We start from the raw sequence: 67,068 nt of genomic DNA, 5'->3' as shown, positions 1-67,068 counted from the left end.
CTCACGCCAGTAATCCTAGCACTCTGGGAGGCCGAGGCGGGCGGATTGCTCAAGGTCGGGAGTTCGAAACCAGCCTGAGCGAGACCCCGTCTCTACTAAAAATAGAAAGAAATTAATTGACCAACTAAAAGTATATATACAAAAAATTAGCCGGGCATGGTGGTGCATGCCTGTAGTCCCAGCTACTCGGGAGGCTGAGGCAGGAGGATCGCTTGAGCCCAGGAGTTTGAGGTTGCTGTGAGCTAGGCTGACGCCACGGCACTCACTCTAGCCTGGGCAACAAAGCGAGACTCTGTCTCAAAAAAAAAAAAAAAACAGTGACAGCACCAAATACTGGCAAGGCCGTGGGTAACTGGAAATTGCTCATAAGAATGTAAAATGTCACAGCCACTGTGGAAAAAAAAGGTTGCCAGTTTCTCATAAAACTAAACATGCAATTATCATATGGCCCAGCAATTGTACTGTTGGGCATTTATCCCAGAGAAATAAAAACTTATGTTTACCCAAAAACCTGGGCCCAAATGTTCATAGCAGCTTTACTTGTGATAGGCAAAAAGTGGAAACAACCCAGACATCCTTCAGTGGGGAGTGGTCAAGCAGTGCAGTACATCCACACCATGGAACATTACTCAGCAGGAATGAACTGTTAATGCAACAACCTGCATGAATTATTCAGAGTGAAAATGAGCCAATCCCAAAAAGTTACAACTGTACAATTCCATTTATGTAACACTTTGAAAAGACAACATCATAGGAACTCAGGACAGATTAGGGTTTAGGGACTGGGCAGGCGTGGGGGCAGCAGGGAGGTGGGCATGACCAGAAAGGGGCACCAGGAGAGCCCCTTGCGGTGCTGGGAGCAGCCCACACCCTGGCTGTGGGGGTGGACACATAAGTATACATGTGTGATACACTTGCATGAAGCTATGCACACAAATGATTGGTGTGAGCAAAACAAGAAACCTGAGTGTGATGGGAGGATTGTACCAATGTCAGTGCCAGGGATGTGATATTAATACATTTGTGTTCTGCAAGATGTTACCTTTGAGGGAAAACCAGGCAGGGTAGACAAAGAATCACTCTGAATTATTTCTGACAACCGTATGTGAATCTACAATTAACTCAAAATAAGAAGTTTAATTTTTAAAAAAATCATATAATATGGAACGTCCATTCATTTGGAAACAACGACCTTTTCCCTTCTTACATTAAAGAAACAGTTTTAACTCTCCATGAGTATCTTCTACGGAAGTGTCTAAGCTGCTTAAGTTTTGAATCCAGGTATGTTCTGTCGACAGGAGAGTCATCCTGAGCCCAGAATCCATCTGCCCACCTTTGGGACAGTCACCTCTTGAAGATGTCCTTTGGTGATCTCCACACCAAGGCACCTAGCATCTTGCTTTTGAAAATGATCTTCAAAGATATGTAAAATAACATTCAACACACGGTTATGGCTAAATCTGTTTCAATGTCTTTATCTCTCTTTTTAATAAATCAAATGTAGGCTTCTATCAGCACCCTAACCTAACATTAACTGAGGCATTTTCAGCTAATGTGTCTTTCCTAAACAGTATCTTGTTCAAATCAAGCCACTGATCACTTTGCCAAGACTGGAGCATGAGACCAGGGCACCTTTTCTGAGGATACCAGGGAGGAAATGAGAGGTCTACAATGAGAGGTCAGGGCCCATCCTGTTTTTTCATTTACCTGGTTTTATCTGCTCCCAGAGAGCATCTGTGGTGTGGGGGCAGGAGCCTGTCTGCCCATACCGCCTCCCTAGGTTAGGGCTGGCCGGCACAAGGTCTGGGTGAAAATAGAAACCTCACGGGGCACGTGGCCTTTCTGCCATGGGCCCTTCCCTGCCACCTGGGCCTGCCAGACAGGTTCCTCCACGAGGTGGCCCACATCTCACGTGCATCCTATGTCACTTGCATCCTGTGTGGAGGCTGCTGGTCCTGGTCCTAGAAGCACACCTATTCTCCCACACGATGACTCACACCTGTCCCTCGCACTTCCCCTGAGCCCACGCACGGGATGCCACAGCAGGGACCAGGATCTGGACTCTCAGGCTGCCTCAGAAATGACGGTGTGACTTCACCCTCATGGACAGGGAAGGTCCACCAGTTTATAGATCTGCCCTGGAATGTGCGCCTGTGTGTTTACCTAAACAAAGGAAGGTTGTGGCCACTGTTGCCTGTGCCAGCGAGCCCCACCAGAGAGGAGCCCTCGGGTGTCGGCCTCCTCACCTCCCCGTCCCATGTAGGGCTCATGTAAGGCCCAAGCAGTGGCAGCAAGTATCAGGAGCCCAACCTGCTGGCCTTCCCACTAAGAAATCTCTGGTCAAGTATGTCTCTGTTCTTGGACCTGTTCAGTCTAAGTGGTCGAATAAGCTGGTTTTCTCATTTGTGTGTCTAGTGAGAGATAGGCAATTTTTTGTATATGTGTGGTGTGAGGTAGTATCTCGTGTGTGTGTGTGTGTGTGTGTGTGGTATGAGATTAGTTATTTTGTGTGTACAGGGTTTAAATAGTTATCTAATATTTTGCATATTGTGTGGTTAGGTATCTACTTTCATGTATATATAGTGTGAAATGAGTATTCTGTGTTCGTGTGTTGTAGGTATCTAATATTTTATGTAGGGCGTAATGTTCATCTGTTTTGTGTATGTATCTGGTATGAGGTAGGTGTTTTCATGTTGTGTTATACAAGGCTATATAGTCCTTGGTGTGTGCGCTATGAGTTGGATATTTAATTTTTTTGTATTAATATAAATGGTGTGAGATGGGTCTTTGTCTTTTGTGTGTATGTATAGATGGTGTGAAATGTTTTTGTTTTTTTTTGTCTATATGGGATAAAATTGACATCTAATTTCTTTGTGTACAGGCAGATGTAGTAGATGGGTGTGGGGGATAAAACGAGTATGTGTTAAATTAGAAGCATGAAGGGTCTGAGATTTTGCTCTACTCACAAGTTAATAAGTTAGCCTGCCACGGGTTCACATGTGTATGTACACAGGAAACACAAGGCCCCTGGCTCAGAGACAAAGCATTCACCACTTAGCAAAAGCAGTGGACTGGCAGCTACTAGTCTTGTCCTGATTCCTCAGCCCCATCTCTACGGGGTGATGGGGGTAACCTGAACATGCAGTGGGGTGCATTTCAGAAGAAGAATCCTCAAGTTAGGAAAGTCTTGTCTTATATAGGTCTGCTGGTGACCTCTTCATCCTCCCTTCCAAAGAAACTTGATCTCTACCCTGGAATGTAAGTAAACCCCCTCCAGGGAGGGAAGGACAGCGTTTTCCTTTCTACACAGTAATGCCTCCAAGGCAGCAGGAGACTTCTTGAGCTTCACTATCCTAGAGTGTCTCCTAGACAAACATCCTCAACTGGGTCCTAAATGACTTTTCTCTGAGGACCTGGACTATACAGAAACATATTAGTGGAGAACTGCCTCCTAGTAGGGTCTAATTTGTTTTAATACTTTGAGATAGGTATCTAATCTGGGTATGATGTGGTGTATCTTTTAGTGGGATGTTCTGAGACGGAACATAGGTTGTATGTGTGTGTGTATGGTGTGAGATAGGTGTCTAATTTCTTTTCTCTAATGGTGTGAAATTGGTATCTGATTTTTTTCATGCATTGTGTGGCATAACTATTTTGTGGGTATGCTATAGAATAATTATCCAAATTTTTTGGTATATATTGGGAAAGGGTATCTCTTTTTATGTGTGTGCTATAAGTTGAATATCTAATATTTGGTATATGGTATGAAATGCACATTTCATTTTCTGCTATGTATGGTGGGGAAAGGGTATCCAATTTTTTACGTACATGTTTGAGATGGATATCTCTTTTGTGCATGGTGTGAGATGGTAATTTATGTGTATCTAATGTGTATATTTATGATATGAGTTGGTTATATAATATTTTTCCCATGGGGATAAACATACAGCACTTTCATTTTTAATCATTATTTTATAGTTTCTTTTGTAATTTTTGTCTTTTTGAGACAGTCTCACTCTATCACTCTGGTAGAGTACAGTGGCATCAGCCTAACTCACAGCAACCTCAAACTCCTGAGCTCAAACAATCCTCCTGCCTCAGCCTCCTAAATAGCTGGGACTGCAGGCATGCACCACCACACCCAGCTAATTTTTTCTATTTTTAGTGGAGGCAGAGTCTTGCTCTTGCTCAGGCTGGTCTTGAACTCCTGACCTCAAGTGATTCTCCTGCCTCAGTCTCCCAACGTGCTAGGATTATAGGCATGAACCACTGAGCTGGGCTTATAATTTTCTTTTTTAAATGGCTTTATTGAGATATAATTCACAAACCATGCAAGTCACCCATTTAAAGTGTACAATTCAATGGATTTTAATATATTCACAAATATGTGCAACCACCACTATAGTCAAATTTTAGAACATTTCATCACCCTAAAAAGAAACCCCATGTTCATTAGCAGTCTCTCCCTATTTCCTCCAACCCCCGGCAACTACTAGTCTGATTTCTATCTCTATTGATTGGTCTATTATGGACACTTCATATAAACAAAATCATGTAATACTAATATATGGTCTTTTGTGACTGGCTTCCTTCACATAGCATAATGTTTTCAAGGTACATCTATGTTGTATGTAGCATATGTTAACTAGTACTTCCTTTTTATTGCCAAATAATGTTTTACTTTATGGATATACTACCTTTTATTTATTCATTCATCTGTTGAATGACATTTGGGTTATTTCTACTTTGGGGCTATTATGAGTATTTCAACTATGAATATGTGTAGCAATTTTTGTGTTCATGTTTGCTTTTATTTCTCTAGGTTCCATACGTAGGAGTGAAATTTCTCAGTTCTATTCTATCGATTTATATGTCCTTTATGCCAGTGCCACACTGTCTTGGTTACTATAGCTTTGCAGTAAGTTCTGAAATCAAGAACTGGGAATCTGCCAACTTTGCTCTTTTTAAGATTGTTTTGGCTATTCTGGGTACCTTGAATTTCCATATGAATTTTAGGATCTGCTTATTAATTTCTACAAAAATGCCAACTTTGATATGGATTGCATTGAGTGATCAGCTTGGGGAGTATTGACATCTTAACAATATTGTCTTTGCATCCATGAACATGGGGTGTCTTTCCATTTATTTAGGTCCTCTTTAATCTCTTTTTTCTCCTCTTTAATCTCTTTCAATGATGTTTCATAATTTTTAAAATATTAGTTTTGTACTCTTGTTATATTTATTAGTAATTTGCTTTATTAAAAAAAGTACATTTTATTTTTTAGAGCAATTTTAGGTTTACAGAAAATAGATCAACTTTACTGAGGTGTAAGTACACATATATAAAGTGTGCACCTTGCTGAGTTTGGACACATGCATACACCTGTGAACTTACACCAAGACAACACTTATTTCCAACATCCCAGACTTCTCTGGGCCTCTGTGACCTCCCCACTCTCAGGCTTTGGCTGTGAGTGAAGCCCCTGGAGGGTTTTGAGCAGAGGAGGGACATGCCCTGAATAATGTTTTATGAGAGTCACTATTTTGTGTTGAAAATAGACTCAGGGTCCTGGGAAAGAAGCAGGGAAAGCAGTTTGGAGGCTACTGGAAAACCCAGGGAGAGGTGATGGTTTGGACCAGGGTGGAGGTTGGGAGGCGTTATCGATGGATTCTGATGAGTCAGCTGAGCTGCTTGGGCATGAGAGGAAGAAGGCCAGGAGGACCCAGGGTCCTTGTCTGACTATACTCGCAGACGTGGGTAGGGACTGTTATGGACAGCAGACTTCCAGGGACCAGGAGCCCCCTAAAGACCTCCCAACAGAAATGTGGCTGAGCGGCACACAGGAGCCTGGGGTTCGGGGTGGAGGCCTGGGGTATTGCTGGCGAGAAGAGGTCACATAGGAGAGCAGCTGGCAGCCTAGATGTCGGCTCCGCTAGGGACCCGGGCCTGGAATGCATTCTGGCTTCACCTGCAGTGCACGCTGGGTCCCCACCCTCCTGGGTCATCCTCCTGACATGGACCCTCGGGTCTCCACCCTCCTTCTTGCAACAGCCTCCCACCTCCCCCGACACCCCCGAAAGGGCAGAGGGTCGGCCGCCCCGACGGACCCACAAGCAGGTACTCCTCATTCCTCTCCAGCGTGGCCACCCCCCCACACTGGGCAGCCCATTTGTGCCACGGAGGCAGGAGGATTTCCCACCCCAAAAGAAAGCCCTCTCTCACCGCCGCCTTCAGCTCAGCCGCGTTCTGTTGCTTCCCTGGGCAGCAAAACGCCTTGAAATGTCGTCTGTGGTCACATCTCCACGTTCTGCCCTCCTCCGGTGAACCCCAACAACTCATCCACGTGGTGCGGGCTAAGGTCTCGTGGGACACGGCCCTTCTCAAGCCCCTTCCAGCGGCTGGCCCCTCCCCTCCCCCGCCGGCCGCCCTCGCTCAGTCCTGGGGGGTCCCCTGCCCAGTGGCTCCTTCCAGGCTCCGGACTTCTCTACGAGGACGGCAGCGGGGGTCACCCCGTTGCCATTTACAGACATTACAAGCTGGACACCCAAACTCACATTCCACTCCTGCACCCCCGGCCACAACGCGCTCCACCCGTGCATCAGACGGACCCAGCACCAAAGGTGCCCAGTGCGCCCCACTCAGCGCTGCCCTTCCAGCGTGCCCTCGCCGCCGCCCGCACCACGCCAGTACCCCTCCTCCTTTACATCGCACCCCCGCGGCAGCGCGCACCCCAAAGTGCGCGAACGCCACGGCCACGGCTCCTAGCTCCAGAGGGGGCCTGCGCCCCGCCGGCGCTCACCCACCCCGCGGGACTGGCTTCTGGAAGGGCAGCAACGCAGCAGCCAGACGGCCCCGGGAGCCACCCGAGGCCGGACGTGCCAGGCTCGGGGGCGGTCACAGTCGGCCCCCGCGCCCGCGACCACGCACAGGCCGCGCGCTGCTTCTCTGCGTCCGCCCGGGCACCCCCGACCACGTCCGCGCTCCGCCCGGGCGCCGCGCGCGACCCTCCGCTCAGCCCCGCCCGGTCGCTCCCCTGACCACGCCCTCCTGACCCCGCCCTGAAGACCCGGCACCCCTGCCCTCGCGCCGAGCCGAGTCCCTGGGCCGGGCCCTGCTCGGCCGCGCCTGCGCCCTCTAACCACACCCCGCCCCGCCCTCCAGGCCCCGCCCCCGGCCCCGGCTGCCGGGTGGGAGCCGAGCCACACAACGCGCATGCTCCAAGCGCGGCGCCCCCGACTCGGTGCTCGGCTGGGCTCGGGCATTTCCGCCTCTTTGTTTTAAACTCCGGACGGGTTTTTTTCTCCTCCTCTTGGGGGGGACCCGGAGGGAGCGGCGCCCCCTCCCCCCCCGACGCGGCCCCCGCGTGCTCCCCGCTCGCCCGCAGCCCGAGACCGCAGGTCAGTGAGTCCGCCCCGCCCGGCCTGGGCCCGCGGCGCCCGCTCCTCAGGCCGCGGCCTCGGCCCGTGTCCGGCCCGAAAGGCTCCTTACCCGGGGCCCGCGTCCCGGGTGTCCCCGTCGGCCTGGCCGGGCGAGCCCGGAACGGCTTGGCAGGCCCCTGGGAGGGCCGGACCCCAGGAGGGCTGGACCCTGGGAAGGGTCACCGAGGAGGGCCGGGACCCAGACCTGGCTGGACCTTGGAGGGGCTGGACTCTGGAAGGGCTGAATTCTGGGAAGGATCGCCAGGAGGGCCGGGACCCCAGGCGGGGCAGGTCCCTGGGAGGGCTGGACCCCAGAAAGGGTCACCCAGGAGAGCCGGGACCCCACACCGTGCTGGACCCTGGAAGGGCCAGTCCTCAAGGAGGGTCAGCCGCTGGGACTGGGCAGAAGCCACAGAGTGTCAGGACTCCACGACAGGTCATCCAGGAGGGTCCAACCCCAGGACAGGTCACCAAGAATTGCTAGGACACCAGGAAGGGTGTCACCAAGGAGGGTTGGGCCTGGGCACCTGACAGGACCCAGAGAATGCCAGGACTCCAGGCCTCCTAGGAGGGTCCAGCCCTGGAGCCAGTCACTGAGGAGGATCCAACTTGGGACAGGTCACAGAGGAGGGCCAGGACCCTGGGACCATCACTAAGGAGGGCCAGTCTGTGGGAAAATCAGGGCTCTAGGACCAGCGCACTGAGGAGGACTGGGACGCTGGGACAGTCGTTTGAGCACTTTTGGGACCCTGAGACATCCCCTTCTCCCCAGGAGGCTGGGACACTGAGACTGCTAGGAGGGCTTCAGGATGAACAGGACTCCAGATAGGTCACTTAGGGTCAGGATGCTGGGCCTGGACCCTGAAGAAGGATAGGCTCTCATAGAGGACCCTGATAAGAGCTGAAGCTTCCAGACAGGTCCTAGGGAGAGCTGGGACTCCTGAAGAAGTCACTGAGAAGCATGTAGACCCCAGGAATAGACTTAAGGGGTGCTGGAGCCCTGGGGTGGGATCCAGAGGTGCCCTCCGCCTCAACTGGACCCACCTCCCGTGAAGGCTCAGGCATCTGGGATCCTGGTCACCTGAGCCCCACAGGTTCAAAACACTCTCTTGCCATGAGGCCTCTGAGCACCTTGATGTCATAAGTTTCTGGGCCAACCCCACAGACCTTCAGTAGGTACTGCCTTGGCTGGCACCTGGGGCTCATCCTTCTGGCTCCAGGGACTCAAGGGTTTTAGGGGATTCCCAGTGCACACTGGCTCCACCCTTCAGGCTAGCACTGGCCACTCCCCCCCTTTCAGCCTCTCCAGGGCTGCTGCCCTTTCACCCCTCTTCTCCCCGCTCAAGGTTGCATGAGTCCACCCTCCATCCTGAGTGTAGAGGTGTTTCAGTGTCCAGGAGATCCCAAGAGCTGTCAGGAGAAGGAATCCAAACTGGGAGTGTGGGCGCCTTCAAGTGTTTTGGGGGCAGTTGGCCCAGGGCGGCAAAGTCAGAGCAGGGAATGCTGCACCTTCTCGACTCCAGGAAAGGAAGGTGTTAAAGGATCCTGGGGGTAGGAGGTGTCTTTGTTTCTCTGAAACCTTTGAATCAGCCTTTCGTCTGGAACTTGTCAGTGATTTCATTTGGAAGTGGTCATGAAAAAACAGGGTGCAGTGTTTATGCTGCATGAGGCATTGAGGAGCTGGTGGTATGTGCTGCTTGATGACTAGGGAAGGGCTCCAGAGTGTGCCCAGAGACCTTGTCTTCTGGTGTGTTCCAGAGCATGTGAGTCCAGCTCCCTAATTGGCCGCCCAGCCATCAGCGAGCAGTACGTGTCTGTGGGAAGAACAGTTGACGCATGAACAAGTGGATGGAAGTGGGATATACGTGTAGAAGGATCAGCTTGGGTCAGGCTTGCAAACTCATCCAGAAGTTGGGCAGCAGGAGGAGGGTAAATCTGAAACTGAGCTATGTGGACTCCCAAGAGATAGTTGCTCAAATTGGTTAGCTCAGTATTTCATTTTGGGCTACAACTTCACTTCTTGGTTACTTAGGAGAAAACCACTTTAGGTTTTCGGTTTAACATTTCAAAGAGTGGAGTATCAACCAAATTGTGTCCCTGAATGGTCTAGCTCAGAAACTTTTATTTGACAAATACAACCACACTTGGGACATTTTAACTGAACACTTCTGATTTGTTCTTTTGACATATCCTTTACTATTTCTAAAACTTACTTTGTGAAATTTTGTAAAAGACTTGCAAAACTGAATATTCAGGTTCAGTTAGGCTCTTTATTTTCCTATTGTTGCATTATTATTATTATTATTATTTTTTGAGACAGAGTCTTGCTTTGTTGCCTAGGCTAGAGTGAGTGCCATGGTGTCATCCTAGCTCACAGCAACCTCAAACTCCTGGGCTCAAGCAATCCTCCTGCCTCAGCCTCCCAAGTAGCTGGGACTACAGGCATGCACCTCCATGCCTGGCTAATTTTTTCTCTATATATTAGTTGGCCAATTAATTTCTTTCTATTTATAGTAGAAACGGGGGTCTCGCTCTTGCTCAGGCTGGTTTCAAACTCCTGACCTTGAGCAATCCACCCGCCTTGGCCTCCCAGAGTGCTAGGATTACAGGCGTGGGCCACCATACCTGGCCCTATTATTGCATTTTTAAAGCTGATAGTGCTGAGTGTTGTCCTAGTTGTATATTGCTGTGTAACAAATTACCCCAAAACTTCGTGCCTCAAAGCAACAATCAGTTATTATAGTTTCTGTGGCTCAGCAGGGTCCTTTTGCTCAGATTATTACAGCTGGGACTGTGTCTCATCTGGAGGCTCGACCCAGGAGAACCTGCATCCTGGCTGCAGATGTCAGTTCCTCTCTGTGTGGGCCTCTCTGTGGGCAGCCCAGCGGGAGACAATGACAGAGCGAGAGGGACAGGCTTCACGACCTCATCTTGTAAGTGACATTCTGTCACTTTTGCCAAATTCTCTGTCAGAAGTGAGTCACTAGACTCCACGCACACTTGTGTGGAAGGGATCCCACAGGGTCCCTTCAAGCTCACTGCAACCTTGAACTCCTGGGCTCAAACTCCTGAGCACACCAGCCAGCAGCGGGGTCGCCAGGGCCTTGGTAAGGCTGCCCAGCACTGCAGTATTGTGAGCATTTGTAGTATTATGAGAGTATTATGAGAGCCTGGCATTTGTCAGGTTTGGGGTAGTGCAGGGCCTGTGCGCGAGAAACATCCAGCAAGTAGACAGCAGTTGTATGTAGAGCAGCATGTGAAATGTGAGGCTGTCACAGTCTGGCGTCTCTGGTTGGTGTAGGCCCCTCTGATGTCACTGCAACGATTGAGATTTTCGTGATTCATGGACCCCTACACACGAGGCAGACAAATTACAAATGGGATTCTTAGGAATGACCTTGTATTTTAAAATACCAGGAGCGAACGATGAGGCTCCCCACGTCAGACCACAGGGTGTGTGTCAGTGGTATCAGATTGTTTGATAGCTTCAAGTACAAGGATTTTAGCTGTTCCCAGAGTCTCATCATTTTATTCCTGCTAGTGATTTTGCTCCAGGAATTACAAACCAACCTTTGTAAGTTTTTCTTCACCATTTGAATATGTGAAACAAATATCTTTACCTGTTACTTTAGACCTTGTGCACTTGTTATTTGTATTTTCTTTAAAATGCTGTGTAAGATGTGAGATTCTGAAACTCGTTGGATATTTGTCCCTCGTGAGGACCTGCTGGTAGCAAGACTCCTACTCCCCCCCACTCCCTCCCCCCACTCTACTTCAGGGGCCCTGGCCCCAATGCCCTCTCTGACTCTGGCCTGGAGTTAGCGCAGGGCTGTGATGTGTGCCCATCCTGGGCAGGACCACGTTGCTGCTGGGGTAAGACAGGGCCTTGGCTGTTGGCTGGAATTGTCTGTTTGGATTGTTTGATTTGGATTGTAAAGCAAGGTTTGTTTTGGTCTGTATTATCACTTTTTATTTTATTAAATGGCACAATTTGTTGTTTCATTTGCAGTCTTACTTGGTTAATGATTAGAATCAAATTTAAAGTTAAAAATGTAATTTTTCTTTTACTACTGAGCTGTGTTGAGGTTTAGGGACAGTTTCCTACTGTTTGTCTATTTTTTAAATTACCCTTATGATATTTGCTGTCAATATTGCAAAAATACTGCACAATTCATTGTGCTTCAAAAATTGGAACTATTATTCCTTTTTCTTTTTGTTTAGAGACAGGGTCTCATTCTGTCATCCATGCTGCAGTGCAGTGGCACAATCATAGCTCACTGCAACCTTGAACTCCTGGGCTCAAACAATCCTCCTGCCTCAGTCTCCCAAGTAGCAGGGACTATAGGTGTGCTAACACATCTGGCTAGTTTTTCTGTTTTTTGTAGAGATGGGGGTCTTGCTATGTTGCTCAGGCTGTTCTTAAACTCCTGGCCTCAAGCCATCCTTCCTTCTTGGCCCCCCCGAGTGCTGGGATTACAGGCTTGAACCACTGTGCCAGGCCTATTATTCCTTAATTCCGTAAGTTGATAGTTTATGATTAAATTTTTAAAATGTGAGGCCTTTAAAAATAATAACAAAACTACAGTTGGGTCTACCAAAATTAGGAAATGTTAGCTGGGTGTGATGGTGCACACTTGTAGTCTGAGCTACTCAGGAGGCTAAAGCAGGAGGATTGCTTGAGCCCAGGAGTTTGAGGTCGCTGTGAGCTAGGCTGACGCCACTGTATTCTGCCTGGGGTGACAGTGAGACTCTATCTCAAAAACAAAAAGACTGTCTTTCCTGATCTTTGACATTTCTCCCTATACAACTGAATTATACAAAAGCCAAAATGACAAGAACAAATGTTGCCAAGATGCATTTTTGTAGAATTATCCACTAACTTAAGCAAAACTCCCATTGATAGACATTTATACTCACTAGAAAGTATAGTTCTATCAACCCATTGCTTTTTTGAAGAGAACCTCTAATATTTAGGTACATGTAGAAAGTGGAAGTTAATTGGATTTTTTTTTGCAAATTCATTGTTATTTTTTGGACTTTGCTACATTAACAGCAAATTCCATATATTCAGTAAGAAATGCAAATAATGGAAATCTGTACACAGACCTCCTTGAAGCCCTCTGCTAACCCATGGGTCTCATGGGCCTAGGCTCTGTTCATCTCAGGGGATCTGTGAATACTGTGTGGGTCTTGGGGGACTGTTGGTCCTGCATGGATCTCGGGGAGGCCCGTGGGTCTGGGAGACCCATGGGTCCTGGGTGGGTCTTGGGGGGGCCTGTGGGTCCTGCATGGGTCTCAGGGGACCCTTGGGTCCTGCATGGGTCTGGTGAGGGCTGTGGGTCCTGTGTGGGTCTTGGGGGGCCCATGGGTCTCAGGGGGGCTGTAGGTCTTATGTGTGGGTCTTAGGGGGCTGTGGGTCCTGTGTGGTCTTGGGAGGGCCCTGTGCATTTTGTGGAAGCCCATGGGGGCTGTCGGGGCCTGTGACTCCTCTGTGGGTCTTGCCAGGAGCTCCATCTCCTGGTTCTCGATTAGGGCCTGGCTAGGTGTCGAGGGAGAGGCTGCAGTGGGGATTCTTACTGTCTTTGGGTCATGAACTCATTTGAAAATTAAATTCAAAGCACTGTTATTTCATTGTTTTTCATTTTCCTAAAAAAACTTTCATGGTGACATACCCATGTAGAAAACCATTTAAAGTTTCTTTTTCCTTCTAATTTGATTTATTTTTAGTGTCTCTCCTGGGAAAAGCAGGGGCATTCATGATGTGGTTCTGTATCTGCACAAGGTTGGTGAGGGTCCTCAGTGCCTGGGCCACCATCCCTCCAGGCCTGCCTGTTGGGCCATGAGTGGGTCTGCACGTGTCCCTCCCTGACTGCCACATGTGGGCCCTAGCGTGTCTTGTGTCATCAGCAGGCGGTGCTGCAGCTGTTGGTGAATCTGTTGAGCAGCCTGTGGCCAGTGCTGGGTTCCCTCAGCGAGCAGACGAGCAAGGAGTTCACGTTGTGGGGGAGGCAGCGTCCGTGAGAGTTTAGTGGGTGCTCCATGCTGAGGCGGAGCTTCGAGGGGCAGGAAGGCAGAGGTGGTCCAGGTGGGGGGTCTTGGGGTCTGGGGCAGCCGTGTGGAGGAAAGGCCACAGTGGGCCAGGCAGACAGAAAGGGGTCAAGGTGCAGAGTCGCCTGCCTGGGCTTTGTCCCTGCACTGTCGCCATGAGGGGTGCCAGCCATAGGGAAAGGACCCCAGGCTGGCTCCTCTGGTCTGCAGAGGGGGCGTGGGGCTGTTACACGGGGGAGAGGTGATCGGAACGTGGGTGTTGTCCTCAACTGTAGTTGAGTGTCTGTGACAAGGGTGCGTCGGTGGGGACATGGAGCTAATTGCAGGAGTTTGGTAATTTTTGTGTGAAAATGAGTAAGACTAGGTTTTGCAGAGTCCTTGAATAAAGGTGGAATACCTCTGATTCATTGGTTGGACAGCACGCATTTCCTGAGCAGCAGCTCTGGCGTGATGTCCAGCGGTGAGGATGTGGACTCAGCCCTGCTGCCAGAGCATGCCTGCAGTGGGGGATGTACACGCTGGACGCAGCACACCCACACGCACATGTGTGACACAGGGTGGAGAAGTTTCTGGAACATGCCCTTGGGGACTAGGAGGATTTCGGTGTCCAGAGTAAGGGATGGGCTTCGCACCCCCAGGAAGGAAGGACTGAGGGTCTTTGAAAGTGAGACTGTGTGAGTGTAATTTTGTGGGCGTGGCCAGGAAAGACAGTGGGTCTCCATACAGTGTTGGGGCCACTTGCAGGGGAGTCAGGCCTTGGTCACTTCTCTCGGGTCATGTTGCAGGGAAAGGTTCTGAGATGGGCTTTTTAGGGCCGATTCCATAGACTATCCGCAGAGGCTGCTGACAGGGGAACGTGGTGGGCCCGTGGCCAGACCAGGAGTAGCTGATACCCAGGGGGGCATGGCTAGGGTGGTGCAGGGGTCCAGTGTGCGTGGAGAAGAGGCGCCTTGGTCGGGGGGGTTGGGGGATATGACATTCCAGGTGTGGCGATTTCTGGTTTGTGACGTGTTGGGTCCCCTGATACCGCAAGTTGAATGATTTGCCAGAAGGACTCGTAGTCACGGCCACAGTTTGTTCCAGGAAAAGGACACAGCACAGTCAGCAGAGGCAAGAGGCAGTGCAGGGGAATCAGGTGCAGCTTCAGGGTCCTCCTGAGGGGTCCTCCAGACACCTGTCGTTTCCCAGCAGCGACCTGTGAGGTCCGTGGGGGTGCCGTCTGTAGGGAACTCAGAGGCCCTTGAGGCAGGGCCCATAGGCAGCTCTGCCAGCACGCAGTGGACTTCAGACCGTCAGAGGAATCAGTGTCAGTTTGTGAGGTACCGAGGTGCAGCGAGCTGCTGCTCATCAGGGACCATTCCGGTCTGTTAGGGAACTTCCACCAGCCAAGGGCCAACCTGCAGGCCCTCAAGGATGGGCAGTTATCAGCCACAGGAGGTGTGGAGCTGTGGGAGGTTGAAGGTCATCATAGTTGGATGCCAGGCAGTGAGGACAGAGGTGGGATTGGCCACAGGAGACAGGGACGTGACGGCTCTCCAGCATGGTTAACATTCAGCTCTGCAGCCACTCGGGCCCTGGGCCGAGGGCTCAGTCAGCTTGTGCTCACCAGGATGGACAGCAGACAGAAAACTGTGGGGGACAGCTCCAGTGTGCACGGCCATGCAGAAGGCGGAGCCCCCGTGGCTCTGGGCTGAGGCGGGGGCAGTGGCTACCACACAGTTCGAGTTGTGTTACTGGTTTATTTACTTTGTAAAATGTTCCATTATTTTTTGGTTTTATGTTTTTGTTGGAAATTATTCTTTTAGTGTTGATAAAATTAAAATTTATATCTGTACATCTATATAATTATGTACAGTAAAAAACTTCTCTGGACTGCTTGGGAACCAGAGTGCGCTCAGACAGGTGTTTAGCCCTGCAGATCAACTTAGGAATCCGGTTGTTGATACTCCAGCTGATAAGGGTGGTCATTTTCTCTGATGTTTAGACTACAAGAAAGGATGCTTCGATGATGTATATTAAGGAGGACAGCATCTTGTCAAATATGGTTTTCAAGCCTTTCTTTCAGCCTCTGAGGCTGCGTTAGACATGGTTTATTGTTACAGATACATGAGACAAGGCAAGCTTATTGGAAATTTAATTTCCCAATTTTAAAATTTTTATTTAAATCTCTGCATATTTAGTCCTCCAGTGCAAATGAGCTAACAAAAAATTAAGTAAATCAAATAAATTTCTGCATAGGATATGATAAATTAAGACTCAATGAAAAGGTGTTGGCTCGACTGTGGGGGTGGAACCTCTCAGGCGGAGGCTGTAGGAAGGGGGCAGCGGCCAACCCTCTGGCCACCCAGGAGTCTCAGGGCCCTGTGACCAGCCAGCCGACCACTGGGTCATGGTGGGAGCCCATGTGCTTGTTCGAGATGAGGGAGCAGGAGATGAACTCTGCTCTCCCTAACCCACCGAAAGCCAGAGGTCCCCCTTCCTCCTGTCCATCCATGCGTGCCAGGGCATGTGCATCTCCAAGGACACACCACATGGCGCTAATCCTGCAGCAGGTGAGGACAGCCAATTACTGGGTTGTCCAGCCTCAGAATTCTGCCAGCCTCTTCCAGATCTCCCTCAGGCCACGCAGCCCTCTGCTGGTCCCTCTTCGGGCTCCACTCTGTGGCCATTCACCGTTTGCTCTGTGGCTCAGAGTTAACCTCCATGTCTCCTACCCGGTCCTGAGCTGTTGTCATGGTTGGCTGTGGCCATGTTGTATCCTCAGGACACAGACACCAGAACATGCAGTGAGACAGACAGGTCAAGCATGCCATCAGCAGGAGGTGTCCAAGGGAGCCCAGCGTTGCTGTGCAACTCGGGGGGCCAGAGCCTCTAAGAAGGGGCGTGGGGCAGGGGCTGGCAGGTGTGAACAGTCATGAGATGCCACCAGGATGGAGCTACCAGCGGTGCTGAAGTGCCGCCACCTCATTGGTGCTTGTGTGGCTGAGCTCAGCTTATTAGCATAGTGGGCCAGTAACTGTCTCGTTGGCTTTTTTTTTTTTTTAATTTTTATGTATTTATTTTTTATTTCAGAATATAACGGGGGTACAAACATTTTGGTTAAATGATCATCTGGTTTTTAATTTGTATTTCCCAGTTTACTAATAATGTTGAGCATTTTAAAATATGCTTATATGGAATTTCTCTTTCATGAAGCTCTTTTTTATTGTCTAGAGCAGGAGTTGGCAAATTTTTTCTGTGGAAGACCCCATAGTAAGTATCTTATTCCATGCCCAAACTGCCCGACCCTGAAGTGTAGACAGCACACGGTGCTGTTCACGGAGCCGGGCAGCACCAGCTTGGCCCTGGGCCTGCTTGGCCAAACCCTCGTCTAGGTTGTCCTCTCAGATGTGTCGTAGGTATTTTTTTCCAGTCTGTAGTGTCTGTCACTCTGGTGTTTTGTTTTTTTGAGACAGTCTCCCTGTGTCACCCGGGCTAGGTGCAGTGGTGTCATCAGAGCTCACTGCAACCTCAAACTCCTGGGCTCAAGCAGTGCTCCTGCCTCAGCCTCCCAGAGTGCTAGGATTACAGGTGTGAGCCTCCGCGCCTGGCCTCTCTCTGGTGTTTGTTGATAAATCAGCGTACTTGTTTTTAATTAAGTTGATTTTATTAGTCATTTCCTTCATGGTTAGTACTTTTGATTTTATGTTTCATAAATCTTTTCCCCACCCAAGATCATGAAGATGTTCCCCTTGGTATCTTCTGAGGTGTAACCTGTGCCTCTAGTGTCCAGTCTCTGCCCCCCACCCCACCCCCACACCCAAGCACCGGTAACAGGGTGGGGATGGGGCCTGTTACAAGACAGGAGTTTGGAGTTTTTCCAGTTTCACCACTAGGGGTGGTGTTTGTTGTCTTTTTAAAAACTGTAACATACACTTTTTGTTAAGGTATAGTTTGGTTTACACATGCTGAGTTTCACCAGTTATATTGTGCATTTGGCGACTTTGGCCCCCATCCTGTCTCTTACTACAACCCTGAGACCAGTCCCTGACCGGCTGGACCCTGACCTGCTTCCGCCTACCAGCTCTGCCTTTTCTAGAACTGTGTATCCCGAGGGAACAGCAGCCTGCCATGTCCGAGTCCCCTCCTGAGGGATCACACGCCTGATCCTTCCGTGCCTGCGCCCTCTGCTGCGGCTCCTGTGCTGCTGGGCGGCCTCCTTGTTCATGTGAGTCTCTGAGACGCTGTAGGGAAGGGCTCCATTGCTACCTGTCTGTTTACCTGTTGGTGGCATTGTGGTTGTTTCCAGTTTGGGGCTGTTACAAACAAAGCTGCTGTGACAGTACGTGTGTTAGTGCTGTATGACAAACGGTTTATTTGTGATTGGATTGTCTGTTCTTTGAGCATTTGGTAAAACCACCCTTGAACCCTTCCAGGCCTGGAATTGTCTTTGAAGGAAATTTTTTGACTATTTATTCAGCTTCCTTAATAGTTTCCTTCCTTTTCATCTGGCTTTATTCTCTTTGTCCTGTTTCTCTTCTTATGCCCTGAACATGCCTGCTAATCTTCCCTTATATTTGCCTGGGAAACTTTTCTTTCTTTCCTTACTCCCTTTTTTTGTCATATAGCGCTAAGTGCTGTGTAACAATACGTGGTGTTAGTGTCTCTTTTAAATAGGAAACTTTTATTTGGTTAAAGATATTTCCTTCTCAGCGTACTAAGAGTTTTCTTTTTTAATCATGAGTAGGTAATGATTTTATCAAATGATTTTTATGCATCTGTTGGGAAGATCATATGGTTTTTCTCTTATCTTTTGGCTTGGATTACATTTCTCCGGGCATTAAACCTACCTGGTGTAGTAGGAATAAACCTAATTTGATCAGAGTGATGATCCTCCTTACGCTGGCTGAGGGCGACTGAGATTTCGCTATGTCTGTAATCTCCCTTCTGGTTCTGACCTTGTCAGGGTTGGCTGTGTACATCAAGATAGTTTCATAAAATGGGTTGGAAAATACTGCTTTTTAAAACTCTCTGGGAGGGTTTATTTGTGATTGGATTGTCTGTTCTTTGAGCATTTGGTAAAACCACCCTTGAACTCTTCCAGGCCTGGAGTTGTCTTTGAAGGAAATTTTTTGACTACTTATTCAGCTTCCTTAATAGTTTCCTTCCTTTTCAGTTTTCTCTACTTGCCTCAGTTCTGCTGGATTATTTTTGTAGGAGTTTATCAGTTCCATATGAACTCAGTTTTATTGGCATAAAGTTGTTCATGATATTCTAGCAGTGCTCAGATGCCACTCCTCAGGCCGGCCACCTTGTTCGGAGCCACAGCCTCCTACAGCACCCTGCCCTGGGGTGTAGTCAGAAGGACCGTGGACATTTGTCGGAGTAATCTAGAGATGATTTGAAGTGTGCGGTGACATGCGCAGGTCACATGCAAATGGCACACCATTTTATATCAGGGACTTGAATGTCCGCAGATTTTGGTGTCAGAGGCAGGTCCTGGAACTGATCCCCCAGGATACCAGGGGATGGCTGTATTTGTCACCTTTTTATTATACACACTGAGTGGTTTACTTGCTTCTTGTTTATTGTCTGTCTCCCTCCACTAGAACATGGGCTCTGGGGATCTGTGTCTTTTCACTGAAGTCTAAGAACTTAAGAGTCTGGAGGCTTAGAGTCACCAGGGAACCCCTGGCCACAGTCTAATTAAAATGAAATACAATTAAAAATCCAGTTCCTCAGTCCCACGAGCCGCGGTTCAAGTGCCCCACAGCCACGTGTGGTCAGTGGCTGCCCAGTCAGCAGCAGAGATGTGGAAGCCTCCAGCAGGGCAGAACTTTCTGGAAGCCTGGTCTGCATCTGGCTTTATTCTCTTCGTCCTGTTTCTCTTCTTATGCTCCAGACATGCCTGCTAATCTTCCCTTATATTTGCCGGGGAAACTTTTCTTTCCTTCCTTCCTCCCTTTTTTTGTAAAAGTTAACTGAGCTTCAAGGATGAGTTAATAAAAATGCGGTTACAGTGAACTCGAAGGCAAAAATGATATAAATTGGGTCTAAGATGGACATGGTGTGAGTATCCTTAGCCAGCCATTTCCAGGTTGTATTGGTTGTTGTCTGAGAGCCCTGACACCCGAGTCTACCTCCAGCTGGGTTTCCAAGCCTTCACTGGAGATGCCAGTGCCTGGTGGGAGTGTTGTGTGGGGGGGGCTGCCTGAGTCCCCGGCACCCTCCCAGCTCCGGCTCCCTCCCAGCTCCGGCTTGCCCGGCCACCTGTTCCTTGGGTGGGGCCAGTGTGCCTCGGCCTGCTTACTGCTTCTCTGCGGCCCCTCCCGGGCCCCAGTGTGCACACTGCTGTCCTCTCCCACGGAACAGGCCTGTCCTCTTCCCTGCCAAGGCCTCCTGCTGAGGGCTGGGAGGGGGCTTCAGGGAAGCAGAAGCCCCGCTGGTGCATGAGCTGAGCAGGGAGTGTGCTACTTACTGTCCTTCCCCAGGCCCTGCCATTCACCCACTTCCCCTGAAATTCATCCCCTCTGGGCCTTCCACAGATTGTGTTCTATCTTCCTGGGCCCAAAGCAGCCAGGTGGAGCCCCCACCTGCTCCTGTTGTCTCCAAGGCCTCGGCTGGGCTGTGTGGCCTGTGTAGCCTGTGTCCCTGTGGCAAAGCCCATTCTGCACCATCATTGGTTCCTATTTTTCTTTTGGTTATTTTAAGCATGTAAATGAGCAGACCTGTTGAAAAGCCAGGCTCAGAGCTGCTGGTGGGGCATGGGGGCATGGGGGGGCATGCCCCACCAGCAGCGGTGCGTGCGTGTGTGTGACACCTCGTTTTGTGCTTCTCCACAGGCTTCACCATGTAGCGGTATTCCAGGCTGTCATTCTCAGGTAAATGCAATTTTAGCTAATTTTTTTCCTTCTTTCCATGCCTGTGAATTGATGAACTTTACCTTGAATTACACTTTGTGAGTATATCGTAGCCATAGAAAAAAGTCAATTCCTTACAGCTCCTTTCAAATGTAATCTCTGATGGTTGACTCTGTAGAGTTATTTCTGTATCTTCACACTTTTCTCCTGACTAATGTTTCCACTGTTTGCCACATGGGACTTGCTAAGGATTCTAGTAAGAACTTCATGACAGCAGGATTGTAGCAGTCGCACATAATGACACAACGTGAAATAACAGGTCCTGTTTCTGTACTAGAAAATGGAAAGAGAGCAGGGGCCGGGAGGAAGGTGCAGAAGTGAGCCCGAGCGAGGAGCGAGGCAGGAGAATCGCGTCGGAGTGGTGGCCTGAAGCCCCCATGCCCCGGCAGAGGGACGGACAGGCAGACGTCTAGAGGAGGTGAGCCTGCCCTCCGGCCAGGGGCCACCGTCCCACTGGTCTGCACTTTTGGGAGGGGGCAGCAATTCTGAGGCACTTAGTGCAGAACCAGGTTTGGGACTTGTGTTTCTCTGCTGAATTTTCCTGGCAGCCCTGACGCGTGTCCTTGTTCCTTTGAGAGTCAGAGGCAGATCAGGCTGTGGGGACCTCAGCCCTTGATGGCAGCCACACTGTGCAGAGGACTGGGTCTCCTTCCGCTCCCTGGCTCGGTTGGGCTCCCCCTCCTGTGTCGGGGGACACTGCCGTGCAGGGGCTGCTGAGTGCAGGCCTTCGCAGCAGTGAGAGCTGTGAGGGTTCGCTGTGCAGGGATGTGCCGCCTCGGCCTGCACCGCGGGCGTGACGACAGATGTGCCGCTCTCCTCGGTGAGCAGCCCCTGAGCTCAGGGGCACCACCCCTAGGCCATGTGAGAGACGGTCTTGTCCTTGTGTGCCTGGCACAGCCCTTGGCCATTGTCCCAGGCTTGTCAGGACTAGCCCTGAGCCAGGCACTGTGTGCGGCAGCCGGCTCCTCGACCGTCCTTGCCTCTGTGGCTGTGACAGTGTTGAAAGCAGCCGGCCCCCACTTGGGGCTTGTCTGGTTTCCTGGAGTTGAGTTTCGGGCTGTGCGCTCTTGGCAGGAAGCCCCCAGAGGAGGCCGAGTCCTTCCCAGCCAAGTCACTGGTCACCTGGCTTCTGACCATGGTTACTGTCACAGTGGTGTCTACAAAGCCTCTCCACCTGAAGTCACTGTTTCTCCCTCTATTGAACAAGCATGTGGTGGGGACATGGGGAAGTTTTATTCTCTCCCTTGACAATCTCAGCCCTGTGTAGCATGCACTGCGAGCTCCTGAACAAAGTGTCACTACGGTCACTGTAGTGCAGTGGTAGCTTTCTAACTTGCCATTCCTCCCGAACTGACCAGCTCATGTTCTTCTGCAAAGAAGAGCTATCCCTTTTTTGCTTATCTCACTATGGACGAAGCATCTGTGATTCTAATCCATAGTACCTGAAGCCACAGTTCTCCCAGCTGGGGCCCTGGCAGCCCTTCACACCAGTCCTTGTTGGCTCCTGAGCACCATGGGACACTCCATGTTCATGTTGAGCTTCCTGTCCATCCCTGGGTCAGCTGCAGCTGCTGGGATCCTTGGCTTTTCTTCATGGACACTGGCATGGAAAGACCAGGAGCTGGGCTTCCTGTGCCCTGTGCTGCTGAGGAGTGGCCCTATCCAGGCCTGAGTGGGCAGAGTGGGGCCGGCATATGAGCCAGTGCCCCTGGCACTGCACCCTCCAGGCGTGGCCCACAGCACCACAGGGCTCGTCCCACCTTCACCCCACCATGCTCAGACTCCTTTTCTACCAGTGGAACCAGGCTCCATGGTCCTCCGTACATGTCACATCTCCCAGGGGGCAGAAGGGGCAGGTTTGACTTTGGAAGGTCTGTGACAGTGGCTAGTGAGTACATAGCTGGCCAGGGGAGGTCCCCTTAGCATGGCTGGTTGTGGGGATCAGGAATGGCCTCATATACCAGCTCTCACAGCAGGGTCCCTGGGTGAGCCCAGATGGGGCTGTCATGTTGAGATGGTGAAGTCCATGTGTGTGGCAGTTGGTGTGTCTGGAGCTCAGCAGAGAGGTGGTAATGATTGTGTGACAAGTGGCATCGTGAATGCAGTAGTGTGCATCACCAATTTTCTGTGCCCATTGAGGGAAAAGTCTATCTGCCTTGCTTCCCACAGACAATATGGGAAATGAAGATGGCACATTCCACCAGGGCAAAGCAGGCCCTAGGGCTCAGTGGCTGCAGTGACATCAGGAGTGTGGCCTCCTGCTGTGGCCCTTGTGTCTTCCTGCCAGCCAGCAGGCCCTGGTGGTCAAGGGAGCAGCCTGCAGCAGTTCCTCAAGGCAGGGCTCAGCCTCCACTGTTTGGTGTGGCCCAGGGCTGGGTCTGGCCTTGTGTCCACTCTGAGAGGTTGGGTCGGGTCCCCACACCACATCCTGTAGACAGACAGAGTGAGAGCAAAAGCTCCAGGAAGAAACATGGCTGATGGACAGAGCAATGGGGAGCCCACGAGGCTTCAGCACATGCACACTAGTACTCCACATGGGTGCGTGGGGTCTCTGGTGCTCTGTGTGCTGGGCTGGGACACGCTTGAGTTGCAGGGAGGAAGCAGAGAAAGCACAGCAGAGGGCCCGAGGGCCCGTGGCCTGGCTGGCCTTGGACCCTCCCAGGGCAGTTCCCCCCCCTCCTTCCTGGCCTGCAGCACAGTCTGCTTCTCCCTCTCCCTGACCTTCATGGAAGACAGACACCCCCTCAGCAGCCGCCCTCGGTGGGTCGCTGGGGGAGGAATCCCCTCACCAGAGCTTGAGGCAGGCGGAGAGAAGGGTGTTGGGGGGGGGGGAAGAAGCCAGTGCACCAGGGCAATGAGGGTGCCTTGTGTAGGACCACATCCTGCGGGTGGGGGAGCGTGCTGGCCGCAGCTGAGCCTTCAGGACATCTCAGATATTGACTGACCCGTGTGTGTGCTTTTCTCTGCAGGAGCCAAAGATGCTGACCAGGAAGGTCAGGCTGTGGGACATCAACGCCCACATCACCTGCCGCCTGTGCAGTGGGTACCTCATCGACGCAACCACAGTGACCGAGTGTCTGCACACGTGTACGTGCGGCTGCACCGGGTCTTGGGGGTCGGGCGGCCCCCACTGTACGCTCTGCATCTAAAGCCCTCAGCCCAAGCGTAGAGCGCAGCAGGACTGGGAGCAGAAACACAGAGCTTGAGGATGAGTCAGAAAAATCATTTTGAGTTAAAAATACAGTGGGGGTTTCAGTGGTGACGAGGGGTCACTTGGGAAAGCTGCATTGTTTCTGTACAACAGCGAGATCAGTGACTGCATGTAACAGCAAGAATGTTTGCTTCAACAGGGAGAGATGCTCATTTTTCACATCTCCAATGAATTCCTTAAATTTACAAGCAGAACTGGTTTGTTCCTCACCCCCAGCAAGCCTGTGTTTGGGCTGCCAGGACTCAGCTTGTGCCGTACCTGGGCTGCCGCAGTGGACAGGCGCTGCCGTGGCTCCCAGGAGGGCAGCTGGATACGCCAGTGGAAGCACATGTGTTGGTTGCTGAGGAACATTTTACCTAAACAGAATCTTTAAAATAAACTGGATACTTGTAACATAGATGATTTTTGATTGTGTATTTTTCACTTTAGAAAATAAAATATTCGCCAATTTTTATAGAATTTTTATTTTAAAGCTGTATTTTTAGATGCTGGTGGGCATAGTTTTATATTAGGTTATTTTCATTGAATTTTATCTTGTTTTGTTGTACAAAGAAAACATCATGGTCTTCTAGGCAACTTACAACAAAAATGTTACACATCGTCCCGTGTTGTGATGCCCCGGCTCTCACCTGTGATGATCTTCTCCTCGCTTTAAGTTTTTCTCCCCATTTGATTCCTAAGCCTTAAACCTGTTGAGTATGGCAGTTTCCTGGGTGTCAAAACCCTCCCCTTGGTAGTGAGACCTTCCAGAAGCTGGAACTGTAAGGGGATGTTGGTGTGTCTGCCTGTGTTGGTGTTCAGCGAGCACAGGGTGTGAAGTGGCATCTCAAGTCTGGATCTTAACTTTCTAATGCACATGTGCTTTTGATAACAGTCTGTAGGAGTTGCCTGGTAAAGTATTTGGAAGAGAATAACACCTGCCCGACGTGTCGGATTGTGATCCATCAGAGCCACCCGCTGCAGTACATCGGGTAAGTGCCGGCAGGCGCCCTTGGTGCCTGTGTCCTATGAGCGTGGGCGGATCACAGGTCCCAACCTGGCAACCCATTCTGTGTGGGCAGCAGCCCGTCCTGGCTGAGTCCTACCCCCACCCTGTGCCCACACTGCGGCACCTGCACCCACTGTTGACCAGGCCAGCATTGCCCGGGAAGAGCCTGTAAATTTCCAGCAAATGATCTGAGAAAGCTCAAGGCCAAATGGAGTTTACACGTTTTACAGTGAATTGGCTGAGGTTAACTTTGGAGTGGAGGGCAGCTCTTGTATCTACCTTTCTGCCACAGAGCAGGTGGGCCCCAGGGCTCTGGGGCCCTGGCTGTACTGTGCTGCCTCCCTGGGTCTCAGGAGGCCAGACCCACCCTTGTGCCAGCCGCCATTCCTGAGGGAGGGTGAGGGGCTGGCTCGGCCCTGACCTGGGCCAGCCAACAGAGTGTGAAATGACTTTCAGATTTGGAGGGCTGGCCCTAAAGGAAATGAAATGCTCCCTGTATCATATGAGGGCAGCAGAGATAATTCTAGAGACAAATCTTGAAAGAAGAAAGGCTTATGTTTATGTTTCACTTTTAAAGTTTGAAGTTTATCTTGCACACAGTTTAGAAGCACCTGAGCAGCTTAGAGCTTCACAAAAGAGAAGCAGCTTCAAGGTTAACAAGTAAAAACTGCTGATGCTCAAAGCCTCCCTCTAAGCTTCCCAGCGCAGGTACACCCCAGACAGCGCAGCTCGGCCTCGCTGTTCCTCCACCTTTCTAGACACGGGACCAGCATGTGTTTCTGCATACCCTGCTCCTTTGACGGATCCTTGCAATGTGTGTCACCCAAGCTCAACATCCCTGGGAGAAGGCCCCATGGCTGTGTGTCCAGCTGGGGTCTCAGTACACGGCACTGCTCTGGGCATTCCTGCTGTGCCCACCTGCCCCACCTCTCCTGGTAGCCCCTGGGCGCGTGGTGTCCTGTCTTCCTGCGGCATCCTGGCCAGTACTTGGTTTGGAGGCGTTTAATTTTGACAAGATGAGGGCTCTGGGGGGCATCTCATCCCACTGCCCTAATTATGCATGAGCGCAGACATCTTCCCAAATGTTGAACAGCCACTCGGGCTTCTCTTTTCAGGGTGGCTGTTCACATCACATGCCACCTTTTCTGCCAGCTCAGCTTGTTCTGCTTTGGAGAGATCCAGGGTGCTGATTGTTGACAGTGTGCACGTGCATTCTGTCTTGGGGGTGCAGTTTCGCAGAACTCAGGGGCTTCCTCACATGAATTGCTGAGGCAGGGTGTAGTGCAGGGCTTCATGCTGGTCCAGTCAGGTGGCCTGGGGAGGCTCTGCTCCTCTCATCCAGGACACAAAGCTCTGGCAGCCCCCAACTGTGCTCTGAGAGGCTATCTTAGGGACCAGGTGCTCTTTTAGTTATCCGAGACCCTCTCATCACAGGCATAGACTGTCATGCTAAGACAGAGGATGCAGTAGGGGTATCAGGCAGTGTAGAGCTGGCCAAGGGCAGGTCTAGGCTCAGGGGGCAGAGGTGGGATGGGGCAGGTGCAAGGGCCTTGGGGTCTGTGGCTTGGGTCAGCAAGGGCCTGGCTCCACCTCTTGTCTCAGGTCTTTCTGGGAGCTCTCTCTGTGCTCTGCCTACTTGATGGCCAGTGAACAGACCCATGGCAGGCAGAGGTGGTAGGGCTAGGTGCAGATGTGTGTCCTATTGTGGGCCGTGGCTTCCATGGTGCCTTTGTCTGCTTCTCATTGGCTATGTACCAAGCTCTACCTGGACTGCAGCCTTTGTTCCTGATATGGCTTTGCCCACACTGGCCTTCTTCCTGATCCTGCTCCTCATAGAGCTGGGCAAGGTATCCAGTGGGGTCTGGTAGCATCACAATCTTGCTTGGCTTCAGTGTCTATGTTTCAGGACATGGGCTGACACAGTGCAGACCATGGCCGGAGCCATGGTGGGAGAGTTGCCTCATGCAGGTGCTCAGCCCTAGGCCCACATCATCTGGCGGAGACCACAGAGCCAGTGGGGGTGCAGTAGGTGCAGCATTTGCTCTGGAGTGTAAACCTGTTAGCCATGAAAACACAGTCATTCTGCATCATCCCTAAAGAAGGGCCCTCACCTGCCTTCCCCCATTTCCCAGCCCCTGACGCTGGGTCACAGCCAGCAGGTGAAGCCTGGCTACGGTCACTTGGGGCTCAGATGCCCAGTATCCTCTCCTTGTGGGTTGGACAAGCTTTAGAAAGAGCCAGGGCATGGGACAGCAGGAAACATCGAGGGCATCATGTGCCTTGAAGGCCACTGTTTTCCCCTACCTGGGCAGGTGTTACCCACATAGACGCCTGGATGGGAGTGTGCTGGTCATGCTGCGAAACGTGCTTCCTTTGTGGAATGCCCCACCCGCTGGCCATCCCACCGCTGGGGTGCTGCCAAGACTTAGAGCCTGGTAGCCACAAGCCCCCAGAGTCCTTCCTGGAAGTGGCAGGAGACAGTCTCTTGGGAACCGGGTCACCCACAGTGGCTATGGGCCCATGGGTGGCCACTATGCCTGGCCCTGGCCCTGGGTAGCTGAATTTCTATAAATTTTGTGAAACCTAATCATTTGTCAGTTATTTAGACATTACTAATTTGGGTATACAAGGGTTTTATTTTTAAAGAATTGATGTTGGGAAATTAAAATTCATTTGAAAGTTAGGAAATTCTCTAGCACTTTTTACCCCAAAATGAAAACAGTTAAAATAGCAAACCCAAGTAGGAACTAAATTTGAAGTACTGTGCTTATATAGTCTTTTCAGAAAACTATTATATAAAGCTAGGTTGTAAAGACCACAAGAAGGGCCTGGTCTTAAAGACGTTTCTCTATGTTGTTGGAAACATTACAGAAAGGCTTTCTGCTCAGTGGAAATCCCAGAGACTGGGAGCCCCAGGCCACACTTAGGGGAGGGTGGGGCCATGTCCCAAGCACTGGGTGTCTGGCCACAGTTCCTAGGAGTGGACAGTCAAAGTGGCTGCTGTCAGTTCAAGTCCAGCAGGCAGTGGCCCTGGTTCTCTGAATGACCTCTTATCTGTGCTGTCATCGTTAGAATGTTTGTAAGCAGCCAGGGCTTAAATTCGATGACACATTAATTCAAGTTATAACTTTGGTTGCACGAACATATTTTCCTGTGTAAACTAGAAGTATAATTCTGCCAAAACTCCAAATTTGTGATTCTGGAGTTTGATATTCTTAAGTGGAAAATGAATGAGAATTATAGAATTGACATTTCCAACTAACTCCACCCATTCTATTCTTTTGCCAGTCATGACAGAACCATGCAAGATATTGTTTACAAATTGGTACCAGGCCTCCAAGAAGGTAAGTCTTAGAATGTCTCCCAAGTCTAAGCCTGTTCTGGAAGACTTGGATACTGGCTAGAGATACAGACTTCTTTTTCCTTTCATTCTGTTTCTTCGTTCAGCAGGTATTGATGGCACCGCTAGTGCATGGGAGCTCTTGTTTGGGCAGCTGAGTTCTTGCCCACTGCGAGGTCCTACTCCCACCCCAAGTCCTGTCCCCCACCCTGAGTCCTACCCACCTCCCCGAGGTCTTTTCCCCTTCCCAGGGGTCCTGCCCCCTCCCAGAGGTCCTGTCCCTCTCCCAGAGGTCCTGTCCCCCAAGAGGTTCTACCCTAACATTCTGCCCCTTCCCAGAGGTCCTGCCCTCTCCCCCTCCCACAGCAATAGCCTCGCCAAGACCAGATGAGCAGCAACAGCTCGGTTGACACATGTCAGAGCTGATAGCTGGAGTTTCAAGAAAAGCTTCACTACAAAGTCAAATTTCATTAAGAATTGAGAATAAATATTAGGTGGTACAAATATCCTGAGAATGGAAATAAATTATTTAGGAATCATTCTACTTAAAACGTTTCCCTAGTTGTGAATGCTGAAATGGGAGCTGCCTTGTTGTCGTGTGTGGGCTGGAGGCAGAGGAGGGTGGCCTCCCGGTGATCGCCCGGGGTCTGGGTGGTGGGCACTGCCTGCTGAAAGCCCAGGTGCATTTTCCTTCAAAGGTAGACATTTTAAGAATTCATTTGGAGGCCGGTCATGGTGGCTCACACTTGTAATCCTAGCACTCTGGGAGGCTGAGGCGGGAGGATCACTTCAGCTCAAGAGTTTGAGACCAGCCTCAGTACGAGCGAGACCCCCATCTCTGCTAAAAGTAGAAAAAACTAGTCAGGCATGGTGGTGGGCACCTGTAGTCCCAGCTACTTGGGAGGCTGAGGCAGGAGGATCCTCAGGCAACAGAGTGGGACAAAGAAAGAAAGAAAGAAAGAAAGAGAGAGAGAGAGAGAAAGAGAGAGGAGGGAGGGAGGGGCATTCATTTGGGCTGTTTCTCATTGTTGTATTTCAGAAAGGGCTATAATTTAAAGTGCAGCTTAATGTGTTAGATCAGTAGAAGTTGTATCTGACCTTTAATCTGTGACTTGGGGAAATGATGCTGTTAGAGGCTTTGTTCACTGTTCACAAGATTTAGTCACACAAGAGAATGTAGATAGAAACAGTCTTGATGTCTAAAAGCTTTTTAATTCTGGGAAAAGGCAAAGAATTCTTCAAAATAAAATGCTGAGACCTTAAGACCTGTTTGCAATGGAATGTTTGAAACGTATAAAAGTTGAACTCCACGAGAACTCCACGTACGTTTCTCACCTGCACCAGCAGTTTCCCGCCGTGGGCAGACGTTTTTGTCTGCTCCCCTCAGCCCACCTCATGTTATTTATCTGTGTTGTTATGGTATGTATTCCTACAGAATAAGAATTTTTTAAAAAATACATAACCACAATACCATTATAATAGTTAAGAAATAGCAAGGCCAGGCACGGTGGCTCACGCCTGTAATCCTAGCACTCTGGGAGGCTGAGGCGGGTGGATTACTCGAGGTCAGGAGTTCGAAACCAGCCTGAGCAAGAGCGAGACCCCGTCTCTACTATAAATAGAAAGAAATTATTGGCCAACTAATATATATAGAAAAAATTAGCTGGGCATGATGGCGCATGCCTGTAGTCCCAGCGAGGCAGGAGGATTGCTTGAGCCCAGGAGATTGAGGTTGCTGTGAGTTAGGCTGACGCCATGGCACTCACTCTAGCCTGGGCAACAAAGTAAGACTCTGTCTCAAAAAAAAAAAAAAGAAATAGCAGTGATTCCTTAATATCAAATAGCCACTCAGTGTTGACATTTCTATTAATAGTTGTCTGATAAATGCCGTGTTTGGGGGTTTTATTTGTTTTCCTTTATTTCAATCAGGATTCAAATAAGTTCCCTGCCTGGCACTGACTCCTAGGCCTCCTTCAGGTCCCCTTCTGTCCGTATCTTCCCTTTGTCCTAGGGTGTCCCCTGGGGACTTGGTGAGGGCCTCTTGGGAGGCCCCGTGGCAGTGGGATCGGGATCGGGTTCTGGCCTGTGTTCTCGGCAAGCCTGCATCTGTGTTGTTTTCCATCTGGAGCAGTATCGTCCAACCAGCTGAGGACGACTGCATTCAGATCCTTCGGTTGTCACAGGCAGTAAAGCAGTACCTTTCCAGTTCTGTGGTTCCTTCTTCCCGTGTTAGTTTGAATACTTCCATAAAGACCCACTTAGCTGTTTGCTCCAGTCTGCAGAACAGTGCAGGCCCTTTCCTTTATTTGTGTTCACAACTGGCCTGTCCATTTACCATCACTCTGGTGGATTTAAACCTCTCAGGTATTCTCAATTCATTGCATTTTTGCCCTTTTTGAAGCTCTAATCCTCTCTCCTATGTGGCCAGCAAGCAAGCATCTCCTCACATTGGCTCCTGGGTCCCTTTGACATACCCAGTGGGCTTGGGTGCTTCTGGTGCAGGCAGGTGTTGGGCGGCCCTGTCTCCTCCCTGCCCCACTGTGTCCGGGGCCCTTAGTGGGGGCAGTGGTGTCTCCAGGCCAGCAGCCTGGGTGCTCAGGCCCCCTGACACCCTTTGTAGTAGAGCTTTTGGTCACAAAGAAGTCGTGCAGTGTGAAGACCTCCTGGCTTTGAGTCAGTCATTGGTCTCCACACACCTCAGCTTTCCTGGCACTGTTATCACACCTCGCTCTTTTCCAGTGTGGACACGATTCAAGCTCTACAGTGCACTGAGACCCTGGCCCTTCCACGTGCAACGTTCCCTGGCAGATCTTCTCTCTAAAGAAAATACCTGTGTATTTTCTGTCTATATTCATTTGTTTCTCAATGAGACAAATATTCATTTGTTTCTTAAGCTTTCAGTCATTTGTTGCTCTTTAGAAAGATTTCTCCAGCTCGAAACCCTTAACAGCATGACTGTGTTCTTGGTGAAGGCTGCTGCAGTTTCTTTGGTTTTCTTTGTTGTGCCAACAGTCATAAACATACTTCTCGGACCAGAGGCCTCTTCCTGGAGCGTGCGCTAACTGCGACTGCGGGGCGGTCAGACAAAGCACCCGCCCTCGAGACTCCAGCGTTACTTCTTGGAGGGGAACACTAGCAGTGTCCCCCCCTCTCACTGCCGGGGCCCTGCCCAGGCGCCTCCCAAGCTGTGGCCTTTCCTCCCTGCTCTCGCTGTGACAGAGGCCTCGCCTCGCAGCAGTTCCTCGTATATGACAGGTGGGATCAGGTTTTTAGTTGTTTGTTGTTTCTTTTTGTTTTTATACTTTTTAAAAACCTGTCATCCCAAAGCCACATCTTTATCTGTAAAATTTATTGAATTACCCATCTTTACTCTCACAACGCCACTGCCCTGCTTCTCTTCACGCTTCTCACAGCTCCCTTCACAAACGCACGGGCACGGCATTTGGTGCGTCAGGCTCTGCTCTGTCCTTGCTAATGGTCCGAGGATTCCTTCCGTTGGCTCTACCTATACATACTTAACATGCTTCTCAGTTTTTGCTTTAAAAAATAAGGCACAGGCTAAGCATGGTGGCTCACACTTGTAATCCTAGCACTCTGGGAGGCCAAGGCAGGAGGATTGTTTGAACTCAGGAGTTCGAGACCAGCCTGAGCAAGAGCAAGACCCCATCTCTACTAAAAATAGAAAGAAATTAACTGGATGACTAGAAATATATAGAAAAAATTAGCCCGGCATGTTGGCACATGCCTGTGGTCCCAGCTACTGGGGAGGCTGAGGCAGGAGGATCACTTGAGCCCAGGAGTTTGAGGTTGCTGTGAGCTAGGCTGACACCATGGCACTCTAGCCCAGGCAACAGAGTGAGACTGTCTCAAAAAAAAAAAAATGCACAGTGAATGTCCTTTTCTATGCTTTTGTGGAGTGACTCTAGCTGTTGGTTTTATTCTGGAAGTAGAACTGCTGGACCAAAAGGAATCTGCACTTTTATTTCTTGCTTATTGCACTGACTGGAACTAGAGTCAGCACGCTACAGCCCACAGGGCCCCTGCGTCTGCCTGTGTCATGTGACCTGTAAGCTAAGAATTGCTTTTACATTTTTAAATAGTTGAAAAAATCAAAAGAATGTATTTTGTGACGTGAAAATTGTAAGAATTGAAATTTCATTGTACATGAATAGTTTTATTGGAATATAGCCACACTCCTTCCCTTCCATGTGGTCAGAGCTGAGTATTTGCAACAGACCATGCATGTGCTTGGCACACCACATGCTCAACATGCAGTTGTGACTTGACAGCGTCTCGTCTCGAGTGCCCTGTGCTGTCACTGTTTCAAGACATTTTTATTACCAGTGCATACCCAGAATGTCAAAGCAAGGACAGAGAAAGTGCACTTTACAGTTACCCTTTGAGGCCCACTCTCATTATTGATTATTTCATTGATTATTGATTATTTCATTATTGAACTGTCATTGTGAGTTAGCACAGCATTGTGTTTATCATGCAGTAGTAACAATATAACTACAGGAAAAGAATGCAACAAGTATTGGCATTACCAGACTGAACACCCATTGCAATATTCCCAACTCATGGGAAAGCGATATTTAGAACAACTTAAGAATTTAAAATGGAATATTGCCTCACAGAAGCATTTCTTCCCCCAAAATAAATAATTCTTCCCCAAAATAAAAAATGAGGATGAGGCAGCAATCAAAGTAAGCTTCTGATTGGCTGATTTGTTAGCCAACCAACAAAAGCCATTGACTAATGGTGAGTTGATTAAATCATGTTTGATTGCAGTAACTAAAGAAAAATGTCCTGAGAAAATAAGCTTGTTTGAGGACCATCAGCCTCTGGGTAAGAATAGGTGCTCAGGGAATTGAGGACACTGCAGATGACATCAGTGGCCAGTTAGCAAACAAGGCACATGATTTTAAGTGGTTTTCTAGGCTCTAGGTGTCCCCAGGACTGCTCAGGAGTTGTTTATTCGCAAGGCAGTGCGAAGTTCGAAGTGCCTGCAGTGTCAGCCTTGGTGCTGGTCTCCCTGATACCACCTAAAGTGTTATCTGCTAAGGTGCTTTACAGCCAGTGGTGCTGAAAATATGTGTGGGTCAGAAAAAGACTTGGACATGGGAACTAAATGTGAGTTTGAGAAAAAGAACATTTAAAAAAAATTTAAAAAGAAAAAGACTTGTACAAACTAACAAAGCTTGTGAAAACGTAAGCTGTTCGAAGTTCACTGTCTTATTCATTAGCAGGTACTTTGCAGAGAATACTTTGATCTTTCATGTTATTAAACTAGTACTGTCTATGGTAGATTTCATGTGCTCTTGTGGATGTAACCAATCATCACTTCTATGAATTTTTGTCAGAGTTAGAATCTGAGTAGCCTAATTTTCCCTACCACACAGCATTTTAATGACTTAGCAGTGGTAAAGTTTGTGTGTGTATGTGTTGGTTAGGGGTTTTTTAGTTTTGTTTTTTCTTTTTCTTCCTTTTTTTTTTTCAGCTAAGAGCAGAGATTGTGATTTTTATGAATAAGAAACAGTACCAGCTGGGCGCGGTGGCTCACGCCTGTAATCCTAGCACTTTGGGAGGCCGAGGCGGGCGGATTGCTCAAGGTCAGGAGTTCGAAACCAGCCTGAGCAAGACCCCGTCTCTACCAAAAATAGAAATAAATTAATTGACCAACTAAAAATATATATACAAAAAATTAGCCGGGCATGGTGGCGCATGCCTGTAGTCCCAGCTACTCGGGAGGCTGAGGCAGGAGGATCGCTGAGCCCCAGAGATTGAGGTCGCTGTGAGCCAGGCTGACACCACGGCACTCACTCTAGCCTGGGCAACAAAGTGAGACTCTGTCTCAAAAAAAAAAAAAAAAAAGAAAGAAACAGCACCTTTAACCACTTTTGTCAAACACTGAATAGCATTGGAAGTTAGCTTTTGCTAAAGACTTGATAATATTTTTTAATGACTTCAGTCTAGTATTACAAGGCAAAAACAACAGTCATATGTAAAACGAACAGTGCAGTAAAGTCATTTTAGCAACAACTAATGCCACCTGAATTCCAAGTGCTGTCAGGCTGCTTTATAGACATCCTGTGCTTGCAGAAGTGAGGAGGAGCAGCGTGATCTTTGTTCCTGCACACATTTGTGGCAGGTACATTTCCAAGTTCTAGCAGGGTTTTTTGGACCTCAATGGAAATGCAAAGGAAGTTTCTACATTTCAAAATCCATTTAACTACAGTTGAGGAGTTTCCAACTAACCTTCAATCAGAAGTGATTAATCTGTAATAATGGCACAATAAAAGGCAGATACCAAGAGAAGAATTTAATAAAATTCCACAAATTCATTCTAAGTGATGACTCTCAAAATTATATTCCTCTGGACTGTATCAGTATTTCTGTGTGTAAAAACTCTTTCAAAGATGAAATATATAAAATCTCATCACAGATGAATATTAACAAATGAACATGTACAATCAATTCTGATAACAGGAGCACAACTTTTAACTCCAACTGAACAAATGTTATCCCTCCATTCTTCTTATTCATAAGGCCTGTGTCACAAAAAAATTATGCTTTATCATTACTATATTCTACATTTCATCAATAAAAAATTTTGTGGAAATTTCTTTTCTCTCCTGTTGTGCAAGTACCTATATAATATCTCAGTTTTACAACTTAGCTCATAAAGCTTCAAATATTCACTTTGTGTTCCTTTACAGAAAGAGTTTGCTGGTCCCTGGGCTAGAGCATCCAGTACGATGTTGAGTAGAAGTTGGTGAGAATGGACATCCTTGTTCCTGACCTCACCAAAAAACTGAGTAGGATGTTTGCTGTGGGTTTCTCATCAAGCTGAGGAAGTCCCCGCTTCCTAGTTTGCTGGGAGGTTATCAGGAACGGGTGTTGTCTGGTGCTTTTTCTGTATCTATGGAGATAGTCATGTGGTTTTTCTTTCTCTCTCTTTTTTTGTTTTGCCCTTCAAAATTCAACTTGATCTCCTTTTCAGTTTGTTAATATAGTGAGTTACACTGATAGATTGTAAGCCAGTTCAGTGTTACTTTTTAATTTTTGTAAAAAGTGAGATCATATGATGTCTGTGTTGCATAATCTGCCTTTTCCATAACAGCATATTGTGCTGCTTGCTTTGTGGCAGTAAACACGATCTGTGTCATGTTTGTAAGGGCTACACATAGCATCCCACTGAACAGTATTCTACTGACCCTGCTGTCCTCCCAGGATGCACAAATGTCAGGTTTATCATTTGTCAACTCTGTCAACTCTGGAATGCGGCACTGAGGAGAATTCTGAGGTGCTCTTGGCCTCAGCGAGGAGTCTGCTGTGGCAGAGGTGGCTGGCACGAGCATGGCAGGGCTGTTCTCATTAGCCCAACACCTGTTGTTGGACACGAAGAATCTAAGTTGTTTCTGATTTTTGAGAATTATAGAGAAGGCTTCAATGAATATATGATTCATATCTTCTTATGTACTTACCTGGGTAATTCCTTAGGGGATTATTAGCAGTAGAATTTGGGGGTCAGTGATTAAGTTTTTAAAAATTTTTTTTTTTTGAGACTTGCTCTGTTGCCTAGCTCACAGCAAATTCGGACTCCTGGGCTCAAGCAATCCTTCTGCCTCAGCCTCCCAAGTAGCTGGGACTACAGGCATGCGCCACCATGCCCGGCTAATTTTTTCTATATATTTTCAGTTAGACAATTAATTTCTTTATATTTTTTTTTAGTAGAAACAGGGTCTCACTCTTGCTCAGGCTGGGTTCGAATTCCTGACCTTGAGCGATCCTCCCACCTCGGCCTCCCAGAGTGCTAGGATTACAGGCATGAGCCATTGCACCCCGCCTAAAATATTTTTTTATATGTAATGCCAAATTATTTTCCTGAAAAATTACCCCAATTAACATTTCTATACCTGTATATACCTGACATTGGGTGTTATTATTTTCAATCTTTTTTCATTCTGACAGGTGAAAAATTTTTAAATGGGAATTAATAAAACAAGGTATCTGAAGCTGGGTTGTTCTCCACCTGTGCAGTTGGGTTCCCTCTTTTGCCCTAGAGGCCCTGATAGGAACAGCCTCCTGCTGTCAAGCACTGTATTCCAAGCCTTCATTCCAGAGCTGCCTTTATATAATTGCTGAGGGAAACGTTTCTTCTCACGCTGATCGCAGATCGTGCAGCCTGATCTTGTAGCCTGGCGCACTGTGTTCAGCGCCAGCGCTCCCTCTTGCTCCTCTCGCTCGAGGCCAGTCTGCTCACATCTCTTTGACTCCAGAGGCGTTGCCCTTTTTCTGCCCGAGCTTGTTGCCTTGTACGTCCATTCATTCCTGTGCAGTCGGGTGTCTGCATCGCATCTGTGTGGGCTGGACGTGCCCAGGGCACGTTCATGCTCTCACAGAGCTCATGGATTGCAGGGGAAGACAAACATGCAAGTAAAAAGTTTAATGAAGCGTTACTTGGTCAACTACACATAAGTTATTTTTCAGAGTGATTTTTAGATTATTGGTTCTAACTTTTCTTTGCTACCCACAGTGTGGTCTGAGCAAGGATGTAAGTGGCTGAACTACCGTCTTACAGTCACATAGACAGAGCATTTGTGGAAAGTCAGTTAGCAGCTGTCTTAGTCCCACAGATTCAGTCTTTCCTTAGAACATGCAAGATTCTGGCCTGGTCCTGCTGTCTGTCCCTGGCAGGGCCAGGCTGACACCTGTGCTTGGAGAGCCTCTGGTCTGGCTGGCAGGGCTGCATGCTGGCCTCCTCAGGGTGCGGGTGGCTGAGCTGCTGTACTGGCCAGTGATCTAGACAACAGGCTCGCTGAGGGGAAGCCCGAGGGCCGTTGCAGTGACTTGCTGCCTGTCTTTAATAGGAAACTCGCTCCATGGGGCCTCCCTAGGATCTGTGCAGCTCAACTGTGGGCCATAGACACCAGGCAGCACTCCTGACCCACTGCACAGACATGGGCCCAGAGTCCACAGCTATGACTACCCACCCGTAGGCTGGGAGGTCAGAGTGAACTCAGGCACACAGATGGCAGGCCCCCTGGGACACATGGCCTTGGATTATCCTTGTCCCCCTCAAGCCATCACCCACCTGCAGCCAGTGAGTGCTCTTCTGGGACCCCTCAACTGGGGCCTCGGGTGTCTCTGGGCTGGTGGGGTATGTCATAGCCACAGGGGTGTTCAGAGAACCAGGCGTCACATTTATTGCTGAGCTGCCGGTGTGGGGAGGAGTCCACTGGCTGAACTGCCCGTGGTCAGCCGTGATATCTGACGTGGCACTGGTGCTGCCTTAATGTGTATCACAGCCCAGGTGATGGTGGTTCCATGAGGCTTGTGCACAGCTGAGGAGGTGGTGCCCAGGGGCTCCAGTGCCTGTCCGGCCGTCACACTGGGCCTAGGGCAGGAGGCGTCTGCGGGTACTGTGGCAGTGCACATCCTGCTGTGCCGAGTGGGGCAGCCTTGGAGGAATCACAGTCTGAATCTGTTGTCTTTGTAATCCAAATCTGTAATTTTCTTCATGTGATATTTGTGAACAGAATTTTAATATAATTAATTGCGTACTTGAGATTAAAAGGTTATGTATTGGTCTTTAACAGCGGAAATGAGAAAACAGAGGGAATTCTATCACAAACTGGGCATGGAGGTGCCTGGAGACGTCAAGGGGGAGGCTTGTTCTGCGAAGCAGCACGTGGACCCCCACCGGAATGGTAAGTGCCAGTGCGCTGCCGAGAAGGGCATGTGGCTGCACTCCTTCAGGCCTCCTGAAAGTGCTCCCTGGGGCAGGTCGTCTGTTTTAGAAAGTAGCAAGACGAGGGTGGGGGGGTGGTAAGAGCCTCTGCCCTAAGATGTCCCCTTCACTCCTAGGTTGGGGGCCGGCTGGAGGCGTCCCAGAAAGTACCTGGACTCGGACAAAGTCAGGGGCCAATGGCCTGTGGAACATAGTGGAAGATAAACTTCCTGAGGCTTTTAATTTGGCTTGTCTTTCTGTAAAATGGCAAAATAATAGTTTGGTTTCAGTGTAATGTTAGTAGTATTTTAAAATCTACATGTCACAACAAATTACTCAAATCTGTGAGGCTGTGGCATTTTCCTGGTAGACCACATGCATCCCTAAGGAGTTTGTAGACCACTCTGTATTCCTGACAATCTTGGGGTCCCGGCTGTTGCCACTGAGAAAGCAACCAGCTCTAGTGGCCTTGAAGGTCCCAAGTGCGGCCATGAGAATCGGATAAGAAATGTATCTGGGGGCTGGGCATGGTGGCTCACGCCTGTAATCCTAGCACTCTGGGAGGCCAAATCTAGAGGAGCACTTGAGCTCAGGAGTTTGAGACCAGCCTGAGCAAGAGCGAGACCCCATCTCTACAAAAAAATAGAAAAATTAGCCAGGTGAGGTGGCGTGTACCTGTAGTACCAGCTGCATGGGAGGCTGAGGCAGGAAGATCGCTTGAGCCCAGGAGTTGGAGGTTGCAGTGAGCTATGATGACACTACTGTACTCCAGCCAGGTGACAGAGTGAGGCTATGTCTCGGGAAAAAAAATTAAAAAAAAGAAATGTGTCCGGGAATCAAGGACTCTTGTTCTGTCTTACCTAAGGTGAAGTTTTAATTTGAAAGTAGCATCAGGATAGTAAAATTTCAGGAGTCCGGCTCTGTTGAAGGAGCTAGACTGATATGGTCAGCACGAACAGCCGTGGGCTGCTCTGGCCATCACTGGGCAGTGGAGCTCTCGTGTCCCTCCCATGCGTCCCTCTTCTATGCCCTACAAACCACCTAGCCTGGCTCCTGCTGCTGCGGGGGCCCGCTAACTCAGGGGAGCGCTGGGTTGCAGCAGACATCGTGGGATGCTACTCTTTGGTCCGAAGCCTCTTGGTAGAGTGAGTTTTTGATGGTGTTCTGAGCATAGTGTTTCAAAAAATAGTCTAACTCTTTGGATTTCATGATACAATATTTTCTGTTTGTGCTAAAAGGTGAAACCAAAGCAGATGACAGTTCAAACAAAGAGGCTGCAGAGGAGAAGCCAGAGGAGGACCACGACTACCACAGGAGTGACGAGCAGGTGGGCAGCATCTGCATCTGCAGGGCTCTGAGCTGTCTGTCTCGGTGTTCCCGCCTTCTCGAGGAAGGCAGAGGGGAGAGCTGCTGGGCATTACTTGGTGCCCTCCCTTCCAATACCTTACTTTGTTTTTCTTTCTTCCTTTTCATTACCAAGATAAAGCATACCCAGTTGTGACAGAGCATAGGTCCCTCAACTAAGGCCTCTTTGGTCCCATTCCCAGGTCTTCATGTTCATTGTCTGGTGCCTTTTCTGACGGGTGCATCTCTGTGTCTACAAATATGACATAAAAGAAAGAGAAGCCCAGCACATAAAAAGGAAAGTGAGGCTGTAATCCTAGTACTCTGGGAGGCTGAAGCAGGAGGATTGCTTGAGGTCAGGAGTTCGAGACCACCCTGAGCAAGTGAGACCCCATCTCTACCAAAAATAGAAAAATTAGCTGGGTGTGGTGGTGCACACCTGTATTCCCAGCTACCTGGGAGGCTGGGGCAGGAGAATCGTTTGAGCCCAGAAGTTTGAGGTTGCTGTGAGCTGTGATTATGCCATTGCACTCTAGCCTGGGTGACAGAGCTAGATTCTATCTCAAAAAAAAGGTAAGTGAGAGTGTAGCATTGAGGAACCTCTTCATGTGTCATTTTCTATATTATGAGATGACAAAAGAAAACTTAAAAAGTCACAGAGACGCTGTTAAAGAGTTTGATAAAATTTCATGTCTACAGAACTTTCTAATGTAGTATCTTAATTTAAAAACTATGACAGTCATTATAATACTTTATGATGAAATAGAAGCATTGTCTTATTAAAATGAGAAACAAGAAAATGCCCATTATCAGCAATTCTTCACCATGGTTTTGGAGGGTCTGGCCCATGTTATGGGGAAACAAAGAAACGAGATATGTATGTAAGAAACAAAAATGCCATTATTCTCAGACAATACCATTGCCTTACATGCAATCAACCGGAAAACTGTTAGAATTTATTCCTGCTTGTTAGATGATTAGATCAGCATTTAAGCATCAGAAGGCATGGAGGGGGGATCTTTATTCACATCACTAATAAACTGCAGTCCAGGTGTGGCGGCTCACACCTGTAGTCCCACCTACCCAGGAGGCTGAGGCTGGAGGATTGCTTGAGCCCAGGAGTTGGAGGCTGCAGTGACTTATCTCACCACTGCAGTCCAGCCTGGGCAAGAAAGCGAAACTCCATCTCTGAAAAACAAACAAACAAACAAAAACTTTAAAATGTCCTGTCTTTCTGGATGGAAAGATTGGTGTTAAGATGTCAGTTCTCCCCAAATTAACCTCAATGGTTGTAATCCCAACAGCTGCTCAGAAGTTCATCTGGTAGATGAATGTTTGGCAATAGCCATGAGACCTTTCAACGAAAAGGAAGGTCCTTTGGGGATTGACCATGTTGGAAGACATAATAACTGAAATAGTGCAGTTTTGGTGTAAGAGTAGAATGATAGAATCTTAATTTTTTTAGTTTATACACTCTGTATTATTAAAAAAAAATGCAGTGAGCATTACAGAAATAGACATGGGTCTGTGTGGAAATGTGGGCTGTCATAAAGCCCATTCCAGGTAGGTGGAGAAGAGGGCTGCTGAGCGAAGGGCTCCTCGAGCTGGAAGAGCAGAAACTTTCTTTTTGAATGGCTCCTGGTTTCATCCTTGGTTAGGGTTGCGGTAGGGGTTGTGGTTGGGGTTGGGGTAGGGTTAGGGTTAGGATTGGGGTAGGGTTAGGGTAGGGGGTAGATGTTGGGGTAGGGGTTAGGATTAGAGTAGGGGTAGGGATGGGTAGCAGAGGCATTGTCTGTTGGTTGCTTGTTCCCTCCCAGGAACATACAATTTTCTTTGTGGCATTGATCTCTGTGTCTGTGTACATGCTCTGTCTCCATTGTCCGCCTTTGTTACGTGGACTTAGTACTCCAGCTGTGAGGGGCTGTTTGGGATCATTGAAAGCACAGATTGGCGTCTCCCTTGGGGCTTTCCTGGCTGTGAGGGCTGTGGACCCTGGGGTATCTTGCCACAGGCCTATTACCTCTGATCCAGTTTTCCACAGATTGATGTCCACCTAACATTAATATTTATAAGTTTAATTTCTGTTTGCAGTTTTAAATATTTCTAGGACTTAATTTACTAATTTTTTCCTTTTCTCATTTATCCCAAACATGTCAAAGATTTTTCTATTTTTTTAGTTGTTTTTTTTTAGAGATGGGGTCTCACTCTGTCACCTAGGCTATTGTGCAGTGTGTGACAAGCCACCAGACATTTACCCAAACTCAGGTGATCTGTTGAGTGAATGGATGCTGTCCAGATGTTGTTTAAGCTTTGTTTTGCATGGCCTTAGGCCTGTCATGAGTGGCAGAGGACATCTTCAAGTAGGGAGGGGCCTGACCAGGTGTGCCCGACCTCCCTTCTCATGGCCAGCAACTCAGCTTTAAGGTTTGATGGGATCCTCTTGGCCAAGGGGGGCTGGTCAATTCAGTCAGCTGTTAGCTTAAGATTTTATTTTATTTATTTATTTATTCATTTATTTATTTATTCTTTTTCATCACCCAGGCTAGAGTGTATAGCTCACAGCAACCTCAAACTCCTGGGCTCAAGTGATCATCCTGCCACAGCCTCCCGAGTAGCTGGGACTACTTATGTGTGTCACCACAGCCAGCTAATTTTTCTATTTTTTGTAGAGATGGGTCTCTTACTCAGGCAAGACCTCCTGTCCTCAAGTGATCCTCCTGCCTCAGCTTCCCAAAGTGCTAGGATATTAGCTACTTTCAAAAGAGCCACTTTTTGTTTTCAGTTGATTATTTAATTTCCTTAAATCATATAGTTTGTTTGTTTGCTTGTTTCCTGGCTCCTTGAGTTAAAACCTTTCTTTATATGATCTCGGTCTTTTTAAAAAACCCATTTAAGGCTGTATATTTTCCTGTGGGTTCCTGGCTGCATCCCCCAGACTTTGGTAAATAATATTCTCACGGGCATTCATTTCTAAAGAGGCTATAATTTCATCATATTTCCTTTGTAATCAAGAAGTGTGTTCTCAAATATCCAAGTGAAGCAGCTTGTTTTGGCTCCAATTCGCCTCCAGTTTCTAGTCTTTTTCCCTTAGTGGTCAGCGGGTGCTGCCTACACTGACCTCTGCCTTATGGGATTGAGGTCTTCCTCTGGTTCACTTGAATGCGGATTTTCCAGGGGTGTGGGGACCAGTTTATCCTTTGGCTGGGTTTGGCGGTGAGTGTGGTAGTGACACAGGTGGGAGGGACTCTCCCGCTAACCTCAGGGACCATCATTGCAGGTGGCTCAACCCTGCTCCTCGGTTTCTTCATCTGCCAGGTGGAGGCAGTAATAGCAACTGCCTCTGGGTTTTTATGAGGGGCAGATGATCTGTTTGCAGTGAAGCAAGTGCATGGTAAACCATTCTTCATTCTCTTTATTTTTCTGGTGGCTGCGCTGACATTTTCACATGTTTAGATTTTGTGTCAGTTTGTAGGATCATCTACGTCCATAACTCCTCGGAACAGGACCAGACTCTGACTTTTTTCTGAAAGCTGCTCACACCATCTTCCCAAACTTGTAAGGTCATCTGACACTTTTTCAGGTCATTGTTGGGGATTTTTAATTCTATTTCACGCTATTTTTATTCTAGGAACTACCTCTTACTTTTACTTAGTTTTGATACAGTATTAACAATTGTTTAGATTATATAGGTTTCTATGGGCTTTTTTGGTATCTTTCTCACATGATCTGTGGATTTACCATCTGTCGTCCGTTCTTGTGGGCTGTCTGGCACCCTCGAGTCCCCCGGCGGTGTGGCAGTGATCTGAGTTCTGTGTGGTTCTCTCATATCTGAATGATAATTTGGGTGGACGTAGAATTCTAAATTCAAAATAACTTTGTCTCATAACTTGTAAGGTAAACCCTTCCTATGTTACTCAGATGAATTGATTGAATTACGTTCTTTTTTTTTTGAGACAGAGTCTTGCTTTGTTGCCCAGGCTAGAGTGAGTTCCGTGGCGACAGCCTAGCTCACAGCAACCTCAAACTCCTGGGCTCAAGCAATCCTGCTGCCTCAGCCTCCCGAGTAGCTGGGACTACAGGCATGCGCCACCATGCCCGGCTTATTTTTTCTATATATATTAGTTGGCCAATTAATTTCTTTCTATTTATAGTAAAGATGGGGTCTCGCTCTTGCTCAGGCTGGTTTCTAACTCCTGACCTCGAGCAATCTGCCCGCCACGGCCTCCCAGAGTGCTAGGATTACAGGCGTGGGCCACCATGTCCGGCCAGGAATTACATATTTTTAACACTAAGCATCAAAGAAAACAAGAATGGGCAGGGAAGTGCACACTGCACAGCCCCACGGGCCTGCTTCCGGGCCTGCCCCCGGCTGCACGCCACTGGATGTCCTCCTGTGGGGATGGCTGCTGGCACTGCGTGCGTGGGAGGGTCTGGCCCCTTATGAGCCATACTAGGCTCCAGCACGACTGTGTCATCCAACAGGGGACTTGGTGTGGAGGCTCAGGGTGGCATCTGAATAAGCAGGTTGTCCTTCCTCCAGACCTCTGCCCCCATCTGCTGAGTGCAGCCCCGCCCTGCTCCCCTGCTGCCAGCAGGGGTCTTAGGCACAGACCTCGAGGAACAGACCCCAAGGTGCCAGTGGCCCAGCCAAGTCTTCCTGCTGAGGGAGACACATCGTAAACCACTGAGCAGCACAAAAGCGTGTCATATCTGTGTGCTCAGAACAATGTCTAATAACCCAAAAGTGTTCGAGGTAATTATCATAGTACTTGTTTCTGTGGAAATTCCCTCTGCAGACTGACCCCCATTCTTTATAGGTAAACTGTCCACCTGCTTTGGGACTTTGTGGATTTCTCTTTTTTTTTTTTTTTGAGACAGAGTCTCACTTTGTTGCCCAGGTTAGACTGAGTGCCGTGGCGTCAGCCTGATTCACGGCAACCTCAATCTCCTGGGCTCAAGCAATCCTGCTGCCTCAGCCTCCCAAGTAGCTGGGACTATAGGCATGCACCACCATGCCCGGCTAAATATATATATATATTAGTTGGCCAATTAATTTATGTCTATATATAGTAGAGACAGGGTCTTGCTCTTGCTCAGGCTGGTTTCGAACTCCTGACCTTGAGCAGTCCGCCCGCCTCAGCCTCCCAGAGTGCTAGGATTACAGGCGTGAGCCACCTTACCCAGCCGATTTCTCTGTCTTGGGGTAGAGAGACTCATGGGACTCTGTCTCTTTCGATGTTTTGCTTGTTCTGTCCTGAAGCCCGTGTATTCATCTCTTCCCTGCAGGGACGTTTTTGTATCCTCCTCCTCCCACCCGCTTGGTGACCTCCCTGAGGACCAGAAGACTCTGGGCTTACCGTTCAGATCCCTAACTTGCTTTACAGCTATTTTCATGCTCTTCTTTTTTAAAAATGCAAACCATCAGAATATTTCACTCTAGAATCTTCCTGCAGGCTGACTTCTCCCTGGGAGGCAGCCTGTGGCTCCTGTTCCAGATTTTTCCTCCCTGAACTGTTTTTTCTGGAGACAGGCTTTGGACGGGTATCTTGCTCTATCCTCAGGCGTCCAAGGAAGCTGGGGCTGGAGGACGAGGGGCAAGGCCAGAGCTGCTGTAGAGGGCAGGTCGCTGCGTGCTGTGGGGTCCCAAGTGTCCTGAGCCTTGGGCGTGGGGTGTCATGGTTGAGCGTCCTAAGCTGGCTCTGACCCCTGTGTAGCCTCTTTCTTCAGCTGCAGTGCCTGTGGGTCACTCGCACTGGGTTAAAGCTGGGGTGGAGGCAGGAGGGGCCGGGCCCTGCCAAGTCAGAGCCTGTGTGTGGCTGAGACTCCCGCCAGGGTGACCCCAGAGCCTCACAACGCTGTTAGCTTCACCTCCCCTCAGGCCCCTGAAGGGCCTGCAGATTCTTGATCTCCTTCCGGCTTCAGGGTTTCTGGTCACCTGGTACCTGTCTATCCAGGGCCATTCTTAATCTATTCCTAATGTACCTTTTTACTGTCATTTTGGTAGGCTTCATCCTTGGTTGAACCAAAAGGGGTTTGTGTTTGTGGCACTCCTGGGTGAGCATGGACCCAAGGACTAAACAGAGCTTGCCATTCTCACGTGGGCTTGTGTCGAGTCTGTGGCTCTAAGCAAGAGGAAGCAACACAGGTCTTGCTGCAACTCACTTTTTCCAATCAAAACTATATTTTTGAGATGTGTAATGTAACTGCTTGATGTTAACTGCTGTGTATTATACAGTGCTGTGTAGCACATGTGGCCTACAGCTGCGTCTGTGCCCGTGTACACAGTGGATACTGTTGCACTGTGTAATGTTTACTAAATTTTCTATCTGTTCTAATATTGGAGACTTAGGTGCTGACTGGCACATCACTCTTTCAAACAACGGCACACCTTTCTCCGTATGCACGTGCGTTCGATGATATTTGTTATTCTTTTAGTTCAGACTTTAGTTCTTGTCGGTCAGCTGAGTATGAAATGATACCTAGTTATTTTTTAATTCCAGTTTCTTACATACAGGTGGTGTTGAATATCTTGTCAAGTGTTTCTTGGTTCCTCCACTTATAAATTGCTTTTTACCCATTTTTATATTGGGTAATTGTCACTTTTTCTTATTTATTTATTTATAAATGAATGAATGAATAAGACAAGGTCTCGCTCCGTTGCCCAGGCTGAAGCTCAGGGCATCGTCAGGGCTCACTGCAGCCTGGAACTCCTGGACTGAAGCCAGCCTCCGGTGGCAGCCTCCTGAGTAGCTGGGACTGCGGGCGCCGGGCTGGCTTTTCCTGCTCACACTGCAGCAGTGACTCATCCTTTGTGGCTGTGCGTGGTACAGAGATCGTTCTTCATTCGGTGGCTGTCGGCTTTGTTTGTGGGCCCATCATTATTCACAGTTTTTAAATTCAGCATAGTTAAATTTATCAGTATATTCTTTTGTATGTTGAGAAGTGTTCCCTCATCCCGAGATCATAAATACATTCTCCTGTATTATCTTGAAAATATTTGAAGTCTTGCTCTTTCCAATTAAGTTCTTGGCTGCTGCCGTTGACACTGTGCAGAGGACAAGGTGGAGGTCAAGGGTGGCCAGTTCACTCCGGCTGGCTGCTGCGGCCCCCAGGCCCACCAGCCTCACCCTGCGCAAGTTCCCACACACACTCGGGTCTCCCCTTGTGCCACAGCTGATTTACTGACTGTCCATGATTCAATTATGTGACCATTATTATTGTGTGGTTTCTGCTTCAGAATTGTCTGAAGAACAATGGCCCTTTTTTCCTCCCAGTAAAAATTGGAAATCAGCTTTCCAAGTTCCCTGAACAATCTAGATGAACTTTTATTAGAAAGACACCGAATAAATTCATGGATTTATTTGGGAAGAAGTAAAGTCTTGACAGAATTGAGCCTTCCCGTCCTTAAGCAGCGTATCTTACTGTCTGTTGGGTCTTTTTCCTGTGGCTCAGTAACCTCACGATTGTCCTCACACATCCTGGTGCCTGGCATTCTGGGCCGCCATGTTCCCATTGCACAGTGTCGTTGGAAGTCCCATTTACTCATCGAATTCAGTGTATTTTTTCATAAGGGTTTTCTGTTCTGAAGGTGAACTCTCACTAGTCTTTCTCCTTGTCAGTGCTTGTGGATCTTCCATGTTGTGTAGACGGGTCAGCTGTGGGCCTGGGCTTTGCTGTAGTGTGGTGACTGGCATTCCTTTTGCCAATGCTGTGTCCCTGCAGGTGTGGCTAGGCACCGGTGCTGTAAAAGTGACCCAGACTAGTAAACTGCTTCTGGGCTGAGAGCCCTTGAGTAGAACACACAAAACCAAAGCCTCAGGCAGGGGCAGTGGGAGCCATGGCTGTCCTGTGTGTATCTTGTACTGAGCATACATGGACAGCTGTGACGGAAGTGGCTCCTGTCCAGCGTAAGACTGGGGTCAGGGGCTTCTGGTTCCCGTGTGGGCTCAGTGTCCTTCCCCACATGCACCATGGGGATCTGGGCAGAACGCCCCAGGTAGAGAAAGGACTCATACCTGTGGCTGCCCGATGGCACCACCTTGGTGGGCCTCACCCCCTCCTCTGTCCTGCAGGGCTGAGCACAAGAGGGCCAGGCTCTGGCCCGATGGTCAGCTCCCGAGCCAGAGCTCTGGCGAAGCAGAGTGGGCAGGCGGCACAATCCCAGCCTCCAGCAGAGCCAGCGCTGAGCTCCATCCTCGGGAAACCTCTCAGCGATTTTGTCTTCCTTATTTGGACTGGGGTGGAGTGGTGTGGTGCCTATTCCACACACTGAAGGAGAGGTTTCTAACACTTCACCTTGGAGTCTGAGGTTTCCCTCCCATTCCTAGTTTGCTGAGTTTTTACTGAGAATGTGTGTTGGATTTTTTTTGGCATCATCATAGCTTATTGTAACCTCAAACTCCTTGGCTCAAGCAACCCTCCCACCTCAGTCCCAAGTACCTGGGACTACAGGTGTGTGCCACCATACCCAGCTAGTTTGTTTTTTTTTTATTTTAATTTTTTTTTAAATGGGTTCTCACTACCTTACCCAGGCTGGTCTCAAACTCCTGGGCTCAAGCAATTCTCCAGCTTTGGCTGGAGAATATAATCCCAAAACGCCGGGATTATAGGCATGAGCCACTGTACCTGGATGGGCTTTGGATATTTTTTTTTTTTTTTTTTTTTTTTTGAGACAGAGTCTCACTTTGTTGCCCAGGCTACAGTGAGTGCCATGGCGTCAGCAACCTCACAGCAACCTCAAACTCCTGGGCTCAAGCAATCCTTCTGCCTCAGCCTCCCAAGTAGCTGGGACTACAGGCATGCGCCACCATGCCCGGCTAATTTTTTTTCTATATATATTAGTTGGCCAATTAATTTCTTTCTACTTATAGTAGAGATGGGGTCTCGCTCAGGCTGGTTTCGAACTCCTGACCTTGAGCAATCCGCCCGCCTCAGCCTCCCAGAGTGCTAGGATTACAGGCGTGAGCCACCGCGCCCGGCTGGGCTTTGGATTTTATCACACGTTTTTTCAGCATCTATTGATGGAGTCACTTGATTATCTTCATTTAAAATGCTAATAGTAAATTGCATAAATATATTTTTCAATTGTTAAACCATCCTTTCATTCCTGAGATAAACTGAATTTGATCATAATTTTTAAAATATATTTTTATTTTATTGGATTTTGCTTGATAATATTTCTTTAGGATTATGTATATATGTTCAAACTGAGATTAGCACATACTTTTACTTTTCTTTTTTTTTTTTTTGGAGACAGAGTCTTACTTTGTCACTGTGTTGCCCCAGGTAGAGTGCAGTGGTGTCATCGTAGCTCACAGCAACCTCAAACTCCTGGGCTCAAGCGATCCCACCTCAGCCTCCCAAGTAGCTGGGACTGTAGGCACACACCACCACACCCAGCTAATTTTTGTATTTTTAGTGGAGATGGGATCTCACTCTAGCTCAGGGTGGTCTTGAACTCCTGAGCTCAAGTGATTCTCCTGCCTGAGCCTCCCAGAGTGCTAGTATTACAGGCATGAAACCCCACACCCGCCCCTTACTTTTCATTTTTTCATGTGTATTTGTATAATTTTGGAATCAAGGGTATGTAAATCTCATAGCTGAGGACAGTCCCTCTTTTCCCATTTTCCTATCCTCTGGAGAAGTTTATGTAAGATTCAGATTATCAGTTTATTGAATGTTTAGTAAACTACCTATAAAACCAACAGATCTTGGCTAGTTTGGGGAAGGGGGGATAGATAGATTTTTAACTACAAATTAAATTTCTTTAACAATTTTAATTGTACTCAAATCTTCTGTTTTTTTTTTTTTAATTCATTTGGTCAGTTATATTTTTCTAGGAGATTTTCTACTTGGACTTAAATTGTCAGCTTTTTTGGCAGAAAAGCAGTTCTTTGATTTCTCATGTTTTTTCTCCATCATGAGCACATCTGTAGCTCTGTCTTCCATGCTGTCTGCAGGAAGGTGACTCAGTCCCTTCTTCCCTTGCCGCTTCTCTTTTTGGGTCACTCTTTTGTTTGTTTCCTAAACTCTTGAGTTGAGCATTCAGATGGTTTCCAGATAATAGTTTGGTCCTAAATAATTGTGAATTTTCATTATGATTTCTTTTTTGACCTATAGGTTATTTTTTTTTTCCAATTTTCTAAACCAGGTTAAAATACACATAAAATTTGCCATTTTAACCAGTTTGAAGTGTGCTGTTCAGGGGCATTAAGTGCATTCCTGGTGTTGTACAACTGCCTCCCTCTAGTTCCAAAATGTTTTTGTCACCTCAGAAGGAGACCCCGTCCCACTGCCGCCCCTCCCCAGCCGCCCCACCGGCCTGGCCTCTGTCTGTGGACATTTCAGCGAAATGGACTCACACAAAATGTGGCCTTTGGTGTCTGGCTCTTTCGCTGAGCATCATGTGTTTGAGGTTCGTCCATGTCACAGCCAGTGTCCGGGCTTCGTTCCATTCTAAGGCTGAATGGTGTCCCTTGTGCGGAGGGACCACATGTGTGTGTCCACTCCTCTGCCTGCGGGCACTTGGGCTACCTCCACGTTTTAGCTATTGTGGATAATGTTGGTGTACATGGGCATATAAATATCTCTTTAAGACTCTAGTTTCCATTCTTTTGTGTGTATACTCAGAAGTGGAATTGTTGGATCATATGGTAATTCTGTTTTTTACTTTCTGAAGAACTACTACACTGTTTTTTGCAGCAGCTGCACCATTTTATGATATATTCCACCAACAGCACACAAGATTTCTGGGTTCTTTGGTAGTAGCCCTCCTAGTGGGTGTGTGAGGTGATATCTCACTGTGGTATTGATTTACATTTCCCTAATAACTAGTAATGCTGAGCAGCTTTTCATGTGCTTATTGGCCATTTGTATATTTTCTTAGAGAAATATCTAAAGTTTTTTGCCTATTTTTTTTTTTTTTTTTTTTTTTTGGAGGCAGGGTCTCCCTCTGTTTCTTGGGCTAGAGTGTAATGGTGTCATCATACTTCACTGCAACCTCAAACTACTGGGCTCAAGTGATCCTCCCACCTCAGCCTCCCAAGTAGCTGGGACTACAGGTGCACACCACCTTGGCCAGCTAATTTTTATTTTTTGTAGGATGGGGACCCGCTGTTGCCCAGGCTGATTTTGCCCATTTTTGAATTGGATTGTTCTTGTTGAGTTACCCATGGGTTATTTTTAAAAGTATGTATTGAAAATTCAAAACATACTATATGGCTACAGTAATTAAGACATGTTACATGCATGAAGACAGACTCATAAATCAGTGGAACAAGTTCTAAAGTCTAGCAATAAACCTTTCTTTTCTTTTTCTTTTTTTTTATTTTAGCGCATTATGGGGGTACAAGTATTAAGGTTACTTATATTGCCCATGCCCCCTCCCCCCTCGCAATAAACCTTTAGATTTATGGTCAGTTGTTTTTAGCAAAGGTGCCAAGGCTCATTCACTGGAGAAAGAATGGTGTTTTCAACAAATGGTGCTGGGTCAGTTATATATCTGCATGCAAAAAGATGACTGCTAGGACCTTGGGTTGGGCCTAGAATTCTGTTCAACACCAAGAGCACAATCCATGAAAGAAAAATAATGAATCTTCATCGAACTAAGAACTGCTGCTCTTCAAATGACACTATGAAGAAAATGAAAAGATAATCTGCAGACTGGTAGAAAATATTTGCAAGTCATATCTCTGATAAAGGATTCATATCCAGAGTATATCACTCTTACTCCCCAACAAGAAGGTGAACAGCCCCAACAGCTAAGTCAGAGATGCAAGTCGATGCTTCCCCAGAGTGGACGTACAGGCGGCTCGCAGGCTGGGCATGGGCTCATGCTCCTGATCCCAGCACTTTGAGAGGCCAAGGTGCTCTGGCCAGGAGTTGGGCGTTTGGTTAATAATCGCATGAAAAGATGCTCAGCATCACTAGGCATTAGAAAATTCAAGTTAAAGCCACAAAGACTAAGGCAGAGCAGTGATTGCCAGGGGCGGGAAGCAGTGGGTTGATGGCAGACAGCCAGGAGGGTCGTCTCTGAGGTGATGGAAATGGTAGCTCTGTAAATTTGCCAAAAGTATTGAACTGGATACTTAAAAGAAGTGTCTGTAAATTATACTTCAGTAAAGCTGTTAAAAATTCACAAGCATGTTTGTAATTTAGTGTATTTAAGTAGGCAATACATTTCCATAGTCCAAAGATTAACATCATATAAAAGGTTTAAATTCCATTCTCATCCCTGTCACTAGCCCCAGCCCCATGTGGAGAACCACCTCATGCTACTTCCTGAATTTATGCAAAGCTGAGCAAAAATAAATGCTTGCATTCTTCCACCTTTCCTTACACAAAAAGAGAACTCTACTCTTCTGTCCAGTGTGTAGCAGAGCCTGCAGTTTCCACGCTGGCGCCCTCCGGCCCCCACACCTTCCTGGGGCGCTGGGTTCTCTCCCGGCTGTCCCGCAGAGCGTCGTGCACGGTGCAGACTGGGCTGCGTGCCAGTTGGCTGCACTGCAGGCCACATAGCACCTGTGACCCCATCACTTGGGGTCCAGCCGAACCCACTTCTGCGAGCCTGAGAGGGTGTCCGCCTATAGAGGATGGGACCCTCTCTCCCTTGCTGGGAAAGAGAAGCCCGTTTAGTGGTTGTGCATTTGTATCCAGTCAGTGTGAATGTCACTAGGCGCATTCATGCCTAGAAATGTCCCCCATCCTTAGGGGATTTTTTTTCTCAATAAGCTTTATTTCTTAAAGTCTGCTTTATCTAATAAAGTAATCTAGCTTCTTTGGGTTAATATTACCAGGTATTTCGCTTTTAAAAATATCTTCCTTAAGCCGGGCGCGGTGGCTCACGCCTGTAATCCTAGCTCTCTGGGAGGCTGAGGCGGGCGGATTGCTCGAGGTCAGGAGTTCGAAACCAGCCTGAGCAAGAGCAAGACCCCGTCTCTACTATAAATAGAAAGAAATTAATTGGCCAACTAATATATATATAAAATTAGCTGGGCATGGTGGCACATGCCTGTAGTCCCAGCTACTCGGGAGGCTGAGGCAGCAGGATCGCTTGAGCCCAGAAGATTGAGGTTGCTGTGAGCTAGGCTGACGCCATGGCACTCACTCTAGCCTGGTCAACAAGCGAGACTCTGTCTCAAAAAAAAAAAAAAAAAAAAAATATCTTCCTTAAATGTGACACTTTTTACAGCATAGAGCTAGATTTTTTAAAAATTCAAATTAGAAAATCTTTGACCAGCAAGTAGTTTTTATGTTTGCACAATTCCTGGGAGTTGGCTCGGCCTCTGCTTTCGTGCTTCCCCTTTCCTGGCTTCTGTTGGGTTAGTGAGTTTTCTTAATCTCTTTTTCACTTCTACTGGTAAGTTAAGTTCTACTTCTGTTATTTTGTGGTTACAAGATGTTTAAATGAATATTTACATTTTTTAAAAGTCCAAAGTTAACCTTGGGTCTGTGCCCAACCCCATCCTAGGCCCCACCCTGCTCCCTAAGGACTCACGCCCTGGGGCCCCCTCTCCTTCTGGGTCTCTCCTGCACCCAAGGCTTGTCCTCCTACTGCTAGTCTCTTCACAGTTGGCTCAAAACAGCTCTGTTAGCTGTTTGTCCAGTGTGGGGCCTCTTTGTTTTCTGGGTCAGTTGCAGTTGCTCCTGGGGGCCCATTGATGGTGTTTGCAAGTGTCTGGCTCTGTATCTTTTATTTCTTTTGTTTTGGGTTGTTTTGCTTCCTGAATCTGAAGATTTATGTCTTTCATTGTTTCTTAAAGTTTGCCTTTCCCGTGTTGTTTGTCATTTCCCTCTGGTGCTCCCATTCTTCACTCTTCCTTTCCCTTAACTTTCCGTCCTGCTGATGTGTTAATTGCTGTCTTTGTCTCTTTACTTCTTATGGGTAATTTCTTCAAATGACTTTTTAGAAAGTGAATCTGTCTCTAGCTGAGACGAATCTTTGATTCAGCCATCCACTGAGTTTTTCATCTAGGTGAATGTTTTTGATTTTTAGAAGTTACATCTCGTTATCTTCAATACCTGTCTCTTCTTTACTCATGATGTCTCAAGTTTTTAACCTTTCTTTTGTATCTTCTGGAATTTTAGACAGATTTCAGTCAGTTCCTTTGTTAGCCCTTTTATCTGGATTTTTAGGGCCCTGATTGTGCCATTTGTCATGGCCACTACTGAAGGATGTTTGCTGGGAACGTTTACTTCCTCACCTGGGTTCCCCGGGGCCTGGGGTGAGAGGTTGTCCCCCTTAGCAGATTCCCCTTTGTGTCTGCTGGCATTGGGCCATTGTGATTCTGCAGTCACTTCAGCTGTTTATCTCCTGGGCACCCCGGCTCACCTGTGCTTCCACCCCACGCTGCTGCATGTGGACAGCAGCTTTCAGGCCTGTGGCTCTTCCTCTGCCAAGGGTGCTCTTTTCTTCTCTGGTGCATCTGCTGTCCTCTTCAAGGCCAAGCACATTGTTCCTACCCTTATAAAACATTCCTGGATGCACCGGGTGGAATTAGTATTGCTGCCACTGTTTGCTCTGCGTCTCTCTCTGCACATCGCGCCGGCAGACATGGGGTGGTTACTGCGCCCCACTGGGTAGAAGCTCTCAGGATAGGCTTAACTCAGACCGAGAACTCAGGCCTGCGATGGAGAAATGACTCTTGGGTTTACTTTAAGGTATTATGTTAACAAAATAAAATTAACAGGGTTAGATTGTATTTCACAAAATGGCAAGCAGACTGTAAACATTTTAAGATAATGTATGTAAAATGATTGCAATAAAATTACTGTTCTGCAGAATTGAGGTTAAAGCAGATTTCTGATTTCAGAAAGGTCGGCAGCCTTAGATTCAGGAATTGGTAGGTTTCTAAGAGAACCTCCGAGGAACGTCCAGTCAGATCCGTCCTCACGCGCTGTGTGTCCTCCCCTCACAGGTGAGCATCTGTCTGGAGTGCAACAGCAGCAAACTGCGGGGGCTAAAACGGAAATGGATCCGCTGCTCCGCCCAGGCCACTGTCTTACATCTGAAGAAATTCATCGCCAAGAAACTTAACCTTTCATCTTTCAACGAGGTAATAGTTGATCTATAAATAGGAACTATAACAAGTCATGTCTTCTTTGTAAAAATGATACTTCTAAAATTCTTTGGGTTTGTTTTTTATTAACAACTTTGGAGATTTTAATCAGAAAAAACCTCAGTTTGTTTTGCCTACCCTGCCAGGTAGCATGGTAGGAAACAGTGGGGGTGTTAGAGGCTCAGGACCAGGCGCCTGCAGCCCCTGCTGGTTGGGAGTTCAGGTTCTTTCCTCCTGAGGAGGGATTCTTTTCTGTACTTCTGCAAATGGGTGGTGGTGGGTGGGTGGGTGGATGGATGGATGGATGGATGGATGGATGGATGGATGGACGGACGGACGGACGGACAGGAGAGGCACTTCCAAGTTGTGATAAATACTGAGAGTATAGTGAAACCCGGCAGCCTGCTGGTGCCAGGGGGCTGGGGGCTGCGGCACGACGTGAGCACCCCCGGGCCAGTGACACTGGTTGAATGATGCAGACCATCACAGGATCCAGCTCTGCACAGGTTAGAGAGGTGCTGGGCGGGAAGAGGGCACGGATTTGAGGTGGAGTTGCAGAAGCCCCTGCAAGTTGTGTGGAATGGGTTGTGGGGTGCAGGTGTGGAAGCAAGAGGTACTGTCCGTGGTGGAGGCAGTTCAGGTGGAGAAGTGGACAGACTTGAGATGTGTTCTGGAGCAAGCAGTGGGCACAGTGGTGGCCCCAAAGAGATGAGCTCACATCCTGACCATGGAGCCTATGAATGGGTCTTACGTGGAAAAAAGATCTTTGCAGATGGAATTAAGTTAAGGATCGTGAGCTGAAATAATCCTGGATTATCTGGGAGGACCCTAAACCCAATGACAAGTCCTTACACGTTTGGGGCAGAGGGAGACTTGCGGCGACTGAGACGCAGAGTCAGAGGCCAGAGGGACGTGGCCGTGAGGAGGAGCCCCTAGGCCTCCTGCAGCTGAAGAGGCAGGAAGGATCCTCCAAAATTCATGTGCTAGAACCCCCATCCCTAGTGCAGCTCCCTTGAAGGTGTGTAGGTCGTGAGGGCTCCACCCTGAGTGGATTCGTGCTGCTGTGAACGGTGCTGTGGGAGTGGCTTCTCTCTGCCATTTCCTCAACGTGAGGGCGCAGCAAGAGGCCCTCACCACAGGCCAGCACCTTGTCTTGGACTTCCCAGCCTTTAGAACTGTGAGGAAATCGATTTCTGTTCTTTATAAATCGCCCAGCCCGTGTGTTCTGTTATAGCAGCACTGAACAGACCATGACACTCCCCTAGAGGTTCTGCGGAAAGAGCGTGGCCCTGGCGACAACTGGATTCCAGGCTTCTGGGCTCCACACAGTGAATTTCTATTGATTATAGCCCCCTAGTGTTGGTAGTTTCCATGACAGTCCCAGGACACTACTAGAGAGAAAGCCAAAAGAAGTTGCTGGTGGACTTGGTGGGGCTGCAGAGGGCAGGAAGGGGTCAGGAAGGGGTCAGGAATGACTGTGGGGGCCTGTGCACAGGGCTGGCATCTTTGGGGACAGGCTGGTGCACGTATCAAAGAGGTGAGCTCAGGACTGGGGAGCCAGGGTTGTCTCCATGAGGGCTGCCCAGAGCCCTCAGAGAAACTGAGTCAGGTCATGAGAAAACGGGAGAGAGGTAAACTGAAAGATGCTCTCTGCTAAGTATAAGACAGTGTCTGGGGGCAGAGGGGTGAGAGGGATTTTGGTTTTCCTATAAGGGCAGAGGTGCTCAAGCTCATTTGGAAGTGGAGGCATGAAATACACCTGGCGGTGGCCCGAGGACAGGTTGGTGGTCCAGGGTGAGGCCCTTTCCTCCCTGGAAATCACCAGAGGGAAGGATGTGAGATTTTCCTGCGTCGGGTGGCCATCGGCCCCTGAGGCCCCTGCTGGCATCACAGTGGGTCTCAACCTGCAGCACAGAGCCCCGAGGGGTCCCTGGGTGCCCTGAGGGCCTTTGCACACGCTGGGCAGCCGCAAGGGGCAGGATCTGAGAGTCCCTGGGACTCATAGGATGAGGACACCAGCCTCAAGATGGGGACCACTGGGCCTGTGGTGGGAGTGCACACAGTATGTGTGTGGATGGGCAGTGCGGACTAGGAGCTGCCAGCAGGGAATGCTGCTGGCTCGGCCGCACAGGCCAGGTTCAAGCGTGGCCTGTGAGGCTGTCTCCAGCGCTGACCCCCACCCCCACTTTCATCAGATTTGTGCCTCATTAGCAGCATCCACGAGATGCTCTCAGAGCCAGCCTGGGTTGGCCCCCTGTCTGGCCCTTCCCAAGGGCGGAGGATGCACCTCCCCATCCCTGAAGGAGCTTGAAGGACAGTCTGGGTCGGCATCATACGTCATCAGGGAGATGCAAATTAAAACAGGACACCACTGCACACCTGTCAGAGCAGCCAAAATCCAGAACGCCGACAGCAGCACATGCTCAGGGGGTGGGAAGCGGCCGGAACGCCTCCCTGTCTGGTGGGAAGGCAGAATGGCACAGCCACTTTGGGAGACGGTTTGGTGGTTTCTTAGAAAATGAAACAGTCTTACCACACAAGCCTGCAGTCTCACTCCTTGGTATTTACCAAATGAACTAAAAACTTAGGTCCACACAAAAACCTGCACGTGGATATTTATAGCTGATTTATTGATAATCACCTAAACCTGGAAGCAGCAAGATGTCCTTTGGTAGGCGATGGATGAACAAACTCTGGCACATCCAGACAATGCAGTGTTGGCAACACTAAGAAGATACGAGCCGTGAAGCCATGCAGAGACATGAAGGAAGCTTAATTGCATATTGCTGCGTGAAAGAAGCCAATCTGAAAGGCTGCAGACTGTGTGATTCCAACTATATGACATTCTGGAAAAGGCAAAACCATGGAGACAGTAAAGAATCAGTGGTTGCCAGAGGTGGGGGAGGGTGAGATGAACAGTGACACTGCTCTGTTTGATGCTGTGACCACAGACACATGTCATCAGACATTCGTCCAACCCACAGCCTGTCCAGCCTCAGACTGAGGCGTGTGTCAGCTCTGGACTCTGGGTGCTGGTGGCCTGGCTCATGTGTGTTCATCTGTGGCGGCCAAAGGCCGCTCTTGGGGGGATGTTGAGAGTGGAGAGGCTCACGTGTGCGGGCAGAGGTACTGGGGCACTCTGACCTCCCTTTCAATTTTGCTGTGAAGCTAAAACTGCTCTAAAAAATAAAAGTCTAGTTAATTAAAAAAAAAAAAAAAAAAAAGACCGAGGAGCCAGTTCCTTTTCCTGCTGTTGTGAGAGGGATGGCTTAGCCCAGAGGTGGGCCCTGGCAGGGACAGGTGCTCCCTGAGTGAGCAGTCTGGGGCTTGCCTGGGAGTGAGCTGGACCTGGCGTGGGCTGGGCCCCCCAGTGTGTTTAGGGGGGATGTGTCTGTCCTGTGGCCTCCTGGTGACCCTGTGCAGGCGTTGTCCTACTGACGAGGGTGCCAGGAAGGGTTCAAGAGCTGCCTGAACCTTTCACAATCCTGGAGGCCCTTGGGGCTGGTGACTCCCATGCCAACTGCCTCTCCCTGTATCTTAGTGCATCAATGTGGTGGACGGGGGCCGGGACAGTGGCAAGGGTGTAGCCAGATTGGAAGTGTAGGGGGCCTTGGGAGAGGGGGGGAGAGGCCACCCTGCTCCTGGCTGTCTCAGAGAAGTAGGAGCATGGGCTTGAACAAAGCCATATGCAGCTTCATTCCCTAACACGTGTGAGCAGCAAGGCCAGTGTCTTTGGGGCCACATGGTGCTCTGAGCCGAGGGACCTGCTGTGGCCCTAGAAGTACCTGGTCTGAACAGGAGCATTGCTGGCACTTGTCACTGATGTGTTGCACCAGATTTTCTTTTTGGTACGAGACAGGGATAAACAAATAAGTGAACCAGACTTCACCTCTGTACATGTCCATTCATACACGATGGTGGGGTCACGTTTCAAAGACGCGCAGAAGTTTTGTCCTTTCAGCCAGGCATGTCCTTGCGTAGGCCTGAGGCTGCGTGTGCGGGCACCCTCGATCCTCTAATTGAAGCTTCTTCTCCCGCCAGCTGGACATTTTATGCAACGAGGAGATCCTGGGCAAGGACCACACACTCAAATTTGTGGTTGTCACAAGGTGGAGATTCAAGGTGAGATTTGTCACTTTATAATAGTTTTATTTGATTTTCGGAATCTGCAACAAATGGCGATTACTCTTCTGTGCTTACGTTTTCTCTTGAGGACTTAGATGATTTAGCCACAAATCGCTATGAATTGCAGTTTCAGTCTTTCTGAAATTATTGACCTCAAATTAGGTGCAGTCCCTAGGCCAGAGCCTTCTGGGCCCAAGTGGTCTCCCTCACCTGCCCCTGCTGGGGGGGTCGGCCCCTGCAGGCAGAGGGGGCCCTGGAGCCTCCAGCACCTCTTTCTGAAGCAGGAAGCAGATGGTAGAGCCCTGTCCTAGGGCTGCCCGGGCTGACCTGGGGCTGGGCTGGAGGTTGGAGGGAGGTGGGGAGGGCTGTGGGTCGGGGCAGGGCCAGGCCCAGCTGGGGCTCATTCCTCCAGCCTCTTTCTGGCCCCACTCCACATCACTCCGGCCGAGACCCTGCTCGTGGGGCTGTGTCCGAGCCTGTTTCTTCAGCCCTCGCCTCCCCTGCTGAGAAGTGCCCTGCGCTCTTGTGTCTTCCAGAAGGCGCCTCTCCTGCTGCACTACAGACCCAAGATGGACTTGCTGTGAGCAGCGCCCGCAGACTTGGCCCTCGCACCCCTGGGCGTCCTGTGCGGGTGTCCTGGTGGCCACACGCTTCAGAATGTTGCCTCTGGGTGTCGTGTGGACCAGACTTCTGAATAGAGAATATTTATAACTTTTGTATGAGAGAATTCACACTCAACAAGACACTACCAGCACCACGTTTACAGAGGATGAAAACACTTCACAGTCTCGTGTAGCTGAATGATGCTCTTCTCTTTGCTTCAGATTCACAGACCAGAGTCATAAATGTAGTGTGACGCGGTTTGAAAGTCACCTTCCTGACACAGATCACCTCTGCTTGTTTCCAGGTCTCGAAAATCTGAGTTCATTTCAGTTTAGTTTATGAATTAGGTTTATGATAAGCCTCGAAAATACTTGTACTTTTATAGAATCCTTCCTAAGTTATTGATAAAGTATCTTTTCATGGTGAATGACGATATTTATGTTGCCTTTAGCTTCCTGAAGACTTGGAAGATATATAAAAGTTTAATTTAAAAACATACCAAAAGAAGTTTCCATTAATACTATGATTTAACCAAGGTATTTAATTTCCCACCTTATGAAACACGACAAAGACAGTAGCCCCTAACTCAGTAGCCTTTGTGTCGCGTGACATTGTAGGCTGGTGAGCGTGCAGACACTCTTGGGACACACGCTCCGCACGGGCCGGGCAAGGGGTTCGTGCACCTGGCGCAGCCGGATCACGACACGGGGGTGCGATTTCTGACACACTCAGCAGGGTAGACCAGAGGCGGTTTGACCAGCTCAGTGCTGGTTTGCAAAACAATTCTTGTTTTTAAAAAGTTCTTTATTAAAAAGGGCACAGATCATTCAGTGCCATCATTTTGTTTCCTACTTACTCTCCCGGTTTCATTTTGCTGAAGTGAGAGACGTGCGTCCGTGGTGGTCTCCTTCCCTGCCAGGCACCCCCGACGCAGCGGGGAGCGCCTGGCGCCATGGGAACGTTTGCTGATAACAGCGTCAGGTTTATACAGGACGCGCCCCACACGCACTGGTGGCTGGGTCATTTCCGCAGTTCTCCCCTCCCTCCCCGTTGGCGGAAATGGCTCGTGTACCCTGTGGCAGCTGCCAGTGGAAGGTGGCTTTCCGAGCGTTTTGGAGGACGGGGTGGGCAAGGAAACTGCTCCTGCCCCAAGGAGCTGCCTTCCGGCCACGGGCAGTGCACACTGTCAGCCCCTCTGCTCCCACACGTTAATGTTTTTGTCAAATCACAGAATGACCTTTTTGCCAGCACGTGAACATTTTTTCCTTTAAAACTGTAACTTGGGACGTATAAAGACAAGAATGAGGAGAAAGGAGCCATTTTCTGGAGCAGTTGACGTGTTGTCCTGCAACCTTCGTTGTAATCTCCACCTGGATGTTCCTGTTTCTTTCTCCTTGAATCTAGAACCCCTCCCCTCCTCCTCCTTTCCCCAAGACGTTGTAGATGAGCAAGATTAGCAGGTCTTCCCGTCTCCCTGGCCACTAGCCAGGTTTCTATGAAGTATTTCACCTTAGAGGCGAGAATTGTTTTTTGACTTTGCTTTGAAAGTTGTGGTTGTCTCATCGACACTCAGCTTTGCTTGTTCTCTTCTGCTTCCTGTTAGACGGGGGACAGTGGGATCCAGCCATGGGGACTAGGAAACATTCAGATTAGTTCCAGCCACGCGATTTGCATTGTAAGGCCTTCTTAAAACGTAAAAGCAAAATTCTTTATTAGGAATTGGTCAAAATTCACCTCTTTATTTAAACCCATTAACTCCCGGGACTGTTTGAATTATTCAGTTACCTAAGCTTGCTGTTCATCCAAATCATGTTTTTAGAGTTACTACAGGGGTTTGTGAGTAGATATGTATGAGTAAATATTACCTGTCTACCTCAAAATATACATACTGCTGAAGCATTCTGTAAAACCATATATTATCACAATGCAGTTTTCGGTGTAACATTAGAATTTAGGTATTTTCCTGTGTGGTGAAACTAAGGAAGGATTAAACAGTTATGAGCCTCCAAACTCAAATAAAATTAATTCACAGTTCAGATTAAATTTAGTATCACTGTAATAATCTCATAGTATATATTTGTAACTTTGTAGCTGTCTTTGAAACCACTTGACTTTGCTATGGTGCTAAGTTGATAAATTTCATACACGGAGAGGTGGGGAAGAGTCGAAGCCAGTGTTACCGTCTCCAGCTGGTGTGACCCTGCTTTTGTAATTGTGTTAACCTGACAAAACCTCAGCAGCAAAAGTACCTATTTTTCTAAGAGTTCATCGTGCAGACTGTCTCACTACAGGACAATTTCCCTCCCTGGTGACCTTCTGCCTCTTTGGTCTGACTTCGTAGCCTTATGTGGTTTAGAGACTGGAGCATGATGAACCTCCGGTGGACGGAAGCTTCCGGGCGGTCTCCTTTCGTTTCTGTCGATCTCTCACTGAACATCAAAAGGCTGAATTTTATTTTTTCCAGCATGAAAGCCAGGATCAGTTAATGGCTGGGTCCTATTAAGTTTTTAACAGATGGCGTTACTGTGAAGTAGTTTTCACGACCGTTTATGCTGGTAACACAAACGCTGTTAAATTACCTTAGGCAGCATCTTCAGCAGTGGGGCTGCTTACCCAGAATATGGTCTCACTTGATACAGTTTTCATGAAAATAGAAAATGCAGATAGAATATATAATATTGAATTTAAGATTTGGGGGGTTAAAAAAGAAAACATAACTTTATAAAATTATTTATTCTATTTTAAACCTTCTATCATATTTTCCCATCCAATCGTTTGGTTTCAGTGGTCCAGCTTTATTTACAGGCATATAAAATGAAATTGTGAGATATTTTGCAAGCTTCTTTTTACTTTGAGTAGCTTTTAATTTGTATGTTTTTGTTTTATATGGATGAAGAGCATCTTTTATGCTTTTGTGCAATAGGTTCCAACATGCATTTATTAGACATCTGTTTAAATTGTAATGTAGCATTTATTCTGCTAAATTGAAAGGGAATATAGGTGGAATTTTAAAATATGTACATTCAGCTATTTGGGTTCTCCTTTTCCATTGTTATTATGGTAAGAATGTGTTATTGGGAGAGCGTGTATGGGTGTGTGTGAGAGAGAGCCTGCAGCAATATTTACGACAGGCTCTGGGCAGGCAGGAAGTGGGGTGGGTGGGCTGGCCTGTGGGTCTTGCGTGGGCCCTGGGGGTGGGGACCAGGGACAGAGGCTGCCACCCTTCACAGCCCCGAGCCCTCTGTTGAGTCGGCCTCTGAGCCTGCGCACAGCATTCCCAGTCTTTGGAGATTCACTTGGTTTTTTCCTCAAAGCAGACAGAAGGTATTTTACAGTGATTTGGAATGTGGCATTGGATCGAATGTTCTAGGAATGAGCCAGCTGATTTCTGCATTGTATGTGAATATTTAATGTGCTCTCAAACATTGAAAATAAATTTAGTGCAGATAGCTAAATCAGAAACAATCCAATTCCTCTGTTTCCTCAGGAAATCATCTGAGCTCCACCACATCACACGTGACCTTAACATGATAAATAAATGTATTTCTCTGCCTTGATATTTAATAAACTGAATAAATAAACGGAGATAAGTAGATTAGAAGATCATTCAGATTCTGCCGTAGTCTCTTCAGATGTTGTGTTCCCTGCCTGGCGGGGATCGGCCGAGCGGGTTCCCCTCCGTCGGAGCAGCTCGCGGTGCCCAGGGCGACTCGTCTAAAGAAGGCGCTGGAGCCTGAGCTCCCTGAGGCGTGCGCAGCTCCAGCGTGAGGGTCTGCCCGGTGCATGATTGACACCAGAAACACGTTTTCCCAGACGAGAGTGATGTTGGGTTAAGGGACACTAAGCCTTTATCAGCAGTGTGTGGCAAACAGATGAAAGCTGCCACGGTTTGTGGAAATGATGATGCAGATACATATTTTTGACTGTTTGATTTGAAAGTTTACATTTTTTATGCTTTGTGTTGGTGTGTAATTTTTGTACTATTGGTGGCTAGTTTTTGTCTAAAATCTTTTTTGGAATATTGCTTAAATGTTTTGATTTTATGATAGTGAAGCTTGTATTCAGTGTTTTGCCAATTAATATTATATGCTTGTAATAAAAGCAAAAGAAAAGCAAAAATCTTTCAGGCTGGAAATCTATTACATAAAATATTTGTGCAAGCATGAGACAGATGATTCCTTAGGGTGACGCCACGTGACGAGAAAATGCCGTGCTGGTACAGACGGCTCGCAGCCTCGCCTCGCTGAGGAGCACACACTCGCCACACATGTACATTCACACACGTGTGCACACGTCCATACACAAAGCACACTCGAGAGCTCGCTGCTCCCTCCCGGGGTAACCACCTTCTTGACTTGCTCCGTGCACATTTGTAAATTGTCACCAGGTGCAAAACTTCACTTGAACTGGTCCAGTGTCTGGTACCAGAGTTTTGGCAGAAACTCTGTATAAAGTTCACGCTGTTGGTCCGTTTGCAGAAAGATTTGCTGTGGTTTGGAGCAGGGTGTGCCAAGGAAATTCTGCTGAAAGAGAACCTACCGACTCCTGTAGGCAGCTTGACTGACAAGCGAATGGCTTCTCTCTCTGTGTTAGACAGTTTGCCCACAAAACACAAAGGCACTGTGGCCAAAACTTCCATTTTTAAAGGTTAAGCAATATACAACAATTTTGAAAACCTGAGAAAATTGAAATTGGAAGGAAGGAATACGGTGACCAAAATTATATTCTCATGGCCTTAAGATCAGTAAACTTTAAAAATAAGTCTTAAGAAACCGACAAAGTTTACTTTTACTTGTTTTCAGAAAGTCAGTTACTTCCCTTAACAAATGTCAAGATGCTGGCTGACCCCACACGCATACACTGCTGTGACCCTAGACGGCACAAACTGCAGGAGTGGCAGGGTCGGAAGTCCTCGTAGTTGGCAGATTGGAGGCCCTGGGGAGGCTTTGCCACCTGCAGCTCCAGGCAGCTCCTGCCCCAGAAAAGGGCGACTCTGTGGGCAAGAGTTGGCCCAGCCAGTTCTGCGTCCCCTGTCCCCCGGCCAGTCTTTCTGCAGCAGCTCTGAGGGTCTCCCCCGGGGACAGCCCCCACACTCTGGCAGGTGGTTTCATTTCTCCAGTACACTTCTGTGTGCACAAGGTGAAGGTCCCGTTCTAATCCTACGTGTTGTCCCAGACACAGCTGTGAGCACTTGGAGGCCAAACGGTGTTGGGGGATAGGGAAGAAGTGGGTGTTCCTTTGACTAGACCAGCATCTTGTATTTCAGAAGTGCTGGGTGTCCTGCAGCTGGGGGGCAGTGTCTGTCGGGTTTCTAGGGACACAACCCCTCCAGGTACACTAAGGTCCTCCTGAGGGGCTGCAGGGCAAGACCCACCTAGGGGAGGCCTGTGTGCTGACATCGAAACGTGTCCTCGCTAGAAGAATAAAATGACAGCGCCCAGTTGTGCTTACATAAACGCAGCTGTGCTCACGTCAGTCATGGGCCTTCTTGACCACCAGTCACTACTCCAGCAGAGAAGGAAGGCGAACGCAGCACACCGGTTGCAGTTTTGCTGCCTCTAGCACCAGTTGGGTGGGGACGAGAGGCTCGGGGTGCAGCACACAGCTCCAGAGCAACGTCTGCCCAAACCCCACAGCTCGCGGGAGCGCCCTGCTCTTGCGGATGACAGCCTTGTCCAACTTCTGTCTGTTACGATTGCACATAAAAGAAATTATTTGACCATTATGTTTATTTCCATGGTTTTTCAAATATATTGGTGTACCACAACAAGGTTGCTTTTTAAAGAACATTTTTAGTTAAATCCGAAACATAAAAGGAGCTGCTCTTTATAACAAACAGGCCATGTATGAAAATGCTCACACTATGAATGTGCGTTGGTGGGTGGAACATCGCTGCCTTCACTAAGGTCTTGGGAAGTACACGACGTGAATTCTAAGTAGGAGGGGCCCTCCGGAGGGGGGACCGTCTGCAGAACAGACAGGGGCCCCGGGGCGGGGACCGTCCCTAGACAGTCCTGGCTCCCAAGGGTGGACCGTCCCCAGACTGTCCTGGCTCCTGGGGAGAGGAGCTGGGCGTCCCCTGAGGCACACCTACTTCCCGCTGTCTGGCACGGCGCCCTGGCTGTGGATGTGTCCTGGGTTCCCCCTTCCCTCCGTCCGCTCTGCCCCTACTGTGGAGGCTGGGCGGGGCTGCAGCAACCCCGGCAGCTGCCGCCTTCTGGGATGGTGGCCAGTGGGACGGAGATGTGGCCTCCGTCTGCAGAGCGTTCCCCCGACTGTTGCTGGTTTCCAGAATTTTCGTGCTTAGCCACACTTAGTGCATCGTCCACAGCATCAAGCCGGACCCAGCTGCCGTGGGCCCTGTAGAGCCACTTGGGGTTGCCAGAACTGTAGCTGTTTCCTAATTCAATACAGAAAGCTCCTTTTCTATTCTTTTTCTTTTCTTTTAATGTCGGTTTTTCTTTTTCTGTTAGTTCAGCTCCAGAAGCAGTTTCTCAAGCAACATTTAAAAAAAAAACCCACTGGAATCTAACTGGGATTGCAATGAATATGCAGATTCTTTGTGGGACAACTGACATCCTCGAGTTCCTTTCACCCACATGTGGCACCTTGTATACTCACATTCTCTTTAGGTTTTCCAGAAGAGTTTCCACATTTTCTTCATGCAGCTCTTACATATTTCTCGTCTGTTTGCTGCATGTGTTTTTTCTTGCGGGCAGTGATGGCGCTCATGCACTCAGTGGCATTGTGAGGAGGAGCCAGTTCCGTGCTGAACCGAGCGTGGGGACCTCCCCTCTTCTCAGGCTCTTCACGGATTTTCTTGGATCTCCGCAAAGGTGATCATATCATCAACGAACATCAACAAACACGAACGCCTGTCTCCAGTACGTACCGTCGTTTCCCTTTTGCGGCTCTCTCACGTGGAAGAGCGTCGGCGGTGGGAGCACACAGGCCTGTGCTTTCTAGACTTTACTGCGAATATTTTTAATGTCTTGATTTAAGCATGATTGTTGTGGGGTTTTGATGAATACAATTTACCAAGTCCAGATATTTCCTTCCGTTACAGCTTACTAAAAAAAAAAAAATGGTTTTGAGACAGTTTTGCTGTCGCCCAGGCCGAGGTGCAGTGGCCTATCACAGTTCATTGTAACCTCAGACTCTTAGCTCCAGCGATCCTCCCGCCTCAGCCCCCCACAAGTGGCCCGGACTACAGGCTCTCGCCACCACACCCAGCTAAATTTTGTATTTTTTGTAGAAATGGGGTCTCACTCTTGCTCTGGCTGGTCTTGAGCTCCTGAGCTCAAGTGATCCTCCCACCTCGGCCTCCCAGGGTGCTAGGATTACAGGCATGAGCCATGTGCCCGGCCTTACAAATTTTAATCAGGAATCTATGTCATTAAAAAAAAGTATATATCTTAAAATTTTTAGATTAACCTTTTTGTTTGGGTTTGGTTTTGAAGTTTTGTATATACATTCATGGAACCACTACCACAGTGAAGACTCAGATGGTTCCCCCAAATTCCACAGTGCTAAGGCATTACCAGCACATCCTGCCCCACACATAATCCAGCAGCCACGGAATCCCAGCGTTACAGCTTTGTCTTTCCAAGAATGTTAAATAAATAGAACTGTAGACATGTACAGTTTGAAACCAATTCCTTCACTCAGCAGAATACCTTTGAGGTCCATCCAAGTTTTGAATTGTTCAATTGCCCCTTTTACTAAGTTGTATTTCATTGCACGGACAACCCACAGTTCATTTACCAAGTCACCCAATGGAAGGAATTTGCATTTCAGTTTTTGGTAATTATGAATACAGCAGCTATAAACATTCTGCACAGTTTCATGTGGATGTCAGTTTTTGTTTCTCTAGAGTTAATGCCCAAGAGTGGAATTGCTAGGTCACGTGGTCGTGCACGTTTAACTTTATAAGAAGCTGCCACACTGTTTTCCAGAGTGGCCACACTGCTTTGCATTTCAGGCAGCAGGGGGTGAGAGTTCCTCCTGCACGTCCTGGTCAGCATTGCTAAATGACCAGTCGCCAAAGTTCTCTTTCATTTGCGCCGTCTTTGTAGGTGCACAGTGGTGCTGCACTGCGGTTTGGACTTGCCTTTCTCTGGCGGCCAACGATGTTGAACATCTTTCCATGTGCTCATTCGTCATCCTTATATCATCTTTGGTACAGTGTCTGTTCAAGTCTTTTCCATATTTTAATTGGGTTGTTTTCTTACTGTTGAGTTTTAAGAGATCTCCACTGTCCGGGCACAGTAGCTCATGCCTGTAATCCCAGCACTTTAGGAGG

General features: G+C 48.4%; 1 protein-coding gene across 1 annotated transcript; it reads left to right on the top strand.

Moving 5' to 3' along the window:
• Positions 1 to 7,205: 7,205 nt before the first annotated feature.
• Positions 7,206 to 62,885, top strand: PCGF3 (polycomb group ring finger 3). The gene is made up of 11 exons (XM_012783420.3): positions 7,206 to 7,398; positions 20,289 to 20,327; positions 20,644 to 20,784; positions 23,336 to 23,453; positions 24,452 to 24,548; positions 27,854 to 27,909; positions 37,508 to 37,618; positions 38,877 to 38,965; positions 53,898 to 54,035; positions 58,080 to 58,160; positions 58,700 to 62,885. The coding sequence occupies exons 4-11, from the start codon at positions 23,345 to 23,347 to the stop codon at positions 58,745 to 58,747; spliced, it is 729 nt and encodes a 242-aa protein (XP_012638874.1). The 5' UTR covers positions 7,206 to 7,398; positions 20,289 to 20,327; positions 20,644 to 20,784; positions 23,336 to 23,344; the 3' UTR covers positions 58,748 to 62,885.
• Positions 62,886 to 67,068: the final 4,183 nt, after the last annotated feature.

Source organism: Microcebus murinus, chromosome 16 (genome assembly GCF_040939455.1).
Source record: "Microcebus murinus isolate Inina chromosome 16, M.murinus_Inina_mat1.0, whole genome shotgun sequence".
Lineage (NCBI taxonomy): Eukaryota > Metazoa > Chordata > Mammalia > Primates > Cheirogaleidae > Microcebus > Microcebus murinus.
Note: the sequence above shows the minus strand (reverse complement) of the source record. Positions and strands in the feature narration are given on the sequence as shown.

Coding starts and splice junctions, on each gene's coding strand:
- PCGF3 (XM_012783420.3), top strand. CDS start 23,345: ATGCTGACCAGGAAGGTCAGGCTGTGGGACATCAACGCCCACATCACC. Junction 24,549..27,853: donor CACCCGCTGCAGTACATCGG/GTAAGTGCCGGC, acceptor TTCTTTTGCCAG/TCATGACAGAACCATGCAAG. Junction 37,619..38,876: donor CGTGGACCCCCACCGGAATG/GTAAGTGCCAGT, acceptor TTGTGCTAAAAG/GTGAAACCAAAGCAGATGAC.